General features: G+C 42.5%; 3 protein-coding genes across 10 annotated transcripts; 2 read left to right on the top strand and 1 right to left on the bottom strand.

Moving 5' to 3' along the window:
• Window positions 1–12,508: 12,508 nt before the first annotated feature.
• Window positions 12,509–34,445, top strand: LOC110538085 (chromobox protein homolog 1). Of its 2 annotated transcripts, none has more exons than XM_036938126.2 (6): window positions 12,509–12,769; window positions 14,894–15,052; window positions 26,684–26,858; window positions 29,843–30,026; window positions 30,151–30,245; window positions 30,355–34,445. In XM_036938126.2, the coding sequence occupies exons 2-6, from the start codon at window positions 14,944–14,946 to the stop codon at window positions 30,497–30,499; spliced, it is 708 nt and encodes a 235-aa protein (XP_036794021.1). In that variant the 5' UTR covers window positions 12,509–12,769; window positions 14,894–14,943; the 3' UTR covers window positions 30,500–34,445. The 2 variants fall into 2 exon arrangements, with proteins under 2 accessions (XP_036794021.1, XP_036794022.1); XM_036938127.2 differs by lacking the exon at window positions 12,509–12,769 and adding an exon at window positions 12,784–13,115.
• A 110-nt stretch (window positions 34,446–34,555) lies between these two features.
• LOC110538084 (endoplasmic reticulum membrane sensor NFE2L1) lies at window positions 34,556–50,089 on the bottom strand. Its single transcript, XM_021624660.3, has 6 exons — window positions 49,528–50,089; window positions 47,241–48,030; window positions 38,980–39,132; window positions 38,240–38,329; window positions 37,990–38,148; window positions 34,556–37,838 (listed from the first exon to the last, which is right to left on the bottom strand). The coding sequence occupies exons 2-6, from the start codon at window positions 47,778–47,780 to the stop codon at window positions 36,516–36,518; spliced, it is 2,265 nt and encodes a 754-aa protein (XP_021480335.2). The 5' UTR covers window positions 47,781–48,030; window positions 49,528–50,089; the 3' UTR covers window positions 34,556–36,515.
• A 1-nt stretch (window position 50,090) lies between these two features.
• On the top strand, window positions 50,091–59,975 carry LOC110538086 (coatomer subunit zeta-1). 7 transcript variants are annotated; one of them, XM_021624664.3, is made up of 10 exons: window positions 50,091–50,394; window positions 52,006–52,074; window positions 52,223–52,307; window positions 53,149–53,240; window positions 55,276–55,331; window positions 56,064–56,141; window positions 56,442–56,493; window positions 57,461–57,499; window positions 58,162–58,194; window positions 59,119–59,975. In XM_021624664.3, exons 1-10 carry the CDS (start codon window positions 50,335–50,337, stop codon window positions 59,164–59,166), a joined length of 612 nt encoding a protein of 203 aa, XP_021480339.1. In that variant the 5' UTR covers window positions 50,091–50,334; the 3' UTR covers window positions 59,167–59,975. The 7 variants fall into 7 exon arrangements, 4 of the variants coding, with proteins under 4 accessions (XP_021480339.1, XP_021480340.1, XP_090049275.1 ...); XR_016485212.1 differs by having other exon boundaries at window positions 50,126–50,394; window positions 56,821–57,499; XM_090193148.1 differs by having other exon boundaries at window positions 50,278–50,405.
• The last annotated feature ends 11,925 nt before the right edge of the window (window positions 59,976–71,900 follow it).

Raw genomic sequence — 71,900 nt, 5'->3', positions numbered from 1 at the left:
GAGAAGCTGATTAAACAGCATGATCATTACACAGGTGCACCTTGTGATGGGTACAATAAAATAACACTCTAAAATGTGCAGTTTTGTCACACAACACACAGATGTCTCAAGTTTTGAGGGACTGTGCAATTGGCATGCTGACTGCAGGAATGTCCATCTGATCTGTTGCCAGATATTTATTTTTAATTTCTCTACCATAAGCTGTCTCTAACGCTGTTTTAGAGAATTTGGCAGTACGTCCAACCGGCCTCACAACTGCAGACCACGTGTAACCACGCCAGCCCAGGACCTCCACATCCGGCTTCTTCACCTGCGGGATCGTCTGAGACCAGCCACCAGGACAGCTGATGAAACTGTGGGTTTGCACAGCCAAAGAATTTCTGCACAAACTATAAGAAACCGTCTCAGGGAAGATCATCTGCGTGCTCTTCATCCTCACCAGGGTCTTGACCTGACTGCAGTTTGGCATCGTGACCGACTTCAATGGGCAAATGCTCATTGTGTGCTCTTTATGGATGAATCCCGATTTCAACTGTACCAGGCAGTTGGCAGACAGCGTTGTGTGGGCGAGCGGTTTGCTGACATCAACACTGTGAACAGAGTGCTCCATGGTGGTGGTGGGGTTATAGTATGGGCAGGCATAAGCTACGGACAACGAACAGAATTTAATTTCAAAGATGGCAATTTAAATGCTGCGATACCGTGATGAGATCCTAAGGCCCATTCATCCGCCACCATCACTTCATGTTTCAGCATGATAATGCATAGCCCCATGTCGCAAGGATCTGTACACAATTCCTGGAAGCTGAAAATGTCCCAGTCCTTCCATGGCCTGCATACTCACCAGACATGTCTTTCATTGAGCATTTATTTTTAGGATGTTCTGGATCGACATGTACGACAGTTTGCAGTTGCCGCCAATATCCAGCAACTTTGCACAGCCATTGAAGAGGAGTGGGACAACATTCCACAGGCCACAGTCAACAGCCTGATCAACTTTATGCGAAGGAGATGTGTCACACTGGCTGTCTTGTCAATGTTGGTATTCAGGCCTACCACTGTGTCATCTGCAAACTTGATGATTAAGTTGGAGGCGGGCGTGGCCACGTAGTCATGGGTGAACAGGGAGTACAAAAGATGGCTGAGCATGCACCCTTGTGCGGCCCGTGTTGAGGATCAGCGAAGTGGAGGTGTTGTTTCCTACCTACCTGTTTCCTACCCTACTTGGAGGGTACTATGGTGTTAAGGCTGAGCTATAGTCAATTGTCCAGATGAGATAGGTCAGTGTGCAGTGTGACAGCGATTGCATCGTCTGTGGATCTGTTGAAGCGGTAAGCAAATTGAAGTGGTTCTAGGGTGTCAGGTAAAGTAAAGGTGATATGATCCTGGCCTCTCAAACTACGGGCGATATCTTGGGCAGAGGAACAATGGTGGACACCTTGAAGCGAGTGGGGACAGCAGACTGGGATAGGGAGAGATTGAATATGTCCGTAAACACTCCAGCCAGCTAGTCTGCACATGCTCTGAGGACGCGGCTAGGGATGCCGTCTGCCTTGGAGGCCTTGCAAGGCTAAACACGCTACAAACGTCTCACTCACGTCGGTCACGGAGAACGAGAGCCCAGAGTACTTGGTAGCGGGCAGCGGTGATGGCACTGTGTTATCCTCAAAGTGGCCGCAGGTAAAGCTCCGCCTTATCTCACCTCACTGGTCACGATAACAACACCCACCGATAGCACGCGCTCCAGCAGGTATATCTCACTGGTCATCACCAAAGCCAACACCTACTTTGGCCGCCTTTCCTTCCAGTATCTCTACTTGCACATCATCATCTGCTCATTTATCACTCCAGTGGTAATCTGCTAAATTGTAATTACTTCGCTACTTTGGCCTGTTTATCGCCTACCTCCTCACGCCATTTGCAAACACTGTATATAGACTTTCTTTTTTTTCTCTATTGTGTTATTGACTGTACGCTTGTTTATTCCTTGTGTAACTCTGTGTTGTTGTTTGTGTCGCACTGCTTTGCTTTATCTTGACCAGGTCGTAGTTGTAAATGAGAACTTGTTCTCAACTAGCCTACCTGGTTAAATAAAGGTGAAATAAAAAATATATTTAAAAAAAAAAGGTGCTTTTGCTTGTCCTGGAGAAAGACGTCAGTGTTGGCTATGTGGCTGGTTTCCCCTTTTGTAATCCGTGACGGTCTGTAGACCTCGCCACATACAAGAAAACACAAAGGGGAGAAACTCATACCTGCACAGTTCATCCAATGCATAAGCAGTCCAAAATAATAGAATGTCAACTGACCTGATAAACCAGCTATTCAGGTTAAAACATGTCAATCAGCTTAATTTCACCAAACACATTTGCATGTACAGAAATTTGACTATGTGAAGTGGTGCTGCCACAAACAGAATATACAGGTCCACATACAGTATGTACACCATGAACACAATAAGTTATATTAGAAATGATGCATGTGTGAAGGACGTTACGCTGCTTGCTTAGCGAGTACCACTTCCTCCCGATTCGGCCCACACCTTTCGGAAACTCGGAACCTCTGCCTCACAAACACACGCGACCGTCCTCTCTCAAGCGTCTTAGCCAATGGTGCCACTTATGGCCGAGGAGTAGATTTCACACATCCCCATGTGCTATACATGTAAGAGACGTTCAGAGGCTGTTATGTGCAGTTCTGGGATGATACTGCAAAGTGCACGGTCTGTGGATGAATAGTACAGAGTGCGAAGTCCATTGATGAGAGTTTAATCGTGGACCAGGTGGCCGGTTGGTAAGGGCCACGGCACAGGGGGGCGAACCGGTTCTGTTGGCGGGAGGTTTTGGTCGTGATTGACCTGAACCTTTTGCCAGAGGGGAGTCTTTGGAAGAGGGTTAAGGAAGGGGTCGGGAGTGATGCTTCCTTGCCCTGGAGTTATGCAGGACTTCGATGGAGGGAAGGTGGTAGCCAAGGAAAAAGACATTGCAGTGATGGAGGAAGTGAGAATGGACTCGATGAACTGAATCAGTACACCCAGCATTCAAAGGAGGACTGAGAACAAAACAACACCATGCATTCACCAAACATTACACAGAGGGAAACAGATTTGTTTTATAGTAATTGTCTGATTGGGAACTACCATTTTCTATCAGTTGCCGAATCTAAAATGATTTCAATTTGGCATTGGAAGTTATACTGAATACAGTCAGTAATACAGGAGGCAAATCGCATAGGGAGTGTCATCAGATCAGATATTATCAGCAAGCCGGAGCCATCTGTGGAAAGAGCACAAGTAGAACAACGATAAGTGCAAACAGAATAAATGTCTCATTCAACGTGTTTTCAACCAAAACAATGACATGAGCTCTGTCCCAATTCATCTCTTCTCAACTCCTCACTTCCTCTACACGCCTCCTTCTCAAAACCCATTGGAGGAGGTCTGAGGCGAAGAACCTTGGGTCATCTCCTCCCATGGGGTTTTATCAGGCACAGTGTACAGTCCTTGCATCCATAGCTCTATCTATGAATTTGAGAGTGGTAACATTCCTCCAGCCCCATCCCTTAGCTTTTTACTGAAACAGGGGCAGGGAAAGCACCTTGTTATTGTTTCAACTGCTGATTGCCACTTTAAGAATCGCACATAAAAGAACATACAACAGTGGAGGCTGCTGAGGGGAGGACAGCTCATAATAATGTCTGGAAAAGAGCGAAACCATGTGTTTGATGTTGATACCATTCCACCTATTCCGCTCCTGCCATTACCACGAGCCCGTCCTCCCCAATTAAGGTGCCACCAATCTCCTGTGGCATTCAAGTATGTTTAAGCATACATGACAGTTGGGAGTGTGGTGCCATACCTTTATCTCCCGGGTGCAGCAGAGCTGACTCACTAAAGATGAAGTTGCAACAGATGTCTTGACCACCCTCTGGCTGTTCTCTAGACAGATGTCTTGACCACCCTCTCTCTGGCTGTTCTCTAGACAGATGTCTTGACCACCCTCTGGCTGTTCTCTAGACAGCAGTAGCACTGGAAGGTGTCCCAGAAACAGTTTGTAGCCACGTCAGCTCCCTCAGAACCAGTGAAGTTCTCCAGGTTCTTACAGTGGGGCTTCAGCATCATCTATACAGAGGGCAGAACAATACAGGAGATGGAATAAGATTTAGTGTGGAGTCGAAGTCCCAACTTAAAATCCTTATACAATCCTTAGACATTGGTAAAAAGGTAAACAAAAGTAAGGCACTGGAGTTTGAGGAAGGTGGAGAGATACACAACTCAGCACAAATGTAAGGAGGCATAAGATGAGTTGGTGACTCACTGGTCCAAACTTGGCGTCCTCTGCCTCATTGATGTAGTGGTCCTGGGCGATGAAGTAGAATAGAAGCCTGACGTATTCCACACACACACACACACAACACACACACACACACACACACACACACACACACACACACACACACACACACACACACACACACACACACACACACACACACCTGTGTCCTGAGAACAACTGGAGTGAGAGAGAGGAGAATAAGATGTCAGAAAATGTCATAGAGTTCAACTGGAGTCCAAATGTGTTAACATCTTAATGTAGCATTCAAGGGGAGTCCATTTTAAGACTGCAGTGGTTATATCAAAAGAGACAACTATGGATAATCATTTAGCAAAATAAGTGATAACACATGATTTGGGACTGAGCTGAGCTGTTGGGCAATTCCACAGTACAAAGTGATGCTGACAGTCAGATTTTTCACTTTAAAATGTATGTAAATCAAAAAACAATGATTTCAAAGTGAAGCAAACCATATAACTTTTAACAATTTGCAATTTTTCGAATCCCACAGTACCTTCTCCGCTGTGCAATCCGATTTCCAAGCTGGTCACGGGTGCACCTCACCCATGCTCAAGGTACTAAACGATATCATAACCGCCATCGATAAAAGACCGTACTGTGCAGCCGTCTTCATCAACCTGGCCAAGGCTTTCGACTCTGTCAATCACCGTATTCTTATTGGCAGACTCAACAGCCTTAGTTTCTCAAATGACTGCCTTGCCTGGTTCACCAACTACTTCTCCGATAGAGTTCAGTGTGTCAAATCGGAGGGCCTGTTGTCCGGACCTCTGGCAGTCTCTATGGGGGTACCACAGGGTTCAATTCTTGGGCTGACTCTTTTCTCTGTATATGTCAATGACGTCGCTCTTGCTGCGGGTGATTCCTTGATCCACCTCTACCCAGACGACACCATTCTGTATACATCTGGCCCTTCTTTGGACACTGCGTTAACAAACCTCCAAACAAGCTTCAATGCCATACAACACTCCTTCCGTGGCCTCCAACTGCTCATAAACGCTAGTAAAACTAAACGCATGCTCTTCAACCGATCACTGCCTGCACCCGCCCGCCCGACTAACATCACTACTCTGGACGTTTCTGACTTAGATAAAGGGACAACTACAAATACCTAGGTGTCTGGCTAGACTGTAAACTCTCCTTCCAGACTCATATTAAGCATCTCCAATCCAAAATTAGATCTAGAATTGGCTTCCTATTTTGCAACAAAGCCTCCTTCACTCATGCTGCCAAACATCCCCTTGTAAAACTGACTATCCTACCAATCCTCGACTTTTGCGATGTCATTTACAAAATAGCCTACAATACCCTACTCAATAAATTGGATGCAGTCTATCACAGTGCCATCAGTTTTGTCACCAAAGCCCCATATACTACCCACCACTGCGACCTGTACGCTCTCGTTGGCTGGCCCTTGCTTCATACTCGTCGCCAAACCCACTGGTTCCAGGTCATCTACAAGACCCTGCTAGGTACAGTCCCCCCTTATCACAGCTCGCTGGTCACTATAGCAGCACCCACCTGTAGCACGCGCTCCAGCAGGTATATCTCTCTGGTCACCCCCAAAACCAATTCTTCCTTTGGCCACCTCTCCTTCCAGTTCTCTGCAATGACTGGAACGAACTTCAAAAATCTCTGAAACTGGAAACACTTATCTCCCTCACTAGCTTTAAGCACCAGCTGTCAGAGCAGCTCACAGATTACTGCACCTGTACGTAGCCCATCTATAATTTAGCCCAAACAACTACCTCTCCCCCTACTGTATTTATTTATTTTGCTCCTTTGCACCCCATTATTTCTATCTCTACCTTGCACATTCTTCCACTGCAAATCTACCATTCCAGTGTTTTACTTGCTATATTGTATTTACTTCGCCACCTTGGCCTTTTTTTGCCTTTACCTCCCTTATCACACCTCATTTGCTCACATTGTATATATACTTATTTTCTACTGTATTATTGACTGTATGTTTGTTTTACTCCATGTGTAACTCTGTGTTGTTGTATGTGTCAAACTGCTTTGCTTTATCTTGGCCAGATCGCAATTATAAATGAGAACTTGTTCTCAATTTGCCTACCTGGTTAAATAAAATAAAAAATAAAATAAAAATCTGGCTCGTTGCGAACTGTGTTTCTTTCTAACAAAGACATTAATTAATTTGCCAGAATTTTACATAATTATGACATAACATTGAAGGTTGTGCAATGTAACAGCAATATTTAGACTTAGGGTTGCCACCCGTTCATCAATATACGGAACGGTTCCGTATTTCACTGAAATAATAAATGTTTTGTGTTCGAAATGATAGTTTCCGGATTTTACCATATTACTGACCTAAGGCTCGTATTTCTGTGTGTTTATTATATTATAATTAAGTCTATGATTTTATATTTGATAGAGCAGTCTGACTGAGCGGTGGTAGGCAGCAGCAGGCTCATAACCATTCATTCAAACCGCACGTTCCTGCGTTTGCCAGCAGCTCTTCGCAATGCTTGAAGCACAGCACTGTTTATGACTTCAAGCCTATCAACTCCCGAGATTAGGCTGGCAATACAAAAGTGCCTATAAGAACATCCAATAGTCAAAGGTATATGAAATACAAATCGTATAGAGAGAAATAGTCCTATAATAACTACAACCTAAAACTTCTTACCTGGGAATATTGAAGACTCATGTTAAAAGGAACCACCAGCTTTCATACGTTCTCATGTTCTGAGCAAGGAACTTAAACGTTAGCTTTTTTACATGGCACATATTGCACTTTTACTTTCTTCTCCAACAGTGTTTTTTTGCTTTAATTAAACCAAATTGAACATGTTTCACTATTTATTTGAGACTAAATAGATTTTATTTATGTATTATATTAAGTTAAAATACAAGGGTTCATTGTTTATGTAACGGTCGTCGGTGGAAGAAGGTGAGGACCAAAGTGCAGCGTGGTACTTGTTCATGTTATTTATTAAAACTGAACAACATCAAACGAGCACACCCGAAACACTAAAACGAAAGTATAATCACCCACAACTCAAGGGTGAAAACAGGCTACCTAAGTATGGTTCTCAATCAGGGACAACGATTGACAGCTGCCTCTGATTGAGAACCATACCAGGCCAAACACAGAAATCCCAAATCATAGAAAAAAGAACATAGACTGCCCACCCCAACTCACGCCCTGACCATACTAAAACAAAGACAAAACAAAGGAACTAAGGTCAGAACGTGACAGCTTATTCAGTATTGTTGTAATTGTCATTATTACAAATATATATACAAATCTGCCGATTAATTGGTATCGGCTTTTTGGGGAGAAGCTAAGATGGGGAGAAGTCTGTCCATAATAAAGCACTGCTCTACCTTCTTAACAGCACTATCAACAAGGCAGGTCCTACAGGCCCTAGTTTTGTCACACCTGGACTACTGTTCAATTGTGTAGTCAGGTGCCATAAAAAGTGACTTAGGAAAACTACAATTGGCTCAGAACAGGGCAGCACGGCTAGTCTTTGGATGTACACAGAAAGCTAGTGAAGCAACACAAACCTAGGCACAGACACATGTATACACACACGATAACATGGATTTTGTACTGTAGATATGTGGTCGTGGTGGAGTTGGGGCCTGAGGGCACACAGTGTGTTGTGAAATCTGTAAAGGTATGGTAATGTTTTTAAAATTGTATAAACTGCCTTAATTTTTATGGACCCCAGGAAGAGTAAACAAAAATACAAATACTCTTTAACTGTGGAATTTCCTTGTACCAATCCACGCCACTTGTCAGTCAGCATGGCTCAGGATTGAACAGCCTGCTGCCATTTCATGCCCAACCCACCTTGTTTAGCAATGATTATCGCAGACATTCATTATATAACCATCTTTCTAACCAATAGACAATAGCTGGTCATCATTCCCTCTACGTGACAAATGTCCTATTGCACAATGCCTTCATACAGCGACAAAGAAATGTGAGGAAGTCACAGTACCACTAATGACTAAGTTAAGGGGGTGATTGGTGGATGTCATGGTTACCTGCAGGAAGTCTCCAGAGTGCTGTGCATAGAGGAGAGTCAAGGTAACCTACTAGGAACAGAATGGACTCCGGTATCTCCTGTTTCTGTCAACTGAGAACAACTTCACCACTACATGTTGGTGACAGTGGACCTGCATGGAAAGAAGGATGGAGAGAGATAAATGGTTTAAGGTCATTCTCATTTATTGTAACTGCACAAAAACTGACAGAGTGAAAGTTATACAAATCTTTCATCTTTATTTCAATCAGATTGTATTTCAAATTATGTGATTAGCAGTTTACAATAATGACTGTTATTTGGGTAAGAGCCTAACCTCTCTTGGCTCCTCCTCAATCACTGATCTCTTTAAAAAAAAAATATGTAATTAGTACATTTTTTACATTTAATCTTTATTTAACTCGGCAAGTCAGTTAAGAAGAAATTCTTATTTTCAATGACGTCCTACACTGTCCAACCCCGGAAGACGCTGTGCCAATTGTGCGCCGCCATATGGGACTCCCAATCACGACCGGTTGTGATACTGACTGGATTCGAACCAGGGTGTCTGTAGTGATGCATCAAACACTGAGATCGGTTCTCACCTTGCCCTGCCTCTCACCCCTCTTCTGCCACCCAGTCTTGCTGGTGTTCCTCCTCTTTTACTAAACCCCTCCTCAATTTAGATACAATGCTCTTAGTTTAACCAGAGATGGTCTATTAAACTAAACCACATGGTTAAACGTTAGCTAGCTAGTTAGCTAACGTTACCTTCCTAGCTAGCTGACGTTAACCTAGCTTGCCTCATCAATAGCCTGCTTTAATAACAGAAGACCAAATAACTACTTACTTCAATTTCAATATTGAAATCATAGTTGATTACCTAGGACCTCTATTGAAAAACTTTTGAATTTACCTCTTTATTATTGTCAGCCATCATTCACCTTTCACTGACCCTTTTTATCTCCATGGTCCAACAACATGACCAAGTGCATTTCAGTAGACTGCTACAGGCTATGTTCATTGGCTAGAAATTCCCTGTTATAAAATTATAGTAAGTAGTTGCGTTGCGAAAGCAACATTTATTTTTGAGAGCAAACTGGAAAATTGGTGTGAGAGGGAGAAAATACTTCCGTGTAGGGATGCAGGCCTTTCTGAGTCTTGACAACAAGTAGGTATTTCTTCAGGCGAACAAAAATCTCTGCTCTGTATGCAGAAATGCAGTTGTGGTCACTCAAAGTTTACACTCGCAAGCTCTCAAGTTTAATTTGCGGATATGCATGTATGGTGTAGCTACCTAAATTACCTCATACCCTGCACATCGACTCGGTACAACCCTGTATTATCAATGTTATTTTTACTCGTTATTGTTATTCATTATTCACTGTGTATTTATTCCTCGTGTTGCTATTTCTATATTTATTTTTTCTTATCTTGAAGTATCCAGGCACTCCACATAGCGCATAAGAACTTAGCTGTGATATATTGGCCATATTCCACACCCCCTCGGGCCTTATTGCTTAATTATTATAGTCATTCCAATGGTAGCACATCATCTAGGTTGATATCGTGCTGTTATCACTGTATGTAGATTTGTAGACTGTTTTTTCGACAACACATCACTTTCTCCCTCTTTATTTTTCTCTCTTCATCGGACCCTCTCTTTTCCTATTACTCTGTTTCTCTATATCTACCCCTCTTTGTCTCTCGCTGCCTCTCTCTCACTCCCCCCACCCCTCTCTCTCATACACAGGGCCACTGGTCCTAGTGAGTAATGGGGTAATTAGACCTATCATGCTGCAGAGACACAAGATGAATTTTGTGTGCTCTCCTCTTTTGTTCTCTGCTAAAACCCAATCAGGTTTCTTTCCTCAACATTACCTGAGAGAGACCCTATCACCCCTTCTCCCCCTCCCTCCTTCCCTACCTCTCCCTTCACCCCTTCTCTCTCTATACCCGCTTTCATCCTACTGAGGTACACTTCACCCCTCTCTACCTCGGTTATCCTCTCCTGTTTCAGTAAGATCTCAAACTTTCCCTTGTCTTCGTGAACTGAGATTGCTGTTTTCTTTACTGTTTTTTTAACAGACATTGTGGCAGGTGGCAGCAACATGCTGATTTGTGAGTACAACTTACATTTGAATATGAAAATTGTCAACACTTACCAGCGACATAGACTAAGGACGGACAAGACAATCGGAGCAGTTCTTTGGCCACTATATTATCGATACATATGAGGTTTTTTTTCTTCTTCATATACCATGAGAGTTAGGGTTTGTTGAAAGTTCCCACCAAAGTCACCTCCTTCCTACTTGTAATTGACTTGGGGTCCTGGTTGAATAATGGGCTTCCTGTTAAAAGGGGTTGCTATTCGCTAATGAAGCTGAACGTGTTGTTTGTCCTCCTCCCCCTACACATCTCCCTCCTCTCCCCCTCTGCATTTCCTTCCTCTCCCCACTTACTCATACTTCTAATGCAGACACCTTATGTGTGCATGTGTTTGTGTACATGCAAAAGGGGGTAGGGGTGCAGTGTGTGTTTGGAGGGGGAATAGGTGTGTTTGCATCCGTGTGTATGTGCATACATGGGTGTGTGTGTGTGTGTGGTATGTATTTATGCATTTGAAGAACACATGCGTTACCTAGCCTCAGGAGACAGGGGACATGATCACAACACTTGGCATCCTGCCTGACCCTTAACGCTTCTCCACACAGTCAAATCAATTAGGGATCTACATAAACAAATATACATTATACTGTCCACCTGCCCATATAGACCTATGAGTTAATTCCTTCTCGTCTATTTCAATCCTATCCAATTGATTCAATTCATGGTTTTGATGGGAAATGAAGAGGCATTTGCATTTCCATTCCAAAAGTACAGCTCTTTTTTTGTGTGTCAAGGGAACAAAGAGGATATGGCCCTGTGTGTGTTGACAAGATCACATACTGTAGATGTGGAAGAGCATGCAGAAGTGATCCTGTTTAATGGCTTTTGTTTGTGCATTCCAGATACAATTAATAATAATAATAATAAGATCACACATATCATCACGCACGCACGCACACGCACACACACACACACACACACACACACACACACACACACACACACACACACACACACTAGTGGCTAGAACGTTGGATTAGTAACCGGAAGGTTGCAAGTTCAAATCACCGAGCTGACAAGGTACAAATCTGTCGTTCTGCCCCACAAGGTACAAATCTGTCGTTCTGCCCCTGAACAGGCAGTTAACCCACTAGGTCGTCATTGAAAATAAGAATTTGTTCTTAACTGACTTGCCTAGTTAAATAAAGGTAATACAAACACGTTGGATACAGTGTCAGCCGGAAGACCAAGCTCTGCAGCAGTGTAGTCTTCTTTTTAACAAAACTTTGACTAGTGCGTGTGGAGGTAATGCAAGCTTTTTACTGATATTTTGTTAGCATGCATCACTGCCCAGCTCTAAATCATTTACACATTAATTCTGTGTTTTTTCGTCTGTACCTTTTGATTTACATGACAACATAATGAGTGCACATTTTGTTGTCTATCTCTGGGAGCATTGTTTGTCTGGGCTATTGACTGTTAAGTATTATAATTAATCAAACAATTAACAGGATGGCTTCTAATGATATCCCAAAGGACACAGAGAGTGTGAAGATGGCACCTCTCATGGGTGACATCTTCATCAGAGGTCTGAGTGTTTTCACATACAGCCGTTTGCCAGTCGGGACATCGAAGATGCTATACCTTCAGAATATGTATGATATAAATATTGGTGCAGTCATGCTAGTGCAGTCAGATAAAAATACATCTGGCAATGGAGAAGTCAGTGAAGGCTAACCAGCCAACAGGAATAGAGAGAAACATGGAGAGCAAGGTGGGGGGGAGACGTGTTCGGGCTTCCACAACTGTTGGTGTCATAGGTTATTGAATTACTGCTGCTTTCTAAAATGTGACTTTTTTTAATGGTAAATTAATCAATCAATCCTGGAATTCTAGAGAATAGAACCAAGTACAAGACATTGTAAGTAAAGTAATTACTCTACTCATTGACATGCTGGACCAATAACTAAACATTGAAAATAAAGATAATCAAACATCTCTGAGTAATATGTGTATAATAGAGAAAAGAAAGAAAAATAAAATGTTGAAAGACTTCATCTCCCATGGTGCCATACAATAACACGCTGCGTAGCCACGCTCGGCCGGAGTTGGCGGGTACGAAGGAGGCACTGGATGGCTTTTGTCTGTAGCTTTACGCTTAAACGAGAAGAGTATTTTTAAAATAGAGTTTACAAGCTGATATTTATATAAGATAAGCACTAAAATTGTTTAGATAAATCATTGGTATCCATTTTATAAAATTAACAAAATTTCCGACCATTCATTCATTCGAGTCAATTCTCTATAAAGGTAAGTGGCTAGTTACTTCACCATTGCCTTCTGCGCTTTAGCGGTTTTCTCCCCCACCCCCCCAGCGTTAACCTTCTATTATGCACAATGCGTGATAAGCACATTTCAATAGGCCAATATATTGACCCTGCAATGTGCATCTTGCTACATTGTTGCATGCGGATTCTGCGTTTGAGTATTCACTTATATTGATTTCGCGCGAGGTCGTGTAGATTGCTCGTGCTATGATTCAGGTCAACATGGACGACTAACGTTAGTCATTCCGTCTCCAGAGCTCTGGGGGGAAAAACCCTAGCACCACCATGTGAAACGGCTGCGGGAACGGGTTGGTTAATACATTGCAATTGTGCGTAGCCTTTTACAGTTACGGTGTTTGACCATGTTGGTATTTTGTTGCATTGCGTGATTGCCCGTTATTATTGATGTAGGAAAACGATTAAGTTGCTACGTTTCATTGCCTTCTTTCAAGCAGGAATATGTCTCGTCGAATTGGCTAATCATAAAAGAGAGGAAACGTGCGGTAGCAAAGAAATGACTGCTTATGATACAAATCTATTTGCATCGATTTACAAGTGGCTACATTTGCATCATTGGCATTGTCTGTTAACGTTAAAGCCACCAGCGAACTGCAGCGTGCACCTAAACTCAATTCTACCCAAATAGGGCAATGGAATCAGAAATCATCACCTTCTTGAAATTACTTACATTTTCAAATAAGCTGTTGAATTGCACATCAACGCTGCCACTCACATGCGTTGTTTAGCCTACAAAATACACTGAAAAACGATGTCCTATTTAATTGTTTCTAATACATTTGCGTTGTCAGTGTTTGTATGATAGTGATGTTTTACCCCAGCTTACCCCAATGTTCAGTTAAGAGGGGGTGGGGGTAAGCGTTTTCTTGGTGTTGTGTATTCTAAAGGATAAGAACCAGGATGTGTGTGCCACCCCCCTTTCTTCCTCCAGACCTTCTTGTTCTCACCATGTTGTTTTCTGCCAGTGGTTTGTAGTGATTGTGTGCTTTAGTTGATTTAAACTGTATGTGGCATTACTGTGCGTTGTCTAGATTTGAAGCTTGACCCCTTCACCTGCTGAGTCTCATGTCATGTTATGTGTTTGACTGCATGATTGCTGGTCTGATTGAAATGATTGTGCTTCTGACATTTTAAACTTTCCTACGATATTGGTAGGTGTGCATTAGTCTACACCAAGTCAAGGCTAAAGCCCAATGGAATGTTCATGAACTCGTGTAGTCCCTACCCCCTGCCTAGATCATGTATTTGAGACGGGTACCAACCCCTAGGGCTCTCCTCTGGGAATCGCACCAACAGTGTACCATCATTTAGACTGTAGTCATAAATATGTCTGTAAATAGTGATGACAAACCGAGAGTGATTTGTGTGTTTTTTCTGTGTATTTGTTTGTATTAGTTGCAGACTTGAAGTACAATCAATGCATGCCAGCTCTTTTAATAGAAACATATCGCCGCTCCATGCGTTTTAGTACTGACCACATAGTAGGAACTGTAGTCAAAGATTTCAAAAAAATAACTGACCCAAGATAGACCACAGCCTGTTTTCCAATAGGTGCAAATGAATCATAGGCAGGACAAGTTTGGCTGAGCCAAGCACGAGCTAGCGAGATCTTATTGGCGCTTTCTAGCATGTATTTGCATATTTATGTTAGGGAGAGCCCAGCAAAGGATAAAGTTTACATAACTTAGTCCATTCTGTTTGTAACAGATTCTAGTTTTGGTCACAACTGTATTGAGATCAAATGTTTTATAGATGAGAAAATTAGCAGGATGATGGCCAAAATCCATCTCGCTCCATCTTCTCCCACTTGCCGACCACTGGTCTTCCTCTCATCACCATATTTGGTGGTGAGTGGAAATGCCAGCTGGATGCTTCACATTTATACATCCGATGAAACATCTGTCTCATTGTTCTGTCTCATTGTTCTATCTGTGCTGTAGTGGTATGCATGCATTACACGTTAGTAGTCGATTGACTGAGAGACGATACCATGTGTTCTTCCTACCAATGCCATTTTCTACTTCCATCTGTGATTTCCCCCTTATGCCTCTGATCCATAACCCCCCCCCCCCCTTCTCGCCCTGTTTAGCTCTGTTGACAAGGAACCCACTGGTTCCACTGCCTCCTCCCAGCCTGAAAATGAGTGAGCCTACTTCTACCGCTACAGAAGCCCCTAGCGATGTGATCCCTAGTGTAACTACTGGTGTTACCACTGAAGGTGTAGATCAACTTTCTACTGATGCAAACGGTAATCCATTGTTTCTGTTTTATGAATGCCATAGGGTTGGGTGGTGGACTGGCCAGCTTTGGCAGAATTTAAACGCACACAAGTGAAAATTCACCTTTTGGAGGGGGGGGGGGGGGGGTAAAAGACAATGAACATAGCTTACCCATGATGTTGCACAAGGATCTAAGTTGATCGCCTTAGTCAATGTATGATATATTTTGGCTTGAAGTGGGAAATCTGAAGTGGTATCTACTTTCCGTGTCATTGCCATGTGTTTTCCCCTATGAGATGATGTGCTAATACTTTTCAGTCTACATTTTTTTTTCAGGGCTGGGTTTTATTTGAATGTTACAATCAACTAGCTTGGCATTTGTTTAATAATAAGAAAAACCTGCAAAGTTAGGTGGTGTTTTTGCATCTCCACATTTTTACCAGCAAATTATCATAATCTATTGGAGAATTTGTAATTTTGACTTAATTTTTTTAGCTAGTCTGTAAAAAAAAAAAAAAACATTTTGGGACCCTGATTCCCCCGTCGCCCCAAGTTTAATGGTTTTGACAACTAAAGTTTTGGGTGAATTCGTTTTGCAAGGCACGGTGTGCAGGGTTTGCTCTTTTTCGACCATTCCATTGGTCTTAAGAAGAATTCTCTGTCCACCTGCGGCAAGACTCATTTTCCCATTGCTTCACAACACGCTCCACTGCTTTGATTGGTGCAGCTAGAAACCACAATATCCTATAATGAAAATTTCAAGGAACTTGTTATATATTTTGTTGTGTTGTTACATTTGTAGTGGTGTTCGTGTCCGATGCGCTTAGGGTGTGGTTGCATTTCATTTGCGTCTTGCATCATGAGCAAAGTCATTCAAATCAAATGTATTTATATAGCCCTTCGTACATCAGCTGATATCTCAAAGTGCTGTACAGAAACCCAGCCTAAAACCCCAAACAGCAAGCAATGCAGGTGTAGAAGCACGGTGGCTAGGAAAAACTCCCTAGAAAGGCCAAAACCTAGGAAGAAACCTAGAGAGGAACCAGGCTATGTGGGGTGGCCAGTCCTCTTCTGGCTGTGCCGGGTGGAGATTATAACAGAACATGGCCAAGATGTTCAAATGTTCATAAATGACCAGCATGGTCAAATAATAAGGCAGAACAGTTGAAACTAGAGCAGCAGCACGGTCAGGTGGACTGGGGACAGCAAGGAGTCATCATGTCAGGTAGTCCTGGGGCATGGTCCTAGGGCTCAGGTCCTCCGAGAGAGAGAGAGAGAGAGAGAGAAAGAGAGAATTAGAGAACGCACACTTAGATTCACACAGGACACCGAATAGGACAGGATAAGTACTCCAGATATAACAAACTGACCCTAGCCCCCCGACACATAAACTACTGCAGCATAAATACTGGAGGCTGAGACAGGAGGGGTCAGGAGACACTGTGGCCCCATCCGAGGACACCCCCGGACAGGGCCAAACAGGAAGGATATAACCCCACCCACTTTGCCAAAGCACAGCCCCCACACCACTAGAGGGATATCTTCAACCACCAACTTACCATCCTGAGACAAGGCTGAGTATAGTCCACAAAGACCTCCGCCACGGCACAACCCAAGGGGGGGGCGCCAGCCCAGACAGGATGACCACATCAGTGAATCAACCCACTCAGGTGACGCACCCTCTCCAGGGACGGCATGAGAGAGCCCCAGTAAGCCAGTGACTCAGCCCCTGTAATAGGGTTAGAGGCAGAGAATCCCAGTGGAAAGAGGGGAACCGGCCAGGCAGAGACAGCAAGGGCGGTTCGTTGCTCCAGAGCCTTTCCGTTCATCTTCCCACTCCTGGGCCAGACTACACTCAATCATATGACCCACTGAAGAGATGAGTCTTCAGTAAAGACTTAAAGGTTGAGACCGAGTTTGCGTCTCTGACATGGGTAGGCAGACCGTTCCATAAAAATGGAGCTCTATAGGAGAAAGCCCTGCCTCCAGCTGTTTGCTTAGAAATTCTAGGGACAATTAGGAGGCCTGCGTCTTGTGACCGTAGCGTACATGTAGGTATGTACGGCAGGACCAAATCAGAGAGATAGGTAGGAGCAAGCCCATGTAATGCTTTGTAGGTTAGCAGTAAAACCTTGAAATCAGCCCTTGCTTTGACAGGAAGCCGGTGTAGAGAGGCTAGCACTGGAGTAATATGATGATTTTTTTTGGTTCTAGTCAGGATTCTAGCAGCCGTATTTAGCACTAACTGAAGTTTATTTAGTGCTTTATCCGGGTAGCCGGAAAGTAGAGCATTGCAGTAGTCTAACCTAGAAGTGACAAAAGCATGGATTAATTTTTCTGCATCATTTTTGGACAGAAATGTTCTGATTTTTGCAATGTTACGAAGATGGAAAAAAGCTGTCCTTGAAATGGTCTTGATATGTTCTTCAAAAGAGAGATCAGGGTCCAGAGTAACGCCGAGGTCCTTCACAGTTTTATTTGAGACGACTGTACAACCATTAAGATTAATTGTCAGATTCAACAGAAGATCTCTTTGTTTCTTGGGACCTAGAACAAGCATCTCTGTTTTGTCGGAGTTTAAAAGTAGAAAGTTTGCAGCCATCCACTTCCTTATGTCTGAAACACATGCTTCTAGCAAGGGCAATTTTGGGGCTTCACCATGTTTCATTGAAATGTACAGCTGTGTGTCATCCGCATAGCAGTGAAAGTTAACATTATGTTTTCGAATAACATCCCCAAGAGGTAAAATATATAGTGAAAACAATAGTGGTCCTAAAACGGAACCTTGAGGAACACCGAAATTTACAGTTTATTTGTCAGAGGACAAACCATTCACAGAGACAAACTGATATCTTTCCGACAGATAAGATCTAAACCAGGCCAGAACTTGTCCGTGTAGAGCAATTTGGGTTTCCAATCTCTCCAAAAGAATGTGGTGATCGATGGTATCAAAAGCAGCACTAAGGTCTAGGAGCACGAGGACAGATGCAGAGCCTCGGTCCGATGCCATTAAAATGTCATTTACCACCTTCACAAGTGCCGTCTCAGTGCTATGATGGGGTCTAAAACCAGACTGAAGCATTTCGTATACATTGTTTGTCTTCAGGAAGGCAGTGAGTTGCTGCGCTACAGCCTTTTCTAAAATGTTTAAGAGGAATGGAAGATTCGATATAGGGCGATAGTTTTTTATATTTTCTGGGTCAAGGTTTGGCTTTTTCAAGAGAGGTTTTATTACTGCCACTTTTAGTGAGTTTGGTACACATCCGGTGGATAGAGAGCCGTTTATTATGTTCAACATAGGAGGGCCAAGCACAGCTCTTTCAGTAGTTTAGTTGGAATAGGGTCCAGTATGCAGCTTGAAGGTTTAGAGGCCATGATTATTTTCATCATTGTGTCAAGAGATATAGTACTAAAACACTTGAGCATCTCTCTTGATCCTAGGTCCTGGCAGAGTTGTGCAGACTCAGGACAACTGAGCTTTGAAGGAATACGCAGATTTAAAGAGGAGTCCGTAATTTGCTTTCTAATAATCATAATCTTTTCCTCAAAGAAGTTAATGAATTTATCACTGCTAAAGTGAAAGTCATCCTCTCTTGGGGAATGCTGCTTTTTAGTTAGCTTTGCGACAGTATCAAAAAAAGAATTTCGGATTATTCTTATTTTCCTCAATTAAGTTAGAAAAATAGGATGATCGAGCAGCAGTAAGGGCTTTTCGGTACTGCACAGTACTGTCTTTCCAAGCTAGTCGGAAGACTTTGAGTTTGGTGTTTTCTGGAAGCTTGCTTCAGAGCTCGGGTATTTTCTGTGTACCAGGGAGCTAGTTTCTTATAAGAAATGTTTTTAATTTTTAGGGGTGCAACTGCATCTAGGGTATTGCGCAAGGTTAAATTGAGTTCCTCGGTTAGGTGGTTAACTGATTTTTGTCCTCTGGCGTCCTTGGGTAGACAGAGGGAATCTGGAAGGACATCAAGGAATCTTTGTGTTGTCTGTGAATTTATAGCACGACTTTTGATGTTCCTTGGTTGGGGTCTGAGCAGATTATTTGTTGCAATTGCAAACGTAATAAAATGGTGGTCCGATAGTCCAGGATTATGAGGAAAAACATTAAGATCCACAACATTTATTCCATGGGACAAAACTAGGTCCAGCGTGTGACAGTGAGTGGGTCCAGAGACATGTTGGACAAAACCCACTGAGTCGATGATGGCTCCGAAAGCCTTTTGGAGTGGGTCAGTGGACTTTTCCATGTGAATATTAAAGTCACCAAAAATTTGAATATTATATGCTATGACTACAAGGTCCGATAGGAATTCAGGGAACTCGGTGAGGAACGCTGTATATGGCCCAGGAGGCCTGTAAACAGTAGCTATAAAAAGTGATTGAGTAGGCTGCATAGATTTCATGACTAGAAGCTCAAAAGACGAAAACGTCATTTTTTTTTTTGTAAATTGAAATTTGCTATCGTAAATGTTAGCAACACCTCCGCCTTTGCGGGATGCACGGGGGATATGGTCTCTAGTGTAGCCAGGAGTTGAAGCCTCATTTAACACAGTAAATTGCTGATTTTGCTTGGCTGTAACGCAGCCAATGCGTGTTTGCAGCACAACCAACCAAATATTGCACTCTCCGTGTCCATTACAATGTAGAAAAACATGTCTCTAAACCTTTCATAGTTGTCCATATTAAAGGAGCTTCAACTTAAATCTTTCTATGGTGGATCAGCAGTCACAATTTTATGGAAAATCCCAGAACTTTGGAGTAAACAATAGATAACTTCGCCACAGATAGTGGTTTCTTTCTGTAAATGCTTAGGACAAATCCAGAACCAGCCCTAGCCACTTGGCTAATCTTTTGAATACGGTGTAGTTAAAAAGACCTAGCAACAACCGATAACATTAGCTAGCTAGATAAGGCTATCATGCTAGCTAGCTACACTGACAGCAGTCAGTGCCATATTTCTTGATGTTTCTCCACTCCATGTGGAAAGCACCTCTGGAAGATCTCAATTGCATAATGCTCGCGTCCTCTCCTTGTCTCCTTCGCAAAACCCATTGGAGGATAATGTCAGAGGGGAGAGACCACTGGCTTTCTCATCCAATGGGTTTTGAGAAGGAGAGAGGATGCAAAGATTATGCAATTGAGATCTTTCCCTCTGCATTCCTACTCACCTCCAATTCTTGAATATGTAATGTAGCCTGCGTCATTCTTCAGAAGTTGAACCTAAACAAGCGCTTCTGCACTAGAACAGCTATTACCTCAATATTTTTGCGTGGGGCATCCAGAGGATTCTCTCTGACTTGGCTGCCCACCTTGACAAGATTAGGGGGATATGTGCTAGGCTTGGGCGCTATCCAGATTGTCATACCTTTATACCGACCTTGTGCCATACTGGGATATTTGGTATACCGGCACTGAACACAAGGGCCGCTGTTTTCAAACCCCACTGATACTCTGTAATCTGAAGGTTAGCAATACTAACAAGTACATGTAAAATTCCATAGAGAATGCTAACTAAATGTTAACAAGTGCATTGAAAACATTTTGTACAGTTTCTGATCTAAACTATACAAGTAACTCAAATGATACACAGTTTGCTGCACACAAATAACAAATATTAGCCAGCAAGTTTCTTGATCCAGGAGGGGATTCTCTGCTGTTAACAAGTAAATGCTTGATTTTGGAAGAATCTAACCACTTAGCTAGATAGCTAACAAGCTACAAACCAACGCTACTTTTCACGTCTTGCGCAACTCTCAACAGTGTTACCCAGCCTTATATGTACTGCATTGTGTCCACCCTCCACACACATTTGTCAACTATGCACGCATCTGTTACTGTTTGCTTTGATCATCATCCTTTACACAATCCCGTTTGTCCTCAGATTTCAGATATCCATGAATCATATAAACTCAGCAAAAAAAAAAACATCCCCACTGTCAACTGCATTTATTTTCAGCAAACTTAATGTGTAAATATTTGTATGAACATAACAAGATTCAACAACTGAGACATAAGTTTCAGTTCCACAGACATGTGACTAACAAATGGAATAATATGTCCCTGAACAAAGGGGGGGTCAAAATCAAAAGTAACAGTCAGTATCTGGTGTGGCCACCAGCTGCATTAAGTACTGCAGTGCATCTCCTCCTCATGGACTGCACCAGATTTGCCAGTTCTCGCTGTGAGATGTTAACCCACCTGCAAGTTCCCGGACGATTCTGGGGGAATGGCCCTAGCTCTCACTCTCTGATCCAACAGGTCCCAGACATGTTCAATTAGATTGAGATCTGGGCTCTTCGCTGGCCATGGCAGAACACTGACATTCCTGTCTTGCAGGAAATCACGCACGGAACGAGAAGTATGGCTGGTGGCATTGTCATGCTGGAGGGTCATGTCAGGATGAGCCTGCAGGAAGGGTACCACATGAGGGAGGAGGATGTCTTCCCTGTAACACACAGCGTTACGATTGCCTGCAATGACGACAAGCTCAGTCTGATCCTGTGACACAACGCCCCAGAACATAACAGACCCTCCACATCGATCCCACTCCAGAGTACAGGCCTCGGTGTAACGCTCATTCCTTCGACGATAAATGCAAATCCGACAATCAACCCTGGTGAGACAAGACCGCGGCATGTCAACGAAGAGCACTTTTTGCCAGTCCTGTCTGGTCCAGCGACGGTGGGTTTGTGCTCATGGGCGATGTTGTTGCCGGTGATGTCTGGTGAGGACCTGCCTTACAACAGGCAGGTCCAGCCTCTCTCAGCCTATTGCAGAAAGTCTGAGCACTGATGGAGGGATTGTGCATTCCTGGTGTAACTCGGGCAGTTGTTGTTGCCATCCTGTACCTGTCCTGCAGGTGTGATGTTCGGATGTACCGATCCTGTGCAGGTGTCGTTACACGTGGTCTGCCACTGCGAGAACGATCAGCTTTCCATCCTGTCTCCCTGTAGCGCTGTCTTATGCGTCCCACAGTACAGACATTGCAATTTATTGCCCTGGCCACATCTGCAGTCCTCATGCCTCCTTGCAGCATGCCTAATGCACGTTCACACGGATGAGCAGGGACCCTGAGCATCTTTATGTTGGTGTTTTTCGGAGTCAGTAGAAATGCCTTTAGTGTCCCAAGTTTTCATAACTGTGACCTTATTTGCCTACCGTCTGTAAGCTGTTAGTGTCTTAACCACCGTTCCACTGGTGCATGTTCATTAATTGTTTGTGGTTCATTAAACAAGCATGGGAAACAGTGTTTAAACCCTTTACAATGAAGATCTGTGAAGTTATTTGGATTTTTACAAATTGTCTTTGAAAGACAGGGTCCTGAACAAGGGACATTGTGCCCTTTACCTTTTCAACGGTGCAGTTCGACTGATTTATGATTTTTCAACGCCAATACCGATACCAATTATTGGGGGACCGAAAAAAGCCGATACTGATTAATCGGCCGATATGTTTTAAATTATTTTGCATTATTTAAAAATATATATTTTATTTGTAATAATGAAAATTACAACAATACAAAATGAACACTTATTTTAACTTAATATAATAAATCAATAAAATCAATATAGCCTCCAATAAATAATGAAACATGTTCAATTTGGTTTAAATAACACAAAAACAAAGTGTTGGAGAAGAAAGTAAAAGTGCAATATGTGCCATGTAAAAAAGCTAACATTTAAGTTCCTTGCTCAGAACATGAGAACAAAGAAAGCTGGTGGTTCCTTTTAACATGAGTCTTCAATATTCCCAGGTAAGAAGTTTTAGGTTGTAGTTATTATAGGAATTTTAGGACAATTTCTCTCTACGATTTGTATTTCATATACCTTTGACTATTGGATGTTCTTATAGGCACTTTAGTATTGTCAGTGTAACAGTATAGCTTCTGTCCCTCTCCTCGCCCCTACTTGGCTCGAACCAGGAACACATCGAAAACAGCCACCCTCGAAGCAGCGTTACCCATTGCTCCACAAATACTGCGGCGGAACAACCACTCCAAGTCTCAGAGCGAGTGACGTTTGAACCGCTATTAGCGCGCACCCCGCTAACTAGCTAGCCATTTCACATTGGTTACACCAGCCTAATCTCGGGAGTTGATAGGCTTGAAGTCATAAACAGTGCAATGCTTTAAGCACAGTGACTAGCTGCTGGCAAAACGCACGAAATTGCAGTTTGAATGAATGCTTACAAGCCTGCTGGTGCCTACCATCGCTCAGTCAGACTGCTCTATCAAATCATAGACTTAATTATAACATAATAACACACAGAAATACGAGCCTTAGGTCATTAATATGGTCGAACCGGGAAACTATCATCTCGAAAACAAGACGTTTATTCTTTCAGCTAAATACGGAACAGTTCCGTATTTAACTATCTAACGGGTGGCATCCATAAGTCTAAATATTCCTGTTACATTGCACAACCTTCAATGTTATGTAATAATTAAGTAAAATTCTGGCAAATTAGGCAGCCCAAACTGTTGCATATACACTGACTCTGCGTGCAATGAACGCAAGAAAAGTGACACAATTTCACCTGGTTAATATTGCCTGCTAACCTGGATTTCTTTTAGCTACATATGCAGGTTTAAAAATATATACTTCTGTGTATTGGTTTTAAGAAAGGCACTGATGTTTATGGCTAGGTACGATTGTGCTTTTTTTGCAAATGCGCATTTTGTTAAATCATCCCGCGTTTGGCGAAGTTGGCTGTCTTTGTTAGGAAGAAATAGTCTTCAGAGTTCACAACGAGCTAGGTTAGCAGGCAATATTAACTAAATATCCAGGTTTAAAAATATATACTTGTGTATGATTGATTTTAAGAAAGGCATTGATGTTTATGGTTAGGTACACATTGGAGCAAGACGGTCTTTTTTTGCGAATACGCACCACATCGATTATATGCAACGCAGGACACGCTAGATAAACTAGTAATATCATCAACCATGTGTAGTTAACTAGTGATTATGATTGATTGTTTTTTATAAGATACGTTTAATGCTAGCTAGCAACTTACCTTGGCATCTTACTGCATTCGCGTCTCCTCGTGGAGTGCAATGTAATCAGGTGGTTAGAGTGTTGGACTAGTTAACTGTAAGGTTGCAAGATTGAATCCCCGAGCTGACAAGGTAAAAATCTGTCATTCTGCCCCTGAACAAGGCAGTTAACCCACCGTTACTAGGCCGTCATTGAAATTAAGAATGTGTTCTTAATTGACTTGCCTAGTTAAATAAAGGTGTAAAAAAAATCGGTGTCCAAAAATACAGATTTCCGATTATGAAAACTTGAAATCGTCCCTTTCCGATTAATCGGTCGAACTCTAGTGCAGTCCAGCTCTTTAACATTATGGTCCAAGCTAGAGGTGGATTTATAGTTTCAGAAACCTTGGTTATTCTTTTTTTGGGATAGTCTGTAGTCTATCTGTAGATGCTCTATCAGTAACATTTAAACAAATGATCTGCTAAGCCTAACCTTAACCTTTATCCTAAACTCTAAACGTAAACTTTACCCTAACCCTTATTTTAAACCTTAGCATGCAGTTACTTATCAACAGATGAACAGTTTGTTGATAGACCATCTGTAGATGCTCCACAGATTCTATCCAAATAAACTGATCAAAACCTTTCATTAGCTTTGACGCCTCTTATCCTTTGCCCAACCTGTATATCTATCTATATGTCCTTGAAATGTTCAATCCTTGGGTCAAGTCCCCATACCGGACACCTTAAAACTACCCCAGGAGAATACCAAACTAATTTAACTCCTTCTAAAAACAAATCCACAAGGGTCAGTTGGAGGATCTCTTTTGAATACAGAAACTCATTGCCATGGTTTGGTTATATTGACAGTTACAAAAAACCAATTGAAAGTGGATCAGTCAGATGTTAGTGATTCAGATCCAGAGATCTTGAGGCACACTGAAGCCTACGTCAGAGAGCCCGTCTCTGCATAGTCCTCTACAATTCCATGAGCTGTAATGAAGAAAGGGTTGGCAAACAGGGTTGATAATTAAAAGGTACGAAGGTTGCAGGGACGAAAACTAGTCACCTTTTAGGCTGTAAGCCAACGAGTGATGTGCGTTTGGAGCAATACCGGCTGCATCAAAGGCTCAGCCAATGGTTTACATAACATCAGAATGCAGCGCAGCAAGCGACTGCAGAGAAAAACAATTTGCGAGATTCAACATCAGTGCGTGATCTGGAAAGACAGCATAGAGTAGAAAGGCAGTTATAGCAGCTCGTTCCCTGAACGATAACGAAGAGGTAACGCTAGGTGAGCTGCCTGACCACGGAGACGGGGGTGAGGAGGTGATGATGCGTACTTCATGAGCTGTATCCGAAAACCAACTGGCATTTGGAAAGTTTGAGGTGAGGTAGAAAGTGGGGTGGAACAAGTATTATTAGCATTGTTAAGTATCTTGCTAGCTGGACCAAATTCTCCGTTAGCTAGCCAGATAAATGTTGAGCAACATTAGCCAACTTAACTGATCAAATAATTGAGTTTGTGTGAAAATGAGCTGGCTAATAAAGTCAGCAACATCAGATGAGCTAACATTAGTAACCTAACCAATTCGCTATAGTATTAACTGGTTTACGACTCCTTGCCGTTCCTCACGTTGTGTTAACGTTGCTTACTGGACCCTGGTAATCTGTGTGAAATGTTAACGAACTAACCACTATCTGTTAACGCATGTTTTCCCTCTACAGTATGTGGTTAATTTTCAGAATGAGAGAATTAGGTGAGAATGAGGCATTGCTCGTTAAACAAGTGGATTCAGGGATCAAGTGTAGCTGGGCATGGCTTAAGCTGGATGCCACTATAGAGGTGAAAGGAACACCACACACTCCCTCTTTCTCCCTTTCTGGCACTTTGTAGAACATATGTCCACATGCAGAAGGTGTATGATGTGCAATGTAGCCCAAATATATTGCTTTTGTTGTGTTGAACTTGCCAGTAATGTGTGTGTGTGAGTGAGGGGGGATTATATATATTTTTTAACTCAATGAATGTAATTTTTGCACACGTAGCCTTGTGCACTTGATCATCTACTATAGTGGCCAATATAATAGAGCAAAAATAGAATGCCTGTTTGTTTCATTCTATTTCTACTTTAAGATGTTTTTTCCCCAACTGCAATATAGGTGTGTGGTCACAAGTGTTCTATTTATAAAGGCTGTCATGGCTAACTGCAATATTACTGTATTGTTTTTTTTTCTCAAGTCTTGCGTGTCATTTGTGGTAAAGTCTAGGCAACAAATAACATTGGATTGCTTTCTTTACATGTTTTAGCTGTGAGTTAGGTTCACATTAACCACTTTATTTTACACAGAGACTGATCATGTAGATCATATTCTTTGTTGTTTAATTAGTTAACTTGCCTTTCTCCTAGCAGGGATTTTTTTTTAAGTCACCTTTTTGGGCCCTCACCAGTTTGCATCCATGAGGTTGCCATGCTGGAACTGCTGCTTAATTGCAGAAAAGACATCATTTGTAGTTTGATTGGCAAAGCAAGTCCAACAAATGTCTTTGGGACGATTCCCACCTGTGTAACATGACTCAACCTGACCATAGTGAAGTGTGACCATAATCATTCGGACTTATATCCGTGAACAAAGTCTATGAAGTCTAACCAAACTGTTCTGCACTCCTCCCCTTCACCAGAGCCCCCCAAGGAAGAGGTCAAGTTGGCGGCAACAGCAGGCAAGAAGCAGACCAAGAAGAAGGTGGAGGAGGTGGTAGAGGAAGAGGAGGAGGAATATGTGGTGGAGAAGGTGCTGGACCGACGGGTGGTAAAGGGACGCGTTGAGTTTCTGCTCAAATGGAAAGGCTTCTCAGAGTGAGTGAAGAATGTAATGCTTGTAATGCTAGTCACATATACATTACGTTGGCATACATTACATACAATCCTGTGTACATTTATTGGTTTATAATTTTTCATCTCTTTATTGGTACCCATGGGGTAGTGTAGCTGCAGCTCTTGTCACCATGCAACAGGATTTGTCATACCCCCTGGGCCCTCTGGATCTGCAACAGGCCGGGCATATTGGTTTCCATTTTCCTCACAGAGCATGTTGTGCAAGGTCAACAATGGTTTCCACGGTCTCTGTCTTAAGACGAGTGGTCGTGTGGAACACTTGCCAGCGGTTGGCAATGTACAGTGCATTCGGAACATATTCAGACCCCTTCACTTTTTCCATATTTTGTTACTTGATGAAGCAAAATCGTGCTTTTAGAAATGAATACAAAATAAAAAAAACTGATATCACATTTACTTAAGTATTCAGGCCCTTTACTTAGTACTTTGTTGAAGGACCTTTGGCTGTGATTGCAGCCTTGATTCTTCTTGGGTATGACACTACAAGCTAGGCAGACTTGTATTTGGGGAGTGTTTCCCATTCCTCTCTGCAGATCCTCTCGAGCTCTGTCAGGTTGGATGGTAAGCGTTGCTTCACAGCTATTTGCAAGTCTCTCCAGAGATGTTCGATTGAGTTCAAGTCCAAGCTCCTGCTTGGCCACTCAAGGACATTCAGAGACTTGTCCCGAAGCCACTCCTGTGTTGTTTTCGCTGTGTGCTTAGGGTTGTTGTCCTGTTGGAAGGAGAACCTTCACTTCACTGAGGTCCTGATCACCCTGTAGTAGGTTTATCAAGAATTTATCTGTACTTCGCTCCGTTCATCTTTGCCTCAATCCTGACTAGTCTCCCAGTCCCTGCCGCTGAAAAACATCCCCACAGCATGATGCTGCCACCACCATGCTTCACTGTAGGGATAGTGCCACGTTTCCTCCAGCTGTGACGCTTGGCATTCAGGCCAAAACGTTAAATCTTGGTTTCATCAGACCAGAGAATCTTGTTTCTCATGGTCTGAGTCTTGTTGCCTTTTGGCAAACTCCAAGCTGGCTGTCATGCCTTTTACTGCAGAGTGGCTTCCATCTGGCCACTCTACCTTAAAGGTCTGATTGGTGGAGTGCTGCAGAGATGGTTGTCCTTCTGGAAAATTCTCCCATCTCTACAGAGTAACTCTAGAGCTCTGTCAGAGTGACCATTGGGTTCTTGGTCACCTTCCTGACCAAGGCACTTCTCCCCCGATGGCTCAATTTGGCTAGGCGGCCAGCTCTAGGAAGAGTCTTTGCAAGTCTCTGGAATGATTTTAGAGACTGTTGCATGGCCAATACAAAATTGGAAGGACAGGCTCTTGTAGGTCTCACCTGCACAAAGACACTGATTACCAAATAAGGGTTACAAACCAAGACAACAAGTCAACCCAGCTAGCTGCAAACTTAACTAGCTAACAGATACACTTGTGTTTTATTTAGCATTTAAGAGCTCAGAACATTATATGGGCATTGTGAGAAAAAGTCAACCATGAAGCCAGCTGGCTAACGTAGCCAACACCAAACGTTAGAAATATAGCTGCAAGAAACATTTGAAATAATGCTAGCTAACATATTGTTTACATGTTTTGTGTGGCTAGCAAATGAGCATACATAGTCAGCTGGCTAGCTTTTACTTGTCTTCATGGTTGTCTCTTAGGCACCGTGACAATCTAATATCAAACATTTAAACATTAGGACAGCTATCGCTCGCCAGTTGCCAGGAATCGCAGAATTGCTGTCTTTTGAAGTTAGTGTCTTGCTTCCCGATTAGAGGGGCCACCAACTCCACCAGCTGGGAAATATTATGGAACTGGGCTACATCACCCAACTTCAGCTCCTGACAAAAGTTTGCGTAGGCTCCTTTAGGGCCCTCTAAAAATGTGTATATATATATATTTTTTTTTTACCTAATTCCGTTAATCTCCCCCCCCCCCCTCCGATTTTCCCAGTTCTTCAATTTTTTGCTCCAAACAAAGCACATTTTTTATATAAAACAACAACAAAATTGGATGTATGTACACAACAATGCTTAAACCATACCAGGAGACCACTTGAGGTCTGGGAAAAATCTAAGACATTTACATTTTTGGGTGTAGATACCCTTTATATTCAAGTGTGCAGCCTGGCACCAGCAAAATACCTATAGCACACAGTATTTCAGATTTGTTAAACAAATCACTACTGGATTCATGCAAATCAATTCTGCCAGGTAGGCACAGACTACTGTTGTAGTTAACATTTAAATGAGAATGTTTTTGGGAAAGTCTTTCCATCTGCCAGAAGACGGTTGTAAATCACATCATCGCTAATGGCTTTGTGGTAGACAAACGCGCGCGCACAGGGGCTTTTCCGCACCGTTGCCTCTTCTAAGTTAACGGAAAATATGAATCCCGTAGGCTATTTGTTCAGGTCTTTATTATAATCTTGGGTAAATAAATGTTCTAATTAATACAATACATTTAGTTGATGTCCTAAGTTCAATACATGTTTGTCGTTGAATTCCATTTTAATGTCTGGATTCTGTCCGGGTTCTCCATATCGTAGATTTTTAATAGGGCCCTACTCTTTGTTCTTGGCACTGTATAAGCCAAAGCCTGCTACCTAATCTCCTTTCCTTTTTGGTTGTTCTCATCGTTCGACAAAAAGTCAATAACCATCTCAAACACTTCCAACTTTTTCTGGTCCATGGTGACACAGTGACTTGCTTGGTTGGTCTTCAGCTGCTGTATATTTGGCATCTGTCTGTTTTACTACTTCGTCTTCCAGTGTTGCGGTGGTAGTCCTGCCACCCTGGGCCCTGCCCCTTTTTTTCATGCACTTTTATAACATCGGACTGACCTCAATTGTTAGTTGGGCCATGGGCTGGGGAGGGGGGGGGTTGAAACGGAATCTGATGGTTGTAGCCCAGGTATAAATGGACCTTTTTACACTATTTGTTTACCACAGTGAGGACAATACATGGGAACCGCAGGACAACCTGGATTGCCCTGACCTGATTGCGGAGTACATGCAGAATCATCATAACAAAAAAGAAAGTTACAAGAAAGAGTCTGGTGGCAAGAGAAAAGCTGGTGAGTCTGACACAGAGGCAGGGGGTGAAGAAGGCAGGCCCAAGAAGAGGAAAGATGAGGTGAGAACCTGTACTTCGCTTCAATATTAAAGAACATGCCTGAAACCATAGACCGTGAACGTAGTCCTGTACTGAACCTTCTCCCCCTTCTCTCCGTCGCTCTCCTTATCTATCATTCTTCCAGGCAGAGAAGCCCAGAGGCTTTGCTCGTGGACTTGACCCCGAACGGATCATTGGAGCCACAGACTCCAGTGGAGAGCTGATGTTCCTCATGAAATGGTGAGTTCTGGGCAGCATTGGGATTTTGACACTTTCCGCTATATGTTACTGGGAGAGTGGGACATACAACTGGTTTAAGTGGCTTCACCCTTAAATTCTGTCTCCACAGGAAGAACAGTGATGAGGCGGACCTGGTGCCGGCCAAGGAGGCCAACATTAAATGTCCACAGGTGGTCATATCCTTCTACGAGGAGCGTCTGACATGGCACTCCTACCCCACTGAGGAGGAAGAGAAGAAGGATGATAAGAACTAGCCACAGGTCCAGGATGAAGGGGAAGGGGGTACAGAGGGTGGGGTTTAGCATGGTGGGGAGGGACAGAGAAGCTGATTTGTTTCAAAAGCTTCATTCTACAAACCCGGACTGTTGAAACTAAAACAGAGGTTGACAGATGGGTGGGGATGATGGGAAGACTTGTCAAGAAGGAGGTGGGTTGGGGGGCATGGGTAAATAGAACTCGTAAGTCTCAAGATCACTTTATCAGGCCTCACTTTTGGGTCTTATCAGCTAGGACCATGGGATATGTAGTTTTCAGTCCCTGAGCACTGAATTGCTTTAAAATCACCAGCTCCTCTTACTGTAGCTTCGCCTCAGAAAAGCTTTTGTCGAGATACACTTTTGAGTGAGCGAGGTATCACTACAGCAGCTGAGTTTACAAAATGGAAGGGTCAGATTCCAAAACATGATCCAGCAAACGTTCTCCGCTAATTCAATTGAAATAGCCAATCTTCATTTCCAGTTTTCCTGTGTGAAATGTTGAAGTTGATTTCTAGTCAGAACATTATCTTGTACCTACACATCCCTCACCGAACAACTTGCAGTGCGTTTTAGTTTCTCTTTCGACGTTTTGAAGTGTTGGCACCTGCCCTCCCTTGCCATATCATTATCATATAATGTGTAAATAGTTGTGGTTTTATTTGGTTATGAGAGCGATCTAAGAAGGATTCTATTTGAGTGTTTTGGATGTTCAGACTGGAGTTAACCTAGATTCTGGTCTTTAAGTGTTACGCATAGGTGTATAGAGTTGTGAACAATGGTGTGAAGCAGGGTTTCCGTTAGGAAAATGTGGTGCTGGACATTTGACTGGCTGCATTTTAATTTACCAGACATTTGAGACATTTTCCCAACCCATATGAATTGTGTGCGTAACCTGCTTAGGGCGTACAGCCACGGTGCTCCGAATGACAGAGATCACTTTTACGTGATGGTGATTCATCTGATACATGATGGTGATTCATCTAAAAAGAACATGCAAATGGAGGACGCAATGGCGTGCATCCTTACCGAATTCCAATGCGCACTTTGAAGATGTTTAGAACAACTGTCCACGTGTACTTGTCCTCAGCCAACAAGACTAGTAACGAACAGCAAAAATCACCTGCCTATGTCAGTCTACTATCCCCCACAGTGGAACAATAAACCTATTTATTGGTCAGCTTGTCGTTCTGTGCGAGAAAGAAATGGTCTACTCCAAACAGATTCTGGGACAGTTGTGGGACGACAGATCCCAAATTTATCCAACCAGTAGGCCTAGGCTACATAAAACAAAACAGAAGCATTTAAAGCAATGAGGCGGATGCTACCGATCAGAACGTTTAGCTTAAAATGTTGATCAACTATTATTTCTTCACACTTCGCAAATGTTTGTTCCGTAATGCAATTGTGAGCGGTTTCATGGGATGAAAATATCCATTTGATCTCCCCTCTTAATCTAAAGATGCAACAACTAGCATGGGTTGCTAATATGACTAGGATTGTGACTTTCAATACTGGACAATGAAAGAAAGTTGATTTGAAAATGAGAGAAATAGGCTGCTGGTTTCAATGGCATACGGAACTCTAAATTGCCTTCACGTTTCTACGGTCGGATGTTGGCTAGGCTACTTTGAAGCAAGGGAAGACATGCCTCATAATATGAAGTAAAATATTCAGGTTTCAAACAATTAAGTTATTTTTTTTAAAATGCATACTGCCTCCATTTCATTGCTAAGGGGTGTGTGACGCGCTGAAGCCTGCATATTGTTGCCTAGGCACTTAAAATAAGGGCGCTTCTATTGCCAGATAAGAAATTAAATAGTAGCTATTTTTAATGATGGCCATCATCTTATTTCAACACACGATTGCATTTAGTTGTGCAATGATTGGGCTTGTAAAAGCACGTTTGACTCCAGCAGCAAGGAACACGCTGTTTGAGAAGCTGTACCAGCAGCTCCTCTGTTCTGACAGATTTTCCGCTCAAATTAGGCTCTGCATCTGTATGCTGTGTGCATGTGATAAGATGCATAAAGACTAACGAAAATACACAAACGGCAATTTAATTCCACCAAATTATGCAAATGAACCTATAGACTGATAATCTTGACCGGTCATTTGCATCGACTGGTATTTCCATCAATGAATAGGCTAAAAAGCATTATTTTTCAATGGGATTTTTTTTCTTCTCACAGAGGATTGGCCGGCGGCAATTTTATTTATCGGCATTTCACTTTTTTTTAATTGGCCAAAAGCCGGCGAATTACTAGCCAACAGAATCCCTGGTATGGAGCAACTCACTTTGTTGTAGAGCACCAGTATGACCTATGTAAACCTGAGTTGTTTGTAGGCTCGTACCCATGGCTAATAAAACTTGATTGGTGTGATCCACTTTCCTGTCAGATAACATACCGGCAATAAGTAAGAAGCTACAGACGAAGATGCGAAAGACGGGCTTTCACTCAGATTCATCTTTGGTGGAAAGCTTCATTTACTATAACGTCCACATAGTCTGTCCCGCTTTTCTTGTCGAGCTCTTCCCATGTGCAGTACATGCTCACCATTCACAGGCTTCCTTGAGGTGATTGGGGGGCTTTTGGGAGGTTTGGCATTGCCATCAAACTGCACTGTAAATACGTGGATTTGGATTAAGGGGGTGGGAAGGGTTGGGCCCAGTCAATGCCTATGGTTGGCTGTGATTGTGAAGATGGGATGGACAAAAAAAAAAAGAAAGTGTTTTCTTGCAATGCAACCAACATAAGCCAGTAATGCAAGTGTCAAATCCCTCCCAAGAGGTGTACACAGAGGTAAAGGTAGTGTCTATGCCAGGGCTCTCCAACCCTGTACCTAGAGAGCTACAGTCCTTTTATATTTTTGCTCCAACTCTAATCTAGCACACCTGATTGTCATAATTAGCTGGTTGATAAGCTGAATCGGGTCAATTAAAACGGGAACCTATTGGAGAGTACCTCTCCAGGAACAGGGTTGGAATGCCCTGGTCTATGCACATGCCTCGGTTTTACTAAACCCCTGTTTTGAAATAAAGACTGGTCCCTAGGTATAGTCTATATTGTGACTCAAAGTAAACACAACGGTTTTATGGTGACCTGTTTTATAGTGTAAAGTAAATATATTCAAGGTGTTGACAGCCCACGTGAATATAGATAAATCTAGCAACTTATCCATCTCACACAACTGGCAAAAAAGATGATGGGCCCCCTGCCCAAGAAATCGCAAGACCAGATCATGATGGCCTCCAACTCAGCTAATTCTACTTTCAGACTTGACCTTTGAGCTCTGATGTTAATACTCGCCCAGTCTGGACCTGTTATATTAAAATGAGCTGCCAATTAAAGATCTGACACCCTCAGAGGTGGGTGGATTATATTCGAGTTTGGTTTGTGGGGCTTAGCTACCGCTGGCTTAATTGCAGAATTGTTCACTGCTCTACTGCATCTGAATATTCCTCTTCTTTAAAAAAAAAAAAAAAAAATCCTAAATTGTTAAGTCATTGATTTAATCGATTTAATCACAGCTTGTAATAGCTTGAATGAAAGTGTTAACTGATTAATCGTGACTAACATTTTAAATGTTGAGGTACTGAAGACAACCACCTGTACCAGGGGTTTTACAGCCCTGGTATAGAGCCTGTTGCCTTGGATTGATTTTGCATTGGCATTTTACTGCTCATTTTAACATTACAAGTCTAAGAGGGCTGTATATCTTTTCTAATATACTAGACCGGAAGATTTCTATATATATACACAGTATATCCTAGACAAGTGGCTCATATGTAACCTTTTTAGTTATTTTGTCTTTGACTCTTTCTCGTGTCTACTGAAGATACATCTCATTGCATGTTTCTTGCTTTCAATCAATGTCACCATTTAAAGTGGTTACTTTTACTTGTATAAATGTTTTTGGACAATAAATCTTTTTTTGTTAACAATGGCGTTTCATATAATTTGATGAAACAAGTTCACTTGTAATTCTTTAGTACGTATAAGTATTATTAGTAATATCACTCAATCGTCAAGGCAAAAAGGGATCAAAAAGATGTAGGTTGAAAATGTTTTATTCACCCAAAAGTAACATCCCTTGGTTGCCAGCAAGTACTCAAAAGTATGAAACAGAATGGGGTGAGAACCTCCTAAAACACAATATTGTTTTTTTAAAAACCAATAATACCATATAGCACCCAATTCAGGGTTTAAATATATATACATTTTTTAAAGTACTTTTATGTTGATATTGGACACTTGACAAAGCATAAAAGTAGTGTGAAGCCACAATCACAGTACTTGTAGTGGCATTTCATAAATTTGACTTTTTAACATTTATGAAAATGCTGTGATATTTTATGCAGCATTAAGTTATATTCCAGTATGATACCGGTGATAAAGACATTCAATTTCAACTTGTTACAAATGAAAGTCCACAACCATATCATTAACACAATATTGTTGGCACTGGGCCTGAGTAGCTATTATATTCAGGTACTTTAAAGCAGTCCATTTCCTGAATATCATTGTACCATTGTCTGCATCATGTCACATCCCCTGAGAACCACAGATAGCTGTGTGGGTAACTAAGGCTTTACTAAAAGCACTATCCAACTCCTTCACTGACAGCCATAATGCACCAGTTAATGGTAACTTGTGTTGTGTTCACTTTAGACTGGAGCAAATCTTTTTGGTTCCCTTTTGTTCTCAACCAGGCTCCCCTGTCCTTTTTACTTGGGTATACACTCACCGGTCAATTTATAAAGGTACACCACCCTGTTCATGAAAATGGATAACTCTTACAGACAAGACAGGGAGTCTTGTGGCTGAGGCTTGCTTTGTAAAGCTGGCAGATTGGCATCGAGGCATTCAGTTGCTATTTGATTGAACGTTAGAATGGGCAACGAGTGACCTGAGCGTGGTATGATCGTCAGTGCCAGGCTCACCAGATCCAGTACCGCAAACTCCCACCCTCCAGAGCTTCTCACACACAACAGGGTCTAGGGTTTACAGAGAATGGTGCGACAAACAAAAACATCCAGTCAGCGGCAGTCCTGTGGGTGAAATCGGCTCGTTGATGAGAGGTCGAAGGAGAATTGCAAGAATCCTGCAAGCTAACAGGTGGGCCACAAATAGGCAAATAACGCTGCAGTACAACAGTTGTGTGCAGAACGGCATCTCGGAACGCACAACTTGTTGATCCTTGTCACAGATGGACTATTGCAGCAGACACCATACCTTGTTCCACTCCTATTAGCTAAAAACAAGAAGCGGCTCTAGTGGGCATGTCATCACCAACACTGGACAATTGAGGATTGGAAAAACATTGTCTGGTCTGTTGAGTCTCAGTTCCTGTTGCGTCAGAGTCAGGACTTGGCATAAACAGCATGAGTCCGTGGACCCATCCTGCCTGGTACAAGCTGGTGTGGGGAATGTTTTTCCTTGATACCAATTGAGCAACAAACGTTTCCGACACGTTGTAGAATCCATGCCCCGAAGAGTTCGGGTTGTTCTGGAGGCAAAGGGGGCTCTGAACTGGTACTAGATGTGTACCTAATAAACTGTCTGGTGAGTGATGTCTTCAAGGAACCTAGGCCTACCCTCAACATATAGGCACTGGAAGACCGGGACAGCAATGTGCCCGCATTGCGCCAAGAGCTCGGTCTTGTGTCTGTTGGCTGAAGGCCGTAGGCTAGACATTCCTCCTTGTCACCTTTAGTGTTTTATGTACTGTATTTCTTTGGAAGGCTGACATGGTCCTCCCAACAGTTATTTTTCCCCTGAGACAGGGTTTCCCTTTGTTTTTCCAAGATGTTCACAAGATTCTTGCATGATCATATTTGTGCTACATGTCCTTTCCAGCAAATCAACTATCAGAGCAGATTAAACTGATTTAGGTTTCCTCTTACATCTATCCTTTTCAGTTCCCTCTTATTGTGAGAAATGTAATCTTTACAGCCATCCCCTTGTCAAGCGACTCCTTGAGTGCTACACCAAACTGCACACCCAACAAATGTTCACTTTTTTCTGTTCTTCTGTTTCTTGTGGGGCTTGCGGTTTTGTTCACTGGCTGAACCGTTCCGTGTAGCAAGCAGGACCTGTCCATCATTGCCAAATTGGAGGGTGTAGTCAGTGGCAGGCAAGGGTCTTCCTTGCTCATCCCGCAGACGGGAAAAAACCTCCTGGTAAAGATCACTGAGCCGCTGCTTCATTTCCCGGACAGAGCGAAGGTTCTCTGCTTTTTGCTTTAACAGACGGGCCTTGTGGCGGTATAATCCTTCTACTCCCTCCTCGAGCTCAAACAGGACATCAAGCTTGCGTCGGCGGCAGTTCTGAGCGGCCATCTTGTTTTTGCCCCGCCTGCGAATGTCTCGGATCAGGTTGAGCTGGGCCTCACTGAGACAATGCTTGGTCAGAAGTTCATTGAACTCCTCCACGGGCAGGTTGACAATGAGATCGTTGGAGAAGGGGATCTTCATGGTGAGAGCCCGGCGTTCATCACGGCCCCAAAGCTTATCGGAAATGTCATGCTCATAGGTTTTGCTGTAATGTGATTTTCCCTGCGTGGGAGAGGTGGCCCTTGGCTGGTTGTAGGTATGGTCGTGGCCCACTTGTTCCAGCCAAGGGAGGTTGTTGAAACGCCCAGGCTTCTGGTAGCTTGTGCTGCACATCTTACGGACTTCTGGGGAGTAGCCTCCCACGGCACCTTCCTCTCGCGTCACAATAACCTCCGTATCAGAGCTGTAGCCCACAGCCCCTTCGTCAGAAAACACAGAGTCAGATGATGAAGAGGATGAAGAAGAGGAATAGGATGCCTCCGAGCTGCTAGGGGATGCAGGGCTGTGGCTGAAGTTTAGAGAAAGTCCAGAGTCAGAGTCTAGCTCCTCAAGTTGGGAGGCCTGTGTTGGGTTGAAACCTTCCTCCAGAGCCAGGTCCAGGAAACTAATCTCATCCAGCAAGGCATCATCCAATAGGGAGCCGAGTGGGCTAGGCAGGACTGGTTCCTCCAGAAAGAGGCTTGACTGAATGGAAGTCATGGGGTTGCCAACTGTGCCATTGAGTGCCAAAGGAGGAGTGGTTTCTGTCAGGTTAGATGGGCCAAAGGTCAAGTTAAGGTCAAAGTCAGGTCCGCTGGAGGACTGACTGAGCAGGGCTGGCTGGAGTGGGTCCTCCAGGGGAACACTGCCCCCAAAGCTGGAGTTGAAGGGGTAACTATCCTGGCTGCTTCCGGGCAGGATTGCCTGATGAAGGCTGACATCCTGGTGAACGGGGTCCATCCAGCTGGAACTCTGAATAGATCCAGATTGCATTTCATCTCTGCCAAGGTCCATATCCATATCCTTCCAAAATAGTACAAGAAGTTGGATTACATTTATTTTGAATTACTTTCAGAGCAAGGGTATTTCAAAGTTTATACACTTCTTGACATTTTAAATAAATTATGATGTTTATGAAGGGGATAAAAAAAATCAGAAACCACATAGAACTTACTTCTGGCTCCATGGTGGCGAGAATATCATGCCACTGCTGCTCCAAGTCCAGAGAGGGTTCCTCGTGGGACAGCAGGGGGGACAGGAGAAGCTCTCGGACAGGGGTTGGGTCCTCTCCGCTGGCGGCTTCCCTCCGATCTACGCCAACTGGGTCTGACAGCTAAAAACAGAAACATCACAATGGTTATCCTGTGGTCAACAAACCTATCAATGGTCATCTCTTACCCTATTACCATCAAATAAAACTGTACCTCTGTCTCCTCTCCAAAAGGGAAGGTGTCTTCCAAGAGCCGTAGACATTCCTGGAAGGACATTGAGGACTGAGCTTCCAAGCTGGCAAACTGAGAAGAGAACAGGAGTGAGCAGAGAGCTACCTGGATGTTCTGGATGGTGACAATGGTTCCTTTTCTTCTGAGCTGAACTGATACAGATGGTGGAAATGATTAGGCTTTTCCAGAACATGTTATGGCAAGAGTTGGAACAGCGTGGCTTTATCTGAAACGTTTTGTAGTGTGGTATCAAATGTTAATTTCATTTCACTATACTGTATTTCTCCTTGGGTCAAGGAAACTCCTGCTCCAGCTATACACCACTGATGAGTGCAAATGCCTTTTAATGATATGTGGCTGCCCCTGTTCCCAAAATGAGGTATAGTGGATTAGCAAGAGTTTCAGGTCTCTTCTAACCCATAGGAGTGCAAGAGATTGGGGTTAGAACCCAGAAACCTGCAGTTCATGTTCTTATTGTACACACATGGGAAGACTGCTTCCTATCTCCACCTCATCTACCCCAAACACTCTATCCTGCTTCACGACGCACAGCCAGGATAGAAAACTCATATTTGGTTTCAAGCAACCGGAGCATTACTCTTTCCCAAAGTGCACCATGTGCGTTTTATAACATAATTGAACCAGGATGTCTAAGAACAAGTCCAAGGGTACAGGTATGTATGAAATATGGACATTTTATAAGCCTCAGGACTGAGTCCCACCTGATCAGATAAATCCTGTGCAAGTTCTCTATTCGCAAGGTCATAAGAGCGTCCACCATCCCTCCAGATTTCTCTCCAGGTGTCCCCCACCAGCTCCTCCTCAGGCCTCTGACGTCCAAGATCAGAGTGATCCTGCCAAAGCATATCTGTATCCTGTGAACACATAATAATAATTGAAATGTTAGGTGTAGCGACGTTATCTACACCTTATTAAGCATATTAACTATGATAATCAATCATCCATACAATGCCCTATGTATCCTTGTATGTTTTATTCACGTTCTCGTTGTACTATTCTGACCTACCAAGCAAAAAGGCAGTAACTACTAATTTGGTTGAAAATTAGTCATTTTTGTTACATTAAATACATGCTTAATCATGTGGACAAGTATCCTGCCTCTATTATGTTTTGTAGAAAATGGGGGTCATACTAGCAGTAACTGCATAAGGTTACTGTGAAACAAAGGTAAATAAAAGCCATTTTTTCCCCCTCAGTTCCACGCTATTAGCAGTTACTGCCTTTTTGCTCGGTAGGGCAGTATTGTTAGGACACGGGCCAGGAACAAAAAGAGAAAGGGGATCGCAGCCACCTTGCATTTAATCTACTACAGTTTATTTTTCCATACTGGCCCATACATTAGTAGACATTGCATTCAAACAGTGAGATGGCTATGAATAGACTTAACCTTTTCCTTAAGTTGGAGCTTAGTGATACCAACTGTTCCAGTCATGTCCCTAAACCAGTTCTAAATTTGCAGCTGATCCTCTCGCCCTCCACCGAAAGGGACTACTGGAGTTGGGGATGTTGCCATTTGTGATGCCCTGATTCTAACCTTACAGTACAGCGACCTGAGTGAAACTGACTGACTTTCTTTGGCTGTTTACACTTTGACTGTTTGGAACATTCTGATCTTGTGACCCCTTGAACAGTATTTGACAACATCATTTGAGGTCGGACCAGGGGTTGGAACTGAAATTATATACTACACATTAGGAATATTCTGGTAACAGAAAATAACATTATTATGGAATGGTCTGCCTACCCATGTGAGAGACGCAAACTCGGTCTCAACCTTTAAGTCTTTACTGAAGACTCATCTCTTCAGTGGGTCATGTGATTGAGTGTAGTCTGGTCCAGGAGTGTGAAGGTGAACGGAAAGGCTCTGGAGCAACGAACTGCCCTTGCTGTCTCTTCCTGGCCGGTTCCCCTCTTTACACTGGGATTCTCTGCCTCTAACCCTATTACAGGGGCTGAGTCACTGGCTTACTAGGGCTCTTTCATACCGTCCCTAGGAGGGGTGCGTCACTTGAGTGGGTTGAGTCACTGATGTGATCTTCCTGTCTGGGTTGGCGCCCCCCTTGGGTTGTGCCGTGACGTAGATCTTTGTGGGCAATACTCAGCCTTGTCTCAGGATGGTAAGTTGGTGGTTGAAGATATCCCTCTAGTGGTGTGGGGGCTGTGCTTTGGCAAAGTGGGTGGGGTTATATCCTTCCTGTTTGGCCCTGTCCGGGGGTGTCATAGGATGGGGCCACAGTGTCTCCTGACCCCTTTGACGACTCCTTGCTGTCCCCAGTCCACCTGGCCGTGCTGCTGCTCCAGTTAACTGTTCTGCCTGTGATTATTATTATTTGACCATGCTGGTCATTTATGAACATTTGAACATCTTGGCCATGTTCTGTTATCTCCACCCGGCACAGCCAGAAGAGGACTGGCCACCCCACAGCCTGGTTCCTCTCTAGGGAGTTTTTCCTAGCCACCATGCTTCTACACCTGCATTGCTTGCTGTTTGGGATTTTAGGCTGGGTTTCTGTACAGCACTTTGTGATATCAGCTGATGTACGAAGGGCTATATAAATACATTTGATTTGATTTGATCCGGCTCTCAATGTTAGAAAATAACGGTTCTGTTCCGGAAGAATATACAGTGCCTTGCGAAAGTATTCGGCCCCCTTGAACTTTGCGACCTTTTGCCACATTTCAGGCTTCAAACAAAGATATAAAACTGTATTTTTTTGTGAAGAATCAACAACAAGTGGGACACAATCATGAAGTGGAACGACATTTATTGGATATTTCAAACTTTTTTAACAAATCAAAAACTGAAAAATTGGGCGTGCAAAATTATTCAGCCCCCTTAAGTTAATACTTTGTAGCGCCACCTTTTGCAGCGCCACCTTTTGCTGCGATTACAGCTGTAAGTCGCTTGGGGTATGTCTCTATCAGTTTTGCACATCGAGAGACTGACATTTTTTCCCATTCCTCCTTGCAAAACAGCTCGAGCTCAGTGAGGTTGGATGGAGAGCATTTGTGAACAGCAGTTTTCAGTTCTTTCCACAGATTCTCGATTGGATTCAGGTCTGGACTTTGACTTGGCCATTCTAACACCTGGATATGTTTATTTTTGAACCATTCCATTGTAGATTTTGCTTTATGTTTTGGATCATTGTCTTGTTGGAAGACAAATCTCCGTCCCAGTCTCAGGTCTTTTGCAGACTCCATCAGGTTTTCTTCCAGAATGGTCCTGTATTTGGCTCCATCCATCTTCCCATCAATTTTAACCATCTTCCCTGTCCCTGCTGAAGAAAAGCAGGCCCAAACCATGATGCTGCCACCACCATGTTTGACAGTGGGGATGGTGTGTTCAGCTGTGTTGCTTTTACGCCAAACATAACGTTTTGCATTGTTGTCAAAAAGTTCAATTTTGGTTTCATCTGACCAGAGCACCTTCTTCCACATGTTTGGTGTGTCTCCCAGGTGGCTTGTGGCAAACTTTAAACTACACTTTTTATGGATATCTTTAAGAAATGCCTTTCTTCTTGCCACTCTTCCATAAAGGCCAGATTTGTGCAATATACGACTGATTGTTGTCCTATGGACAGAGTCTCCCACCTCAGCTGTAGATCTCTGCAGTTCATCCAGAGTGATCATGGGCCTCTTGGCTGCATCTCTGATCAGTCTTCTCCTTGTATGAGCTGAAAGTTTAGAGGGACGGCCAGGTCTTGGTAGATTTGCAGTGGTCTGATACTCCTTCCATTTCAATATTATCGCTTGCACAGTGCTCCTTGGGATGTTTAAAGCTTGGGAAATCTTTTTGTATCCAAATCCGGCTTTAAACTTCTTCACAACAGTATCTCGGACCTGCCTGGTGTGTTCCTTGTTCTTCATGATGCTCTCTGCGCTTTTAACGGACCTCTGAGACTATCACAGTGCAGGTGCATTTATACGGAGACTTGATTACACACAGGTGGATTGTATTTATCATCATTAGTCATTTAGGTCAACATTGGATCATTCAGAGATCCTCACTGAACTTCTGGAGAGAGTTTGCTGCACTGAAAGTAAAGGGGCTGAATAATTTTGCATGCCCAACTTTTCAGTTTTTGGTTTGTTAAAAAAGTTTGAAATATCCAATAAATGTTGTTCCACTTCATTATTGTGTCCCACTTGTTGTTGATTCTTCACAAAAAAATACAGTTTTATATCTTTATGTTTGAAGCCTGAAATGTGGCAAAAGGTCGCAAAGTTCAAGGGGGCCGAATACTTTCGGAAGGCACTGTAAATCACTTTTGTTCCTGGTTCTGTTTCCCTTCCTCAATTTTTTTGTCTGCTTTTCTGTTCCCTGAATCAGTTCCAACCCCTGCCTTTGACCATTCCCAGAGGCCTGTGTTACTGCTACTCTGCAATCATTTATGGGTTTAGGTCAATGTGTACCTGAATGTGACTGGAAGGAATTGCACAGCATGTTTTCTTCAAGCATAAGCACAACATGAGAATTGTTGGGGGGGGGGGGGCAAAGAAGGCAGCTCTGGACAGATTTGGGCATTGGATGGGGTCCAGAGGGCTCTGGGTATAGGGCTAAACATATACATGTGCCTGTCTGAAGAGGTGATATACTACTAGCCTAAGCTAGTAAACAAGTATTGTGAAATCAAAGGGATGAATGTGTGCTAGAATGATGCCACCTCGTGTTACAAAACAAACAAGCTGTGGTCGCAGGGGCAATGTTCTGAGTGAAATATACCTACCTACAAAGCACTCCAAGTCCAAGTTTCCAAGACAAACATCTGTAGTTACAGCCGAGCTGGCGAGTCAACACTGACGTTGTCAGTTTGCCACTTTCCACAATATTGACATGTCACAATGTTACTTCCCTGAGAGGCTCAGACAAATGAGCCTGGCAGCACTTCAGTGTTTCATTGAGCAAGTCAAGGTAATAGAGAAGAGATTAGTTGTAATAGAACTGAATAATAAGTCCGGGAAGTTAAGACAAATTATAAATCGGGTGGTTCGAGCCCTGAATGCTGATTGTCTGAAAGCTGTGGTATATCAGACCGTATACCACGGGTATGACTAAACATTTATTTTTACTGCTCTAATTACGTTGGTAACCAGTTTATAATAGCAATAACGCACCTTGAGGGTTTGTGATATTTTTATTGAACCTTTTTAACTAGGCAAGTCTTGAAGAACAAATTCTTATTTACAATGACGGCCTAGGAACAGTGGGTGAACTGCCTTGTTCAGGGGTAGAACGACAGATTTTTACCTAGCTCGGGGATTCGATCTAGCAACCTTTTGGTTACTGGCCCAACGCTCTAACCACTAGGCTACCTGCCGCCCCACTGATGGCCAATATACCACGGCTAAGGGCTGTGGCCTAAGAACAGCCCTTAGCCTTGGTATATTGGCCCTTAGCCGTGGTATATTGGCCATATACCACACCCGTCCGGCATTATAGCTCATGGCCTTAAGGAGAGGTCCTTGACCCCTCTCTATGTACGAATGAGCAGAGAGCGGAGAGGGCAAAAGGTTCACAGAGCAGTATCCCAGAGGAAGCTTTGTTGACCTTTCTCCTCAAACAATACTGTAGGACTTGTGATGTCTGGCACTTTAGACATGTCCAGCCTAGCCCTGTAGCAATAACAGCATCTATAAGAGGGGGAGATGTGGTGGCATGCCCCAGACAGTACAACAAATTGCTGCCATAATATGATGCAGCTGGAGTTTAAAAAACAATACAGCCCAGCTGTCTCCGCGAGGTTGCTGCTTCCCGGATGAGTTAGTCTGGGTGAAGGTCATTATCAGGGACGATTCGTTCCTTGGAGGGAACTAAGATTATCAGTATGTCTGAATTGTTACATCATGATTGCAGCCCCTAACTTAGTCTCAGGTGGTCAGTTGAATATCACTTACTGGGATCTTGGTTGACCCAGAAAGCATAATCATCGATGGAAGGAAGAGCATTACTATGTTCCAAAACAAAATATTTTTCAGCAGGAATACATCCATGTGGGGGTTGGTGGGACAACATGAGGCATGTCAATTTTGAACTGAGTACCAGTTAGCAATGCCAAAAAACATGCCCTCCTGTCCAGAAATAGCCAACAGGGCTACACATCCAGTCTGAACTGCATACTTGGTCAACTATGACATTGGACAGGCCAAATGACACCACTTTCTCTGCCCTGAGAGTGGCAGCTGATTTGGGAGGCTAAAACTAAAGCCTCCGGTGTCTGCAGTCATCTTGGCTGAGACTGGGTACGCAGTCAAATGGCCCAAAAGACCAGAAGCCAGAAGATAGCAATGACACACAGAGGACTAAAGCAAAACAAACTCATACTTTCCCCAATCCAAAACAAGCTCATTATGGAGTGTTGAGGAGTCCAGTGTAGGGTGCATACTCAGGCATGTTGCCAAGCAGATATATATTTAGACCCTACAGTGACTGAAAACTCCATACACTTCCAAAGTGACTAATAGTGTACCTCAGTGCTAAATGAAAGTGACTTGGGAATTCCCCTTCAAAGTCTAAGCTAGAGCAGAAAACAAACTGCCCCTTGTGTTTGCAATATTCAATAAATAAATACATGTTTTAACAGTAATATTTGATGTATCTTCTGATACTTTTATTTCCATAGTAAATTGAAGTATTATTGTGATTGCACTTCTAAATATGATTGGTGTACAAATACAATTAGCCTACACAGAATGTGTGTACTTATGATGACTATACCAGCCAGTTTATTCCTACACCAAACCAACTGGGCTGTGATGGGTGTGGAAAGCTGTATGTATGGGACAAATCTGAACAGCCAGTGGCTAAAGTGGGACACATTTCCAGTCACACACCCCTCTCTGGTCTTACTTTCCCCTGACACACAGCAGCCTGGGCCTGGCCAGCACACCCCTCACAGTTAATGGAACATATCAACAAGCAGCTCTCCCTCAGCTGTTGAAAAACAAGGGGAAGTCCAGCCAAGCTTTTAGCATGCTGCTGCGTTAACTCCGCGTGATTCTGTCATTGCCCAATTAGTGTTTTGGGTGCCAAAACACAGGCTCGAACAAAAGTGAGCAAATGCTAAAACATAATGATGGGGTTGTGACTTGGGTTAATTGTAATTTCTTACATTTGTTTAATTGTAACGGTTGCAATACACATCAAAAATAGACTAGATAAAACAAGACTGTTGATCATTTTCCTGTCTTTAAAGTGATTTATGTCTTGTTTTCAAGTTCAGCAAGTCCTCAGAGAATAAACATTGACTAATGACCTAAATAACTTGCCTCGTCATATTGGTTATTATACTTCTGCTATTGAAATCTGAAGAGGTCAGCCCACCAAACACCATGCCTAATATACAATTCAATTTTACTTGAATGAAACAAATGTTATAACATGAAAAATATTTCACTTTCAGTCCTTCCCACACTGTACGTCGGATTCAGTCTTTTACATGTTACCAAATCAAAATCTTTATCAACCTGGTCAGATTGTATGATTTTCTTCGGTTTTGTCATCACATTCTGCGATTGGCTTGAGAGGTTACGTCAGCTGACGTAAGCTAGACCAACTGCAGCGGTGTATTTGACCAGCGCATGTACCGGCACCAGCAGTGCAAGTCTCCCACACTTATGCACTAGTGAAGTGAGTTCAGAAACACTGAAATGATGTGTCTATTAATTGTTTTCACATACAACCTTTATATGTCAGAATCAAACATGCTTCCCAAAAATAACATGGTCACTGTGGTAAAACGTTTATTTTGATTGGCGATTTTGTGCATTTATCAAAATCCCATTAGGTAGCCTGATTTCTGAAGTCATGTAAAGATTTGAGAAATCGTTCTTGCAAAGCATGTAAACGTTTAAATCAAACTGTTATACTAATCTGACTATTCCATCATATTATTGTGGGCATACTCTGTGCCGGCTGTGTTCCTATTGGTCAGTCACTGGGATTGGCTTGTAACACCAGCCACACTACACGATAAAGGCTCAACACTTTGTCGGAGGCTACGACCACACATAGTGGTACTTAAATCGGCAGACCTTGTCGCACAACAACCGGATGTTCCGGTTTTCAGGGGCACGACTTCCTCTTTTGGACGTTAACAAGGCGACACTCCATCTTAACTCCTCCTCCACATTTACTAGATTGGTTGAACAGTGCAGAATGGAACCTCCCCCAACATTTTTTCCCTTCTCGTCAAGACCAGTAGGTAGGGGATCTAATTTCAGGAATGTCTTTTACGCCTGCTAAGCTATGTTTGATTTGATTTGTTAGTCACACTGAATAAGCCAAGATGTCTGACAATCGTTTACCACCTAAGAATTTGAGCACAACGTGGAAATTGTGGCATAAGACGGCTAAAATCGTACAGTCTGAACGGGCCTTTAGGATTAGTTATCTGTCACTTATTCTGAAAAGTAACCTACACTTCATTCTTGACTTGCAATCTTAGATGCAATCCTTAATACTGTAAATTAAGGGAGTTGTAAATATCTTGCAATCTCTTATGCAGGTTTAAAATTAACAGCATGATACAGCAAATACGACCAGGAAGCTTTCACTTGCTTGAATCCGAGGAGGGTGGGAATCCCCACTCTGTTTACTGTAAGGCTGTTTTCATACAAGGGTGTTCTTCTCTCCCAGTTAAGCCTCCTTTTATAGAGTGATCTCAGCCTCCAGTAAATCCTGCCCTTGATCCCTAATGATATATGACAGGCGTATCACTTGCCTTCTGTAAATCAACAGTTTGATAGTTGCCTAATTAAACACACTTCTCCAGTGGCAGAGTCTTGGACTGGTTTGCAGTAATGTAGTTCACTATTGTGTATCTAAGGATGGAATTAATTTGTTCAAGGCACTGCATTGTATTTGAACATTGAATAAGCTCTGACACAGCCAATTCTCTTGAACACTACTCTATGCTGCCACTGGTCTTACTGACAGAGTATAGAAGAGTTCACCATAGTTTACCTCTTCATAGAGATCTTCATCCTCCTCCTCATGGCTTCTTCTTAGAAGTGGCGCCGTGGTGTCCAGACTGTCCTCTCTGATTGGCCCGTAACCCGACTCCTGCGACCCCGCCACCACGCTTGACCTCATGACCGACTCCACCTGGTCACCCGCATGATCCTCCAACCCACCTGCCCCTCCATCCAGGGGGGCTGGCTGACCTTGAGCCCCCACCACCAGGGCATCAGGCTCGCGCCGCACAAGCCAGGTTTCTAGCTCCGAGCTGGGCACCCGGAGGCGGTCCAGGGAGCGGACCCAGCCCAGGAGTCTCCGGGCTGTGAAGAAGCCGTCCAGGTCTACACTCTTGGGGTGGAGGTCCTGGCCATCCAGCTGGTTGTGGAGGTTGTGGAACTGAGTCTGGGTGAGGGCAGAGGTGGGGCCCAAGATCATCTCGTTCCAGGGGGGCAGGTAAGGGCCCACATCTACTCTGACGCCAACTAGACTGAGCAGGATGGCTACCTGGATCAAGCCCTCTGTGAAATATTTCTTCAGACACACCATGTCTTGTCTTCGGAGTTTACAGGGTGAGTGCAAGAAATGAGGGGAAAGGGAATGGAGACGTGGTGGGGTGGCAAAATGCCAAGTGTAAGCCTCTGATGACTTTTTGTCTGTTGATGGGTTATCTATAGCTTCAAGTCAATGTAATAAAGAGGGAAAATAAGGCTATTTAGGATACACCAAAATAGACACTATGGTGAAATAAAAAAGCTGTGTATCCTCTCCTCTTCACCCTTCCAAATATCGTTAAATCCTATACAGACAAACACAACATGAAAAAATAAAGTTAGATAATTAAATGAATTGACAAGTTATTTCAAAAGAATATCACATTGAAAAGATCATTCATAAAATTACAAGTAGTGAATCCAACGTAATTGATGTAATAGCAGAGGAAGAGGCTGCTGAATTCAACACTGTGCTATAATATCAGGGCCGCTTCTAGGCATAGATCAGGGTCGCTTAGGGCCTCCGGCCGCTAGGGGGCCCACAACCCAAAAATTTAATATTTTTACATTAGTAGTTAGTAATCATGGCCGAATACCGACTGGGCACGTGGGCCCTGACCTCCATGGGGCCCCCAATCATTTTGTTAGTCATTCTCACTCAGATACTATATTAATATGGCATAAGTCATTGCGAAATTTGTAGAATTGCATGAATGTGCTCTAAAACAGCAGACATTTCTCCACCCCATAGCAAAATGTGTAGAATTGCAGGAAATTTGCTGTAAAACAGATTTGTTTTTTCTCTGCCCCATGGCAAAATATGTAGAGTTGCATGAAATTAACTTTAAAACTTTAAAACTAATTTCTCTCTCCACTGTCAAGAGGGGGGCCACTAACATGTTTTGAGTGAGGTGCCCAAAAGGCTTAAGTCTGCCCTATATACGATTATTGTACAGTTAAGATTAAGACACATTGGGAATTTTGAAACATTCTCCCTAAAGATGACAAACAGGGAAGTGTTCTTGTTATCAACAGATAACAGTGACTTCACTTCGACCTACTTCCTTCTATTCGTTCTAGAAGTTGTTTGGTAGATAGCGCCAGGGCGGGTACTAGACAGACAGTGGTGAAGGTTACACCACATGATGTAATCACACTGTTACCCGGGAAATAACAAGCATATTCTGCCAATCAATGAATGACTTGACAACACATTTCCTCAGTATTACTTCGGCAACTGTAGACTACTGTTTGTAATGTAATATGCCATGTAAATAAACTAGTGACCAATGGTATTCTGCAATGTTTTCAATAGGCAAGTATATTGCATTTGTTCCTGCATTAAACATCATGTCATATGAGGAGACAGTTCTACAAAATATGGTTTAAATTACTGAACATGAACCTGTTTGACAGAAAGAACGTTGAGAATTGAACCTGTAGGCTTCTTCATCAAAGGGCACTGAACGATCCCGCGAAATCATTAGAGGTTCATTTAAAAATATCTGGAATTATGTATGAACGTCAAGGATCTAAAAACCGTTGACAATACTTTTTCACCCCCGTTCTTCAGAAATGTCCCACTTTAATTGGCAAATAGAAATGGGTCCAGCAACTGAATATCCCATGTAAAACTGTTATTAACTGTGCCATAAACTCCACTTCATCTCAATTTAAGGTCTACAATGTATATAGCTTGTTTACATATTTATTTACATGAATAACACCAATATTAGGCCGACATAACCGCTAAATAACACAAACGAGTAGGTAATGTCAGTGTCTTGTTTTGATTATCTTACCGGACTATGGAGACAAAAGTTGTCAACAATAGGCACATCAGTGGAAAAGCAGCAAACCCAATCCTTTTGGAAGATTTTGTATTCTGACTCTAAATCGGAGAGTGAAGCCTTTTAAACCCTGCTCAGTTCACCACCCAGTTCGCTGTCCCCTCCCTACATGACGTAAAGCCTACCGTTTCACTTTTCTTTTTTCTATAACTGTGCGGCGTCAAAAACCATGCCTCTCTATAGACTATACCGCCCAACCCTGCCAAATCAATGGCTAAACACACACACACACACAGCTACGCCGTGCGCAGGCTCGAAAGTAGAATATCATACTGTCTGTGCTGTCTGTCAATCCATCCCTATGTGCATTGCTGCCATCTGCCGTGTTAGAATGAACTAGGAAAATAATGACGTCCGCGCTGGGTAACCCAGACATGCCTCGCAACATGGATTGAATCACATATTTTAGAGTAAAGTAGGCTATCACTTGTAACAAGAGTAATTCATGTATGACATGCACTAAACACATGCGATTAAATATACAGCTGATGGAATTTATATGCATAATGTCCCATAATGCACTGCTTGGCCATATGAAGTAGGTGAAGTCACCAAAAACCTCATCGGTGTTAATTTTGGAGGAACGCGTAAAAGCACCGCTATAAGAAACGGACACCATTGTGGTTCCTAGAGAACAAGGACCTAACATCATTCACGAACTAGAGGGAGCCAACATGGCCGAATGAAGGGCTTGGTTTCGCGGAGCCTCCTCCAGGCCCGCCCACCCATGAGTCAGAGGATTTTGCGAGGTCTACTAGAATGACAGCTCAAACCTGTCCACGTCAACACCAGAGAACCACTATGGAGATCGCGTCTCTGGTAAGCAATCGGTAGGGATATGGCTCTTTAAACATATTTCTAAACGAGCATTACCTTGCAAACGCATGATTAGGCCTCGTCGGCCATTGCTTGAATAGCATTCATTATAGCCCTTTGCTGCGTAAGATGTTGTATTCAGTATTTTACAGTATGGCCAGCCTAAGACGTGATTGTTTGAGGTCTCTGACTGGCTGGATCTAATCTTTTCAGGTGCGATAGCAGACATTAGGAGGTACTGTATTCTGCACGACTGTCGTTGTTATCTGAATGTAGTCTATGCGCTATTTGAGTGTAGCGTACTGAAATTCCACAACCAGCAGCAACATGTGTTGTACTTTTTCCTCGTCAATGGGCAATTGCTGTTGTACAAACTCGAACAGTTGCCAAATCATCCCAGAGAGAGGGGCATACTGTTTGAAAAGCTACCCCATGTCACATATCTGATATTATAACCCAATTTGTTATGATTTACCCTTAAATGAATGGCATGAGGTGTCGGTTATCCGTTATACTTTTACTATAACTGTGACATCACCCTGCCCAAGCATTGAAGGGTGAACACTGAATATATTGTGTGCCACGTCTACGATATTTGGTTTCAACCGGAGGAGGTGCGTTGCGCAGCATTTTACGCTTACCAAAAACTTGATTCCACAGGTGGGTTTTTTAACAAAATATGTATAGAATAATTTCACACTTTTGAGCTAAACTCTAGACAGATTATCATTGTACTAAGATAAATTAAGGTTTACGTTTCGACTTTACAGTTGTTGTTTTTTTTATACTGTAATTTAAACTTTAAATAATACAAGCAGCGCTGGACAAGGCCGCAATTACTTTTCGTTGATTAACACCCGCTGTACAGCACTTGACCCCCAGCCTCAAAAGATATCTCTTCGTCTCTCGTATATATACACACTTTTTTAAATTTTATTTGTATTTTTTTACTGATAACATTTTAACTGATGTATTGCTCTATGTAAATTGCAGTGTTTTCTGTTAGTAGGCAGTCATTATGGCTGCACACTACAGTGGCTGGATGTGGATTTCAATAAGTTATGGACTCTTGATATTGATATTCACTGTACTTAATGCATAAAGTAATGTTGCACAAAGGACCATAGGACTGGTTACCTGACACCTGCACCTCATTGAACTGTTCAAGGAATTCGTTCCACTATTGACTGTTTCTAATTGCCATAGACATCTGGATGACTGGTTTGGACTTTTCCTCCAGTTCAACTCTAAAGTCCTGAATGTGATGTTCCTGGCCCAAGTTCTGTGATACACTTAGGCTCTGAGTCTGTGGTAGTCAGTGCATAACAGAACTTTGGCCCGGTTCAACCAAGGCACCGTGGGATGGAAGTAACTGAAGGTTCTGGGACCATCGTCATCTACACTCGCATCTCTTCCTGATATTGTCGTATTCCTCATGCTTTTCAATAACTTGACTGTATTATCATCACCAATATCATCATCATCATCATCATCATCATCATCATCATCAGTGCTCTAGTAATAACTGTTAGGAATGTGTTCAGTATGCCTAGGTCCTATGGAAATACAAATTGTCCTTATTTCTGGTCAACATGTGGTCATACTGTCTTTCAGGAACCCTCACTTTACACAGTGAAAGCGGTCTTCATTTTGGATAACGATGGCAATAGACTTCTATCAAAGGTATGCTAATAACAGTTGTCCAATAGCGACCCACGTTGGTTATTGTTGTGGAGTCGACATTGTGAGTACTGCCCCAAATGAGCACTTGTTGTAGATGGTGTATTAATTATAACTAATGACTCAAAATTCTGTCTTTGTTGCGTTTTAGTACTACGACAAAGAGCTCTACCCCTCCATGAAGGAGCAGAAGAACTTTGAAAAGAACGTTTTCAACAAGACACACAAAGCTGACAGTAAGTTTTTACCCCATAAAAATGTTCCCAGGAGACTATTGGAGTGGATAGTTGAGCTTGAGGCCTGATATTCTGGTCCATTTTATAGTTTTAATGAACCACTAAGATTAAAAAAAATATATATATAAAAAGCTTCTAGCAATGTGGTGAGAGTTGAGAAGATGTGCACTGTCAGTGAAATCAGTATCAACAGGATCATAATGTAAATCATTGCATATGTGTACCAGTCTTTCTTTGGCTTCTCGTCAATAGGATACTGTGTGAAAAGCATTATTAGGTCACGACCCGTTGTACACACACCTTCTGTGTATCCTCCAGCATAGAAAAGCATGAGGCAGTGTTAGCTGTACAGTATTAGCCTGTGGCTCAACCCTCATTGGTTAGTTTGTCTAAAAGTTGAGAAACAGTATTGGTTCCTCTGGGTTCTTCAGTCCTCCCAAGCTCACGTTACAGTGAACAAAAGGGGAGGGAACCAGTTCAGCGACAGACAGCTCTCACCCTCTTTTGTTCCAATGAAATTCACAGCAGTCACCTGACACCCCGGGTCCACCTGCCCCTAAGGAGGATACCCACTCTCCATCTCGATATCCCTCCTTCCTCTCCATCCCTTCTTCCCCACACACATAGGAGATTAGCATTTTATGTGACAACACTCGTTTAAATTGGAAGCCTCCATTATTGGCCACATCCATGAAACCTCTCACTTGGGTATGTCTGTATATGTGAATAAGGTGTGGATGTGCTTTAACATTGCAATAAAGATCACTTGGTGGCTTGGAATCTCAGCGTCTCGCTCTCTCTCGCTCTCTATCTCTCTCGCTCTTTCATTCTCTCTAAGCAGATGAGATTGCATTTGTGGAGGGGATGACGATCGTGTATAAGTGCAGCATTGACCTGTTCTTCTACGTGGTGGGCAGTTCACAGGAGAATGAGGTAGGTAATGTGCTTCAGATGCAGAAGGAGTACAAGGCTAGACTGGTGCTTCAAAGACTGCATTATGGCCCAGATCCTGACTTGAGATCCGCAGTCCGCATGCAACTCAAGTTTTTTGCACAAATCTTGCATTGACATCAATGCATAATTCATACAAAGTCTGCGTTAAGCCCTCGCATATCAATTTAGAATTCGGATCTCAGAATGCAACATGTCATTTTCAGTAGCGGTGCATGGGTAAAAATGGCTTCCCCCCTATTACAACCTGTGTTGTGATAATTGCGTTGTTTCATCTTTAACCTGCTAATTATTATGTCTTGTGTGTGTGTATGTATATATAGGTGTATGTATATATGTGGGGTGGCAGTGTAGTCTAGTGGTTAGAGCGTAGGACTAGTAACCGAAAGGTTGCAAGATAGAATCACTGAGCTGACAAGGTACAAATGTCGTTCTGCCCCTGAACAAAGCAGTTAACCTACTGTTGCTAGGCCGTCATTGAAAATAACATTTTTGCCTAGTTAAATGAAGGTAAAATATATATATATATATATATTAATATATGAATTAGGTGTGTGTATATATGCCTGAAAGCCAAGACAATAAGAAGACTCAGTGGTAGAATACGTTCAACCACACCTTTGTTTTATCACACAACCGGAGAGCAACCTCTGTCTGGTGAAATCCACAAAGCGCTGCCTCCACTACTCCAGCAACATTTCAACTTCAACATCATCAAGTCACCCCTGATTAGTCTAATATAGTGACAACTAAAAGATACCAAAAACAATTTAGTCCAATCAACGTAAGCTATATATGATGTGGCTGTCCATGGTTCGGATTTCTGTGTGAGTGCGCATTTGTGCGAGTAGGAAAACATGTTGACTCACCCTACTTGTAGAGAAACGACAATGCCATCGTCCTCTCTTTCATGTTGACAAAACATTCTATCACTCTGTTATACAGTACGCACTTATTTTTTGTTGTCCTAGCTAGCCTAACTTCCTTTCACAGGCAACGTTAGCTAGTTAACATTAGCTTACTACACCTAGCTACATATTGAACTTCCATCCTCTCAGGCCAGGGGCACAATGTATTAATTAATGGTTGGATCAGAATCGCCATTGTAATCATTGTCCAGTACAGATAATTCATTACAACCACAAGTCCAAATCCCTATCTCCATCCATGGCTAATTTAGGAAAGTGCCAATTTGAGCTAGCTAGCTAGGCACCGGAGGACAACAATACAATGAGATGCAACAAATGAAGTTGTTTCTGTCAATGACGTATACTCACAATGCGATTTGATTGGAGTGATGCCAAAATCCAGACTGGCTTCCCTTTTTTTGGGTTCTTTTTTTTTTGGTGCGCCAGGACTATTCACAGTTGAGCTCAGTTTAGCTCAATGTTGATTGGCAATAAAAAAAAACAGTTTTAAATCAAGGGAGGCCAAATGCTCACTGACTTCCCTTGCATTCAATGCTACAGGTGGCAACAATGTCATACTAGTTTGGACCAGACGGCATCAGATAGATGGCCGATACGTAGAGACAGAGGGCTGCTGTTTGGCTCGCTCGGATGCTTGCTCCGGTGAGATGCATTCAGGCTCTTTTGAAAATTGAATGAAAATGATTAAACTCGGAGAGACAAAAGATTTTAAAAATATATACTGTATATATTGGTACATTTTTGGGGAAGCCTGACTGCCATTGGCATCCATGAATACATGCCACAGGTCATTTGTCTGCATGACGTCATCAATGGAGACCCTATATATAGAAAATGCCCATGAGAATAAGTGGCTGATAATTTCATTTTCTTTAGCACTTGTTGCTGTGTACATTGCTAGCGAAAAACCAGCCCCTTTATGGCATCTCAGCATTTATATACAACAAGCAGAGTGATTCAACCACATCTGACTTTTTGCTCTCTCTTTCCCACACCCTTTCTATGTTTATTTCTCCTGGCTTCCATCTATACCTCTCAATTCTCTTGTTTTCCTTTCATCCTCCACTGCTCTCTCTCTCTTCCTATAGCTCATGCTCATGGCTGTACTGAACTGTCTGTTTGAGTCCCTCGGTCAAATCCTAAGGTAAGCGTACAAGTGTTGTCCTATGTTGAAGTAACCTCACATTTTAAACGTGAGGAGGTCAACCTTTTTTAGAGGCTAACGATTGTAGTAACATCGAGGAGAAAAACGTAACAAAGTCAACAGCCACACAAGAAACGATTATTCCATTTTTTTTTGTTGTAAATAATTAGTGAAAACATCACTCATGTAAATATGGGGACAGGTCAACAAAATGAGAAAAGTTCATTTCTGATTTGAGTAACTCTGGTGTAATTGTTTCCTTCATGCGTTCAAAATATGGGGAACCGAAACAGTTGATGCCCGCAGTAAGTTAGTGATTGTTTATTTTGGGTTAAATTATGATCGGATGACAGTGACACACCCAGAGCCCTCTGTGTAGTGGAACAGCTTGACAGGGGCTGGAGCCGTTACCATAGAAACCAATGCAGTAGCAATGCAGGGAGGGAGAGAGTCAATTCATCTATTTGCTCTCTACTCACTTCATGCAGTTTTTCTCCTATTTAACAAAAACAAAATGCCAGCTGTTAAGTATCATGTCAAGCCTTGACAACTGGTACTACAGGAAGTTAATTTAAGTCGGTGTTTGAAATGTACAGAATAGCCTAAGGTGACATGAGCAGTAGTGTCCCCTACATTTCTGGTCACAAGGCAATAATATGAGACCCAATCACAGATTGGGCTCCACGTACTAACTAAAATACAAGTAAGTCAATCAAGTTTTCTTACTTCCAGGAAAAATGTGGAGAGAAGGTGTCTATTGGACAACCTGGACGGAGTCTTCTTAGTAGTGGACGAAATTATCGACGGGGGGTAACGTATAGATTGCATTTGGATTACTGTTACATTGCTATTTGTGTTGATAATTGGTTTCTTTCCCACATTTCTTGTTTTGAAAATTTTTTGGATTATTTGTGTCCTTGTTTGACATTTTACTGCCTTGTTAGTAGTTATTAACACAATAATTAAACTGCACCCGCTATAACATCTGTTAAACTGTGTACACGACCAATAAACTTTGATTTGACGTATCATTCATGGGATGGGGTTTGGGAGTTACTGGTACAATATCTTGTGTTCTCTGAGTTACTGACCCTAGCATTGTGTTACCAGGGTGATCTTGGAAAGCGACCCCCAACAGGTCATCCAGAAGGTCAATTACAGGGTAAGACACCTACAATCACAGGCTGTGTCTACTGTATGGATGAATACAGATTCTGATATGAGTACAATACTCGAAGACACAGATGACTATAGGAAATTATGATATTTTCGGACCGACTGAGGTAGGGATTGTGTTTAGTGGGATTGTTGTGGAATCTGATAACCTGTATGTTTGAGGAAAATTAATTTACTTATTTGATGTCACAACACCAAATGCCAGTCTTCAGCCCCCCTCCCCACCATCCCCTCATCACCCAAGTCCATCTCATCTTCCTCTTACATGTGTCCTCTCTCTCCCCCGACCCCACCCAACTCCTCACACTATCAGCTGGATGGTTCAGAGCAAGCCTACGGCTTCGACCTCTTTGATTACATCGTTGGTAACATTGATGGACAGACGGACAGAAGCCAGTGTGCATAGCAACAGACTGCCCCAACAACCAGAGAGGGCGAGTGAGGGAGGGGGCGAGTGAGGGAGGGGGCGAGTGAGGGAGGGGGTGAGGGAGGGAGGGGTTGAGGGAGATCCAGTGCAGGTAACTGCATGGTGAGAGAGCATGCCACTTTAGGTTCACAATGCTGGAACAACTGTCCACTAAGTCTGTCTTGCTTGGGTTTGTCAGGGGTTAGACTGAGGTTACCCAGAGTGTTTCAAGGAGGTCGTATGGGGTTCCAGGAAATACCATAGGTGTTGGTACACTTTAAGAGCAGCGGGGCCCTTTGTAGTACTCCCTTGCACAATGCATGCCTTGTGTGAGGCAGCCATTTTGATTGGATTGCGGTGGTCATTGACATATTCACCAGTGTCAGAGTGCATTTACATTAGCAATGCAAGGCATCACATTATTGTTATAAGGGTATTATGTTAGTTGTCGCTTGCTTTATGTGTTTGACTCTTTACACACACACAGCCCCTAATGGTGTGTGATTGCTATGACGTCATGTCCCCTCTTTTACTTGATCTATTCCAGGCGGATGAGAACCCACTGTCAGAGCAGAGCGTGGCCCAGGTGAGGTCATACACACACACACAAACAAAGCAATGTCACTGCATGTATAGACTATGATTAACTTTTCCATTGATACAGCTTTAGCCATTAATTTCAGCTCACACCTGATGACATAACCTTCTATTCTACTGTCATGTACAGTATATTAATTGCATATAAACTATAACATGATTCTTATCAGGGTTGGGGTCAGTTCCATTTTGAATTTTTGTCCATTCGGGAAGAACACCAAAATTCAAATTATCTTCAATGCTTGGGAATTGGAATTTGGTGTACTTCCTGAATGGACTGGATTTTAAATGGATTTGTCCCCAGCCCTGATTCATGTCTTTCCAGTTACCCATTTTCATCATTTCAATACTAAATGTTCTGTAGAATAAAGCCACAGTACACAATATATGGATAATTGTCTCCCAGTATTGTTCCATTTGAAAATTGACAATTATATTACTACTCATAGTACCTGATTGTTTGAAGCTTTGCCAGCATGAACTAACCTGCATCTGGATTTGATGCCATGCTCACACCTGCATAGTAAATTATGGAATGGGCCACATTGCATTGATCAACATGGCTGCTGAATTGCTCTTACCTTCATGCAATGTTCTGCCTGTTTCTTCCTCTTTCCTTCTTCTCCTAACCCTCTACTTTAACCCTCACAGCACATTACGGACAAATTGGCTATGACCTCCAATGTAAGTCCTCTCACTCTTCACCCTCCAACATGGGACATTTTGAGTCTCTTGGGGCGTGTTCAGAAGACCAGAATGTTGCAGATAGATATGACGTGTATAGAATGGACACATCATGACTGTTCTATACTGGTCATCTCTCTGTGTGACTTTCAGACTGCCCTGTACTCCTGAGTCAGACCCTGCTTGCCAGGAAGGGTTCATATCCAAAGCTATTAACTATTTGTCTTGTGGCAGTTTCTCTCCCTTGTTGGAACCAAACGTCAATGACAATACCTTTCGATCCTCTAATAGAAATGGAATTGTCATGGTGCCTATATAAAAACACTAGACCTTGACAATAAACCTAAAACAATAAACACTTAACATTAAACGAAACCGTAAACGACTAGAGGTAGACAGTAAACGCTAGTCACAAGTTCATAATTTTAGCTGGGTTCCTTGCGCCCCCTGGTGTGTAGTTTTATGCTATGCATCTCTGTTTCAACAGCCCAAAAAAATGCAGTTTGTTTCTCTTGTGGAATTTCGTTTTAGCAGGAAGAGTGACATTTTATAAATCACTGAGTCACACTTGCATCATGTCATTGAATAGAATTAAATTCTTTCTAAGCAAGATGAAAATTCATTTGTCTGCTCAGAGAAGCTGACTGTCACTTTTTTGTGTCTACTACACAAAATACACTTACAACGTTTGATGTTACACTTGCAAGTTTAAGGAGCTCATATTTCATGTAAATAATGAAAGCGTGAGCAGTTCCCTTCAAATTCACATTAATACAACAGTGACACCTACTGGTTGAAGTGTCACAATGAACAATAAATATAACACACTGCATACTATAATAGGCTACTTACTATATGATCTGTGATAATGTTGTTTTTCCACATTGAATCTGAAAGTCTTCTTTCTGGGGTTTTTCTTTCCAGATAATGCAGTCTGCCAAAGAACAAATAAAGTGGTCAATACTCAAATGATCTACACCGCCTGTCCAAAGGTCAAATGTCTTACAGTGGAATGGACAGTAGGAATGTATGTGTAAATATTAAAGGTGTATTTAGCGTTTTATGCTTAAATAGGCTATATTTATGGTAACTAGTGGCAAGTATGGGCATTTTTCATGTGAAGGCAAGCTGACATTTTGTATGTATTATTTTGGAAATAATCTATTTAATTTATTTGATTTGCAATAAATTGCAAGATATTATAGCATATGATTTTGTTAATTTCCCTTAACCCACAAATACTCTGTAAAGAAATGTTTTAACCAAACCAAGCAATCAACTGCATTTTGTTGTAATGTGTGCAGGCCTACACAACTAGGGAAACTGTTGCTTGGGCTTCAATAATTCTGAAGTTATGTTATAGAGAACTTGAAATATGAAGTTATGTTATACTACACTTTTAAAGCTTTGTAAACTTAACAGAAAAAGGCAATAGCCTGTGTAGTGTTACAGTAGTCCTGTATCTAGTTGAAAGTCAGGTTACCCCATGTTTAATTTATGTTTTAGAATTATTTTGTATTCATACTAAAACGAAGTTGGTGTAGTTGGTTAGGCCTATGTTTTTTCTAAAGCACTGAGAACACCATTAGGACTATAAGAATAACATATTTTGTTACTAGCCTATGATGGACAAATACACTTTTAATATTTCCTTTTTTAACGCCAACGAAGAAGAGGCTAACAATTTTTCGCTTTGTTGATTTCTATTGACAGCTTCTTTTTTTCAAATGTAGTCTGCCTGTTGTCAAGCTAATTAAAATGTATATTTTGTGTTGTCAAAATGGCTCTTGTTCCATATATCATACCTAATTTGACACTGTTTTCTTGTTTCTTCGAAAAGGGTTCCTGTGAGCAGTGAAGGCTGTAGCCCACAGTGTCTTTCGAAATGAATAATTTCAATGGTAATCTCAGTTGTGAATAGTCATGAGACATGGGGTGTGGTGTCTGTTTTGATTGGACGTCAGGGTCTTACGTCAACATCCCCCGCCTTCATAGCAAGAGCCAATGAAGCGTTTCAGTTGTTAAATCTCAAAATGTGATTGGACGTGTCTGCTGCAGGGTGGAGCGTTCTATGTTCCATATCAGTCTGTGCTAAATATCGTTTTAATTGTTCAATATAGGTCATAATTAGGTGAAATTAAGCATGGACAATGAAGATGTGTCTGTGGTAAATGTTATAGTATATGTAAAGAAATTTAATAGCATACAAAAGTTGCTTGTAGGCCTATTTTAGATTACATTGCGATGCTTTAGATTTAGGAATTGGTATAACTGGTACGATATTATATAATTGGAAAACATAGGTTTAAGAATTATTTCGATTTTGAAATGATAATGTTGAACGAATTTGATGGCAAGAGGGCATGTAGGTCTCTTAAAATAAACAATTGTTCAAATATACAAGGATCACCTGCTACGTTCATATAAGGATGGAAGAAACGGAAACGGATGAAATTCTTTATTTAGCCTACACCTCTAAAAATCTTAACTCTCTAAATCTTTAGTTTACGATGTTCTATGCAATTTTACTGCCATTCGTGTTTAGCCTACTTTCGTTTTGAATTGCATTATAAATAAAACATTTTATTATAGGCTACACACGCCACACAACGCTTCTCAATCTGGCGTTTTTAAATGTGCCTATATGGAAATAAATGTGCAATAGGGAAGACAAAGGCAACATGTTCACTACACAGGGTATGTAAGCTATACATTGTGTTAGGTGATAGCGGTCCATTCATTAGTTTTAACGGCAACAAAAACGAATTAATCTTTTTATTGAACGCATGAAACTGCCTGCTCATAATTATAATCGGCTTGATGATTAAACCTGTCTGCGTACACTGTGCCCACCAAGGATTCGTTTCCCCAACTATGCCATTGCTGCCATCTAGTGGCCGTCCACCGCCTTGCAGCATCTCATGTGGAGTAATTTCCTCTCTCCCCAATGAAAAGTCACTGATAGGGATATCGTTGACATAGTATCGGAATTGACAAACTACCATGACAATCAATCTCATAACCAAGCCCAATCAAATAGCTGGGAATATTTCCATCTCATCATGGATTGCCTAGAACTAGTGCCTTGTAAGGTAGGCCTATGTTTATAGCCTATCATGTTTTTTTTCATTGCCATTAGGCTTATTCCAGAAACAGGCTAATAATAATTGAAAAACTATATAGGCCTAGGTTATTTCCAAGCCTTTTATAATTCAATAATAGGCCTATTGTAGTCTGTATTTATCTACAGAGATTGAAAACATCATTTTTTTTATAGCATTGTTCACATATCCTCTGTACCATAGCATTTTTAGCATTTTCATAGCATTTTTTTTTTTTCAAATCAAATATTATTTGTCAAATGCTTCGTAAACAGCAGATGTAGACTAACAGTGAAATGCTTACCTACAGGTTATTTTTATAAAATAGAAATAGTGACACAGAGAATAACAAATGACAATAAAGAGTACAAATCTATATGGCTATATACAGGGAGTACCAGTACTGAGCTGATGTGCAGGGGTACGAGGTAATTGAAGTAGCTTAGCTACAGTGGCAAGAAAAAGTATGCGAACCCCTTGGAATGACCTGGATTTCTGCATAAATTGGTCATACAATTTGATCTTATCTTCATCTAAGTCACAACCATAGACAAACGTAGTGTGCTTAAACTAATAACACACACATTATGGTATTTTTCTTGTCTATTGAATACATCATTTAATCATTTACAATGTAAGTTGGAGAAAGTATGCTAACCCCTAGGCTAAAAGCTAATTGGAGTCAGCTAACCTAGAGTCCAATCAGTTGGAGTCCAATCAGCTTCCCTGCCCTATAATAAACACTCACAAAATGTGAGTTTGCTACTCACAAGAAGCATTGCCTGATGTGAACCATGCCTCGAACAAAAGAGATCTCGGAAGACCTAAGATTAAGAATTGCTGACTTGCATCAAGCTGGAAAGGGTTACAAAAGAATCTATAAAAGCCTTGATGTTCATCAGTCCATGGTAAGACAAATTGTCTATAAATGGAGAAAGTTCAGCACTGTTGCTACTCTCTGGCTGTTCTGCAAAGATAACTGCAAGAGCACAGCGCAGAATGCTCAATGAGGTTAAGAAGAATCCTAGAGTGTCAGCTAAATACTTACAGAAATCTCTGGAACATGCTAACGTCTCTGTTGATGAGTCTATGATGCGTAACACACTAAACAATCGTGTTCATGGGAGGACACCACAGAAGAAGTCATTGCTGTCCAAAAAAACATTGATGCACGTCTGAAGTTCGCAAAAGAGCACCTGGATGTTCCAGAAGCAAAATATTATGTGGACAGATGCAACTAAGATTGTGTTGTTTGGGAGGAACACACAACACTATGTGTGGAGAAAAAAAGGCACAGCACACCAACATCAAAACCACATCCCAACTGTAAAGTATGGTGGAGGGAGCATCATGGTTTGGGGCTGCTTTGCTACCTCAGGGCTTGGACAGCTTGCTATCATCAATGGAAAAATGAATTCCTAAGTTTATCAAGACATTTTGCAGGAGAATGTAAGGCTATTGGCCTGCCAATTTAAGCTCAACAGAAGTTTGGTGATGCAACAGGAGAACGACCCAAAACACAGAAGTAAATCAACAAAAGAATGACTTCAACAGAAGAAAATACGCCATCTGGAGTGGCCGAGTACTGACCTCAACCCGATTGAGATGCTCTGGCATGACCTCAAGAGACCAGATCACACCAGACATCTCAAGAATATTGCTGAACGGAAACTGTTTATAAAGAGGAACAGTCCAAAATCCCTCCTGACCGTTGTGCAGGTCTGATCTGCAACTACAGAAAACATTTGGTGGAGGTTATTCCTGCCAAAGGAGGGTCAACCAGTTATTAAATCCAAGGGTTCACATACTTTTCCCACCCTGCACCGTGAATGTTTACACGGTGTGTTCAATAAAGACAAGAAAACATAAAATGGTTTGTGTGTTATTAGTTTAAGCAGACTGTGTTTGTCTTTTTTTGTGACTTAGATCAGATCACATTTTATGACCAATCTGTGCAGAATTCCAGGTAATTCCTAAGGGTTCACATACTTTTTCTTGCCACTGTATGTATGTATGTATGTATGTATAGATAGGAGTAAAGTGACTAGGCAACAGGATAGATAATAAATAGCAGCAGCATGTGTGTGTCATCAGTATGCATGTGTGCACATGTTATGTGTATGTGTGTGTTGGGGTGTCAGTTTAAGTATTTGTGAGTGTTTGGGTAGAGTCCCGTGTGTGTGCATGGAGTCAGTGCAAGGGAGTTCGTGCAAAAAAAAGGGACAATGCAGGTAGTCGTTTCGTTAGATCTTTAGGATTTTGTTTAGATGTCTTATTAAGGCTTGACGGTAAAAGCTGCTCAGGGTCCTGTTGGTTCCAGACTTGGTGCACTGGTACCGCTTGATATGCGGTAGCAGAGAGAACAGTCTATGGCTTGGGTGGCTGGAGTCTTTGACACCACCTGGTATAGAGGTCCTGGATGGCAGGGAGCTCGGCCACAGTGATGTACTGATCCGAACTCGCCATCCTTTGTATAAGCGCCTTGCGGGCGGGTGCCAAGCAGTTGCCGTACCAATCGATTATGCAGCCAGTCAAAACTCTCTCAATGGTGCAGCTGTAGAGCATTTTGAGGATCTGAGGGCCCATGCCGAATCTTTTCAGAGGGGGAAGAGGCGCTGTCGTGCCCTCTTCACAACTGTGTGTGTGTTGTGGAGCATGTTAACTCTTTAGTGATGTGGACACCGAGGAACTTGAAGCTCTGCCTCATCGTCGTCGATGATCAGTCCTACCACCGCTGCGTCGTCAGCAAACTTGATGATGGTGTTGGAGTCGTGCTCGGCCATGGAGTCATGGCTGAACAGGTAGTACCGGAGAGTCCTAAGCAGCGCTCACCCCTGAGGGGCCCCGTGTTGATGGTCAGCGTGGGGGATGTGTTGTTGCCTACCCTCACCACTTGAGGGCGACCCGTCAGGAAGTTCACAATCCTGTTGTAGCGGGAGGTGTTCAGTCCCAGAGTCCTGAGCTTGGTGATGAGCTTTGAGGGGACTAACCTGCCTAAAAGACTATCATCCCGTAGCACTCACATTTATAGCCATGACATTTCTTTGAAAGGCTGGTCACTTTTGTGGGTGATATGCGAATTGGAGTGGGGCCAGGATGATGTGAGCCATGACTAGCCTTCAAAGAATTTCATGGCTATAGATGTGAGTGCTACTGGGCGGGAGTTATTTAGGCAGGTTAGCTTGGCATTCTTGGGCACGGGGACTATGGTGGTCTGCTTGAAACAAGTTGATATTACAGACCAGGTCAGGGATAGATTGAAAATGTCATTGAAGACACTTTCCAGCTGGTCAGCGCATGCTCAAAGTACACATCCTGGTATTCTGTCTAGCCCTGCGGCCTTGCTAGGAAGCTTGCGGCTGGGTATCCCTTTGTAGTCCGTGATAGTTTGCAAGCCCTACCACATTCGTTGAGCGTCAGAGCAGGCATAGTAGGGTTTTGATCTTAACCCTGTAATGACGCTTTGCTTGTTTGATCGATCGTCGGAGGTCGGAGATGGATTTCTTATAAGCGTCCGGATCAGTGTCCCACTCCTTGAAAGCGGCACCTCTATCCTTTAACTCAGTGTGGATGTTGCCTGTAATCCATAGCTTCTGGTTGGGGTATTTTTGTATGGTCACGTTGTCGATTGCACTAATGGAGCCGGAGACTGATGTGGTAAACTCCTCAATGTTATCAGATGAATTCCGGAATATATTCCAGTCTGTGGCATTACATGGCATTAATTGGTTAATTACATGGGATGATACATTTCCATAGCGAAAGGGTCAGTCATGACATCCTCTATCTCTCTTGTCCTTCGCTGCACTCAGCACAAGCTATCGTCATCAACGCACCAGTCGACTCTGAGCACGCGACGCACGTGTGCCACATCCTCAGGAAACTCGCAGCATCCATTATGGCCTTTTAGAAGCGAGGCGTGAGTATTAATAGATATCAGATACATCTCCATCTGTCACAGCGGACTCAAAAGCAACCCAGCTGGCCTTTTTATGAGATCTTTTTTTTTTAAAGCCGACTAACATCTGTTTTCCGGACGTTTTCTCAAATGTGTTCACGTCCCGCCACTAAATGAACTGTATGGGCAATAAAACGCACACAAACACGTGGTTCCGTCCTCTCATATCAGACAGAGGCAGAAGGGAATCTTGAAAGGTCAGAGAGAGTTCAACTTCACCGAGAGGAAGAATAAAATAACAACAACGGTAGGCTAGCAATAGCTCCATAATTAAATTAAAACAGACCCTTTAATAAACATCAGATATTCATTTTTTTTTATGGCTTGATAGACCAATAGGCCTTGGCCTAGCATATATGCTTACCAAGTAAAACTATGAATTCATATTGGTTTCAGCCACAGAGCTAATCAGAGAAAAGTAAAATAATTTAAAAAAAATGTATAGAGAGAGTATATATAGAGAGAGTATATATAGAGAGAGTATATATAGAGAGAGTATATATAGAGAGAGTATATATAGAGAGAGTATATATAGAGAGAGCGAGAGATTTAAAAAAAATAAAAATACAAATGCCTTTCACAGACAACTTTATTTGAGAACCACAAACCCACAACGCCACCCTTTGCCATAAATACCTAAAAAAAAAGACAACAGCTTATTTAGGTTGTATGATCTTTAAGCAGCTTGAGTTCAGAGAAGTAGCCATATCATCAGTCAAAATGTGCCCTCAAAAAGCTGCCAGTGACTGGTGAGAGGATGAATGAGTTGGGGGGGAAGATGGAGAGAGTGAGGAGGGCTCTCTGGCAACACAACCTCCCTAGCCCCCATCCCAGTGACTCCCACTGGCAAAGCCTAAGTGGGAGTGGGAGTTTGACAAGGGGGTTTCACACAGGGATAGGCTACAATATGAGAGAACGAGTGAGTGGGAAAGAGAAATACAGAGACATGGAATGAGTGAAAGAGAGAAAATACACAGGGAGTGAAATTGAGAGGGTTGTGAGAGAGGAAAGCAGTGATGGGAGAGAGAGAGAGAGGCTATGGACAATAGACACGCACATGCACACACACACACACACACACACACACACACTGGCTCTGCGGCCCCGGGGTCTGGCCTCCATCAAAGCAGGTGTGACGTAGAGGTGGGAAGCGCACACTTACACACATTCAGTCCCTTTTGTGAGAGAGCCAAGTCAAATAGGGTGAATTATGTTACACAGATCTGACAGAGTGACAGGGGGTGATTTGTACAAGCCAGGCAGAGGCAGTGCATGGCCTTGATGGGGCCATGGTGCTCTGGGTAATGGCAGGGGTTCTGGAGGGGTGTCCAGGAGTGGAATGGGGATTTGGGGCTGGGATTCCTAAGATACGTGGACCGCAGTCGTGGGCCGTTGGGTCAGATTCTTCCAAAGCTGGGTCATGGGATTATCTAGGGAGCACTTAGCTAAGACAACACTGGACAATGTTACAGACAGACATTGAATGTGGTTACGTCATTCTGTAAATCCTGCCCGTGTCCACTCTCAATGTATTTTCCGTCTGTTGTGTTGTGTAATGTTACTGACGTGTTACTAACATTTTTAATGTTCTTCATGTAGGCTACCTAAGTAGCCGGTATTGACAAAATCTCATTCAGAAAGGACACCCACACAAATAGGTGTGTATATCCTTTCTTTCTGCCTTTCTGTTCCCCTAAAATAGGCCTACATCCCAATACAAAAGTAATCTAGTTATGCCTGGTCTCTATCAATACGCCTATAACATCAGCCTCAAGGTTTGTTCTGCTCAGTTTCATTTAGTTCCATAAGATGATCCAGCTGGCTCCCAACTGTCTATGTGACAGATGCAGCCCAGTTCATATATATATATATATATATATATATATATATATATATATATATATATATAGCCATGAAGTGCAAAGGCTGACTCTATTGGCTGGAATGTATTACCATATCTTTTGCTGATTGGTGTGTGAAGTGACATTGACAAATTGGTCTCCAGCTGATTGGATATTCCAGTGACGTGTAAAAGTGGGCTGAGCTGGATGGAGACAGCGAAGGGTGGGGTGGAATAGGGGGTACACTGTCAATCATCAACTGTGGTCAAAGACGTGCTATTTTTTGTTTTCTTTAAATAAGACTGTGGGGTTACATATTAGTTGTAGCTGTAGTCTAACGTTTTGTTAATAAAGAATACAAATGGAAAGTGTTTTACTGATAAACTAGACTATGATAATTAAAACATCTTATGCAATTACAATTTAAATAAGATCGTAACATTTTCATGAACTACACTGTATTTTCTAGGCTATAACTGTCAAATGCCTCTGCCTTATTGTTGTACACTTTGATGTGAGCCCTTCCACCCTGTGGGTCTCTTATTGACGGTCTGTGGAGTACAGACCATAATCATTTTTGCAACTATAATTTGACTGATAGTAGTCCCCATATCTGTTATGTTTAAATGAGTGCATTGGTTTTAATTGAACAATCAATAACCCCCTTCCCAATCTAATTATAATGCAAAGCTTGAATTCGTTGAATATGAATGTTTAATTTCATATTCTCACCTGCACTATGGAAGCACAATATGTCCTAAAATGTGCACATGTTTTACTCTCCAATATTTTTCCATTGCCAAATGCTTTAGTCTGTGAAATGTCATATTTAATGTCATCTTGAAATGTAATTACATTTATATGAAGTTCCAGCTGGACATATAAAATTAATTATCACATCCACACCGGGTTGCGAACGACGCCATAAAGAATAACGGACAGCCAGTATTCGAGGCCAGTCATTCTCTGTGCCCCGCGCGCCCTGCCCGGTGGAAACAGTCGGGTCTGTTTCAACAGAACACCAGTCCTGTCTCCTGCATCTTGTCAAAAGTCGAGCCAGGCTGCCAAACTCTCGTCTCTCAATCAGCGACGGGAGGACCACATGCTCATTGGGGCCGTTTTTTTCCCTAGCGTGCCACATGCTCCATTTCAAATAAACAGCCCTATTTGGCGCACCAAAGCCAGCCATCTGCCCAAACAGAGCGCGCGGGATATAAATGATGGCCCATTCTTAAACAAATAAACTCGCACACAATCTCAGACCGCGGACGCACACAATCTTCGTAAAATGGAGCCGAATTAGAAAAAAGAAAACGATTTGTCGTCTTGAAAGGTAAACAAGGCGACAGGTTTCTGAAAATATGAGGTGACAGGCGGGGCTGAGAGGTTTCACAGAAAATATAATAAACAGGAAGTCAATCAAGCAAAAGTAAATTCGAGCCTGATGTTGGAAATTAAAGGCTAAAGTAGGCTAACCTAGACTACCTTGTTTTGAAAATGGGATTCTCAATGCCATATAAGGCCGAAGCTTGTAGGCTATTTCCCCAATATTGGACCTGGCCACTCGGTCTCCAAAACGCCACATGCTGTCACTAAAAGAACCAGAGCGCCCAATAAGCCTCTATATTTAGGCTATGTCACAATAATTTGATGTGCTGCTTTAGGGCTATACCCTACACATAAACTTTGAATTCCGTTTCAAATTAATTCAAATTATTTGAAAAATAAACATGTCGGCATTAGTTACATTTGATAATCTATTGAAATGTAAAAGGGCCTATATTTCCCCAAATCTGGACATTGTAATTGTTTTGCCTACCAAATGTTTATATGTAAATAGTTCACATCAATGTCCATTTCATGCAAAATATTGAGGGCCAATTATGAAGTTTTTATTCCTTCAATTCATACACTCTAACGCACATGTTTGACAAAAAATGAATTTGGTACGCTATGATTTGTTTGTTTATAACTAAGTAACCCTTAATCAATTAGTAATTTGTATTAAACTTACATATTTAAAGGCTTATTCATAATTATTCGATTTTGGGAATTAATAATCGTTTGTAGCATCTCATAGAAACAAGAGCTGTTTTCCCTATACACTGAGTATACCAAACATTAAGAACACCTGCTCTTTCCTAGACAGGCCACTCAATATTGAGATGTTCCTACTATTTGTATACTCAGTGTATAGATAGGCTACGTAAACATGATGGGCATGCAAGCGGTACCTCCTTTTAGCCAGTAGATGGCAGAAGAGTACAATGGTCTTCAGAAAAGCCAAGCACACTAAAATCACTCCTCAGTCTCTTGCCGGCACATCTCTCCCTCAATCTGAACGTAAAATGAAACTGGTGACGTGTGTTACATAAAAACGACACTAAAAGGAACCAACAGTGGGCTCATATCTTTATCATGAGATATAATGATGGTATCCACCTGGACTGAGAATGCATATTTAGAGCTTCTTTCTTACATACATTGGCTTACATTCAGTCCAAAGTATGAACACAGACATATCAAACCTGTCTTCAATAGCAAATGTGGTCACTGCCGTTCCAGAAGAATCTTCCCAAAACAAAGATATTTACTTCAAATGTGAGACAGTTTGAAGACAAAGGAGGAGGATTTAAACAGAAACAGCTTACACAGTGTGGGAAACACAAGGTAAACATACATGGTAGAAGTTTACAGAGCTGTAGTGTATTTATGTGTTCTTTCCAGTACAATCACAAACCATTGGTTTACAATGCAAATCAAACCATTGCCAGAGTTTTATGAAAATGTCACGGTGTGAGTTTTGTAAACAAGCACTCTCTCACCCCCATCCTGTACATGATCAAGTCCATAGGAAGGCATATGTGGAATGCAGCGTTCTTAAAACGTTGCCATGACGTTACTTTGGGGTTTGACACCCATGGGTCTTGTCTGATCGGGTCAGATGGGGACCAAAGCTTATTCAAACTTTCAAACGCTGCCGCCGTCAAATGCTTTCAATGGCCATCACATGCCTCCAGCTGCAATTACTTAGCTGGACCAAATAGTGGTGGTGACTGGGAAGGGAAGGCTTCTCGCTTGGCTGTGGCTGGCTGTTGATTGACAGAGCATGGCAGTTAGGCTGGTTGTGTGGGAGACTGATGTAGCCTCAGTACCCCGTCACTGGACAGATTTACAAAGGCCGACAGAGTCAACAAAGGCTTGTCAGAATGCTCACACAAGCACTTGTCTGTCTGTCTGTCTGTCTGTCTGTCTGTCTGTCTGTCTGTCTGTCTGTCTGTCTGTCTGTCTGTCTGTCTGTCTGTCTGTGTGTGTCTCTCTCTCTCTCTCTCTCTCTCTCTCTCTCTCTCTCTCTCTCTCTCTCTCTCTCTCTCTCTCAGAAATTGGTGGAGGGCTGTCGGAGTGTTGTGATGTCTGACGATGGGTGTGACTATCCCACACACGTAATTGGTGGCAGGCCTTAGCAAGAGAAAGGGCGGGGGGTGGGGGTGTTAACGACAGAGAAAAAGGCTTGAGAGGGAAAGCAAAAGTGATAGAGTGAAAGGTTTTACACAGTGTCCAGGTTACACGCCTGCTGAATGAAGATGTCCCCATTCAGAGGGCACAGTAGTTCAAGCTGTTACCTTCCTTTGGAGATTGTTGCAGGGCCACATAGAGACCCATGATCCCCCTTGGAAGTATAGTGAACTTGGAGTAAGATTAACCACCGGTCTGGAGAAGCATACCTACACAGCATGACACTGTTATCAAATGTTTTATTAGTCCTGCAAATTGTAAAGACAATGGTCTCTCTGTAAGTGTTTGAGAAGAGTTCACAGCAGACACTGTGGCAGCTACAGGACATCACACTACATTCAGACACTCAGAGATTCTTAGATATTTCTTTGCATTCCGTGGACAACAGTACCAGATATAGATAACATCAAAGCACATGTTTCGCTAAAGCACGTAAGATACCTCAGCCTTGCCTGGAGGTTGTGCGGTAATGCTCAATGTAAAAAAAAAAAATGGATGACACACTTTCAACTATGTGTGCTTTGTCTATTTCTGCTAACTGGTGATTCAGCTGACTCCCTCTGGACGGAACTGCTCTATTCTTCTAGGAAATCAGATGCCATGAGTGGCTAGCGGGTACCAGGAATCATCCACCACAGAGAGTAAAGTTCTCCCCGGTCTGAGGCTTTGATGAGTTTTTCTTCGAGTTCAAGATTTTCTTTCCTTGTCTCCCCTTTCTTCGAACCAGCTGCATCGAAACTGTTCAATGAAATGTAAAAAGAAAAAAAAGAAAGGCCGCTTGATATGGAAGCATGAGGATCTGAAAATCACTTGAAGAACAAGAGATGAAGTACTAAAGATTTCCATTGGCTCACATGCTGCACCAATGGGGAACAAATACCACCTTTTGTGTTACATATAGAGGTACAAGCTCAGCAAAAATAACCCCTCCTGGTGTGATGTGACCGAACGCAGCCTGCCTCCCAAGTCCCCTTGAGGCCATGCCAACACTGGAAAGCCGGAGACCAAAATGGCCGCCACAAAATGGAACAACGACTAACCAATGTTGCTCCATGAAAATAAAGAGGAAGACCTCAGATGTGACTGAAGGTAGAAGGAAGGTAATGCCAATACACTGGTGGATAAAAAAAGACGGGCCAGCGAGTGGGTACTCCTCAATAACGTCAATATGTCACGCTCAATGGATCACGTAGTGAGACACATAATCATATGAAGGGGGCGAGACCTGCCGTGACACGAAATCAATCCGCCAACCACGCTTCATCCCCGGGGCCTCTGGCTCTGAATTAT

The sequence above is a fragment of the Oncorhynchus mykiss genome, chromosome 12 (assembly GCF_057628025.1).
Source record: "Oncorhynchus mykiss isolate SJ-2025 chromosome 12, ASM5762802v1, whole genome shotgun sequence".
In the NCBI taxonomy this organism is placed as follows: Eukaryota; Metazoa; Chordata; class Actinopteri; order Salmoniformes; family Salmonidae; genus Oncorhynchus; species Oncorhynchus mykiss.
The sequence above is the reverse complement of the archived record's forward strand: the minus strand, read 5'-3'. Positions and strand labels throughout refer to the sequence as shown.

What these genes read in the sequence shown, in the direction of transcription:
- LOC110538086 (XM_021624664.3), top strand. Translation starts at nt 50,335, where the DNA reads ATGACAGCTCAAACCTGTCCACGTCAACACCAGAGAACCACTATGGAG. An exon ending in TCCCTCGGTCAAATCCTAAG is followed by an intron (nt 55,332 to 56,063) that starts GTAAGCGTACAA and finishes TCTTACTTCCAG; the next exon opens with GAAAAATGTGGAGAGAAGGT. An exon ending in CAGAGCAGAGCGTGGCCCAG is followed by an intron (nt 57,500 to 58,161) that starts GTGAGGTCATAC and finishes TAACCCTCACAG; the next exon opens with CACATTACGGACAAATTGGC.
- LOC110538084 (XM_021624660.3), bottom strand. Translation starts at nt 47,780, where the DNA reads ATGGTGTGTCTGAAGAAATATTTCACAGAGGGCTTGATCCAGGTAGCC. An exon ending in CACAGGATTTATCTGATCAG is followed by an intron (nt 38,330 to 38,979) that starts GTGGGACTCAGT and finishes TTCTCTTCTCAG; the next exon opens with TTTGCCAGCTTGGAAGCTCA. An exon ending in CTTTTGGAGAGGAGACAGAG is followed by an intron (nt 38,149 to 38,239) that starts GTACAGTTTTAT and finishes TTCTGTTTTTAG; the next exon opens with CTGTCAGACCCAGTTGGCGT.
- LOC110538085 (XM_036938126.2), top strand. Translation starts at nt 14,944, where the DNA reads ATGAGTGAGCCTACTTCTACCGCTACAGAAGCCCCTAGCGATGTGATC. An exon ending in ACTTTCTACTGATGCAAACG is followed by an intron (nt 15,053 to 26,683) that starts GTAATCCATTGT and finishes CCCCTTCACCAG; the next exon opens with AGCCCCCCAAGGAAGAGGTC. An exon ending in AAATGGAAAGGCTTCTCAGA is followed by an intron (nt 26,859 to 29,842) that starts GTGAGTGAAGAA and finishes TGTTTACCACAG; the next exon opens with TGAGGACAATACATGGGAAC.